The following is a 72,089-nucleotide window of genomic DNA, read 5'->3' on the forward strand; positions in this document are numbered from 1 at the left end:
TAATTTTCTTTTTTTAAAATTTGTATATTTCCATCAGTGTTCACAGCTACTCTGATTTGTTATTATTTTATAAACTTTAAGCCAATCAAGTACACGTATGACTTTGATTTTGCATACCATAAGCATGACGTCTGAGGTGTAACACAAGGAAGGTGACCCCTGAAATGTGATGGAGAGAAAATGTGCACATGTGTACTGGTTTTATAATATTAGCATTGCATTGCTCAGGGTCAGCCAGAGGCTATGCTGTTCAGAGGGAGGGGAATGCTGTGAGTGCTGCTCATCTTTAATGAAAGAATTTGCAAAGGACTTTCTAGGATGTCTGTTGGACACAGTGAAACAAGTATTTTTTTGATTAATTCCTGGAAAATAAATAATTAGCTCCTCCTTTACACACTGCAGAGGCATAAATAAATCTTTCTGTTAGCAATCATGGTTTTTGAATAAGCAAAGTGAAGTTCAGATATTTCAATAACCCAATCCATCTGTCTCTATCCATCCGACTTTCCTCTCCGAGCCAGCAACTGTCTTTGAAGTAAAGATAAGCAATAGTTTTCCTGCGAAACTTTACCAGAAAAAACTTCTAAATTTATTTTGCAGCTTGTTTTCAAAGCATTTGGCAAAATAAACCCACAGTCATATTTCAACTTTCCAGCATTCGACCTGAGAGCAGCTGAGGAGCCCTTTAAATATCACTGGAAGTGGCGACGTTCCAAATTGTATCTCCCATGGTTTGTGGGCAGGAGCTGGAACTGGCAGTAGCAAAGCGGGCAGAGACAAAAACTGGCATTGGGAGTCATAACATCATCATTTAACTACGATTCGTATTTATTAATGAGGCTCCTGCCTGTTTCCTGTGGGAGCTCTGGTCACCGAGCTGGAGGTCCACTTAAATATCAGGAACAGATGGAAACCAAACAGAAAATCAGTGCTTCAGCCAGATGCACTATTTTGGTCCCGTTACCAACAATTTTGAAGTGTAAAAGGAATGGTAGCAACATGAATTCTCGCCCCCACTTTTTCTCTCTCAGCAGCCTTTCCCTCTCTGAAGTAAAACATTGGCAGGTGAAAATAGTTTTTCTGTGAAGCTGACTTCTACATATATCAAGGCTACCTCTCTCTGTGGTCTCATTTACTCACTTTTTTGGCTTTACTTACTCTATGAAGTAATAAAAAGTAAGTTAATACCTTAACTCAAGAAAAGTCTTAAATTCATCTCAGTTTTGTTTTCAATTCATTTGGAGAAACAAACCGTAATACAGCTATTCAGTGAGCAAAGATACAATTTGACTTCCCACAGAGATAAATAAATACATTTTATATAAGCAATGATTGTTTTGCATTCTAAATATATCCAAAGAAATCAGTGTTCAAATCAGGTATCTGTGTCTCTAATTCTATATCTGTCTCTGTCTTTTCTTTAAGCTAGATTATCTATCTGAGATAAAAGTTGAACATTTAATTATAACTTAAATGTGAAACTTAACCTGAATAAATTGATTAAAATTCATTCACCAGTTGGTTATCAAATCATTTGGAAAAACATAGGGCCTGATTTTACCAGGGGTGCGGGTTCTCGGCGGGTGGGCCAACGCGCCCGGTGAAATTAGTGGGTTGCCCGCGCAATCGTAGCAGGCAATCCACTAATTGGATCCACTTACCTGCTCCTCCGGGTTCCCCGCTGCTGATCTGCGCGTCGGGCGGGCTGCGCATGCGCAGTAAGATCTGTCAGCTGGAGGCGCTCTATTTAAAGGGGCAGTCCTCCACTGACAGATGCTGCCACAAACAGCAAAAATTACAGCATGGAGCAGCCCAGGGGGAAGGCTGCTCCCAGTTTAATGATGCCTCACCCCAGGTATCATTAGATGGGGTGAGGAGGAGGGGGAGGACAGAGATCTCCCACCCGGCGAGCTGGAGGAAGCGGCCTGCCTCTGCCACCAAGAAGGCCTGGCTCGAGGTGGCAGAGGATGTCACCAGCGCCACCAACATATCGCCCACCTGCATACAGTGCAGGAGGCGCTCCAATGACCTCAGTAGGTCAGCCACAGTGAGAACACGTAGTCTTTCCCCTACACTCCATCTGCCACAACACTGCCCCCACCCCACATCTCCTTCGGCACTGCCAACACTACTCTGTCACATCACCCCTCATACCCACTCAAACCTCATCCTCATCTTACCTGCACCTACTCACCTCGCGAGTACTCATCCCGCCACTACCACGCAACCCAATCCTCATACAATCTCATGGCTCTATCCCATACTCACCCTCTCGTGCATCTCTCTCACGGCCAGCCTCACTCAACCTGCCACCACCTGTGCTGCAGCCACAGGGCATGCATCACATATGTGCAGTAGGCAGCGTAAGGCAAACGTGTCGTGAGCATGAAGGGGATGCACAAGGGTGTTTGAGGGTTTGTCATGGTTCTTACTTTTATTGAATTAAAGAACAATTCACATCACACATTATATTGGCACCACGACTGCCATGTCTTCGCGAATCCTGTCCGGTTTGTGCAATAATGCCCGCTCCTGGGTATCCCTATGAGGACCCACCACTGATGCCACCCAGTGTGTCACTGCAGAGTGGGTGTAGGTGTATTTGCAGGGCTCTTCTGCGCAGACGACTGAGAGACATCAGGGATGTCCCCGGTTGCAGCCTGGAAGGCTGTGGAGCAGAAGTTCGGGAGGGCAGTGGTGACTTTGACATCGACAGATAGGAAGATGGTGCACGGGCCAGCCAGGAGCAGCTCGGCATGAAAGAGGCTGCAGATGTCCACGGCTACATGTCGACTGACTCTGAGCCTCCGTGTGCACTGCTGCTCAGAGAGGTCCAGGAGGCTGAGCCTCGGTCTGTGGAACGTGTGGCGAGGGTAGTGCCCTCTGCGACGCATCTCTCTCTGCGGTAGCCCTCCCTCCTGCTGTACAGGTGGATGTGTCACAGCACTCTGTTGTGGTGCTCCACGTGTCAGAGGTGGACGGCGTGGATGGCGAGGCTGGTGAGGCTGGTGATGCTGTTCGCCCTCCGAGGAGGTCATGACTGCAGCTACGGCGGCCCCCATCCGCAAGATGTACATCTGAGGGGGTCCGCAAGGTAGGTACATGTCTCCGGACCCCGGGGTAAGTGTGCAGGTTGGTGACTTCGACCATCAGGAGGAGGGTGGTGGAGGCCAAACTTTGTCCCAAGTGACAGAGTGGCCTCCTGCAATGGCTGAGGGTCTCCCCCCCCCCCACCACCTGTCAAATGGACCTTAGCAGCTGCCACAGGCTGACAGCTGCAACACGTCCATTTCAACTGGGAGTGTTTCCCCCAGTGTGTGAAACAGTCCCATGTTGATCCAAAATCTCACACAGTCCCTTAATCAGGTCGGTCAATGACCTGAACAAGCAAAGTAAATACTCTCAAGTGGCATCCCGCTGGCTTTAATTGCCTGCGGGATTCCCACCAGCGGGGGCTGCGCGCGCACGCCGGCGCGTCATCGGGGAACCCGGAAGTGGGCGGGATCGAGGCGCGATCCGGTCCCGCACCTGGATTTCGGGATTTTCGGGGCCCCCCCGCCGAGAACGCACCCGGTAGCGGGTGCTAAAATCGGGCCCAAGGTGTATTCATAGTCTGTCTGGTTCCTCCATATAAAAAATGGAAGTCATGTAACAAAGAGTTTTATGAGGTTTTTAAGGTCAAGATAAATATTAACTGCTTTAGTTAGTCCATGGTGTTTAAGAATGATATACCAGTTAGGAGAGAATTAGATTAATTTGCCGGGAAGAGGCAGAAGGCTGACAAATGAAATGGCAGAGTTCAAATTTGTAATCAATCTGAGATGGAGTCGGACCAAAAATAGAAACCATCGCATTTGTTTCTACCTAAATTTTTTTGTGTGATAATGTCAGTTGGATGTAATGGAAGTAACACAGTATGATATCTATGGATAACAATTGGTGAACCTGTGACATTCTTAATGTTATCTTAGGAAGTAATTTCAAAAGTATCAGGAAGACTACGCATTCTGAGTAAATTCCTCTGCACTACAAGAAAAAACTGTCTTTGTTGATTGATGTACATAGATTGTGTGATGCTTGTATTGTGTTACACAGGATTGCTCTCATTATTTGAAATCCTTTTAAATCAACTTAAACAAAAAGCTCATTCATTTAATATTAAGTTTAACTACAAGTCCTTTCATATATGTCAAAATATAATTGTGTTTAAGATATGAAATTAATAAAAGTTCTAAGTGTATGTTATTCATAATTTTAACCATCTATGCCAAATAAGAATTTATGTTAATATCAAAAGACAATAGAAACAGTTTAAATAAGAAAAGACGATGAGAAATAATTGCCAAAAGAAACAGATTTTAGAGACAAATATCAGAAGTACACAGTAGGTCCATTGGTAATTGAAAAGAGAAAAGATGGAAAGAAAGAAAGACTTGCTTTTATATAACGCTTTTCACAACCTCAGGATATCCTAAAGCGCTTCACAGGACACGAATGTCACAGGTTAACTTTAAGAGAGATACCTTTCAATTGGACTTCCCTTTCTTGACCTCGTGCTTACTGAAAATGGCAATCTCTCTCTATCCTCACCATTTTTAATATACCCCCTTCTTAAAAAGCCCAATGAGATAATGTTAGCTAACTATACACTTACCTCTCCCACTATTCCCTGTTTGTCTCCAATCTATTTTCCATTGTGTCCATAACACCAAGACCACCCCATAAGACATCAATGACATCCTGTACAACTGTGACAGTGCCTCACTGCTCCTTCTCATCCTCCTTGATTTCTCTACTGCCGTTAATGTCTTGACCAATACATTCACCTCCACTGCCACTTATTGAGGGTCCATTTTCATGAATCTGCTCTTATGTGGCTTTGCTGCATCTGTTCCAGTGCAGGCACTACATATCCTCAGACTGTGTTTCTTCTCTTACCTGTGCTATTGCCTCTGATGTGTTTCAGGGCTCATTACCAGTTCCCTCTTACTCATCATTTGGATGCTATCGCTCAGCAATATCTCCCCCCCAACCATTATTAATTCCTAAGCTGTTAGTAAACTTTCTGACTGAAGGGTCAGGTCTTGGGATGTATCGGAATTACTTTCTGCTTATTGATAAAACTAAATCTGTTTTTTGGCTCTCTCAAGCATTTAGGCTAAATTTGTTGGTGTGCAACTTTGGCATCCTATTCAACACTGTGCTGAACTTTCTACCTCGCATCCATCCTCCTGTATTCTTCTACCTCCAAAAAAATTCTCACTTCCGTCATACTTCTTCCCTAATTCTGATAAAAGCCATAATCTATATCTTCACCACTTCAAGAATTGACTTCTCCAACATGTTCCTTGTCACTTCCCTCTCTTCAGAAAGTTCAACAAGTAGAGAATTCTGTGGCCCCAGCCCTCTCCCACATAAGTTATCACATCCTCCTGTCTCCTAATTCCAGATTATCCAGTCCCTCTGCTCCAGTATTGGAGGGCAGTCTTTCAGTCACTATCATAGTCTCATAGTAGCATAGTAGGTAAAGCACAGGAGGAGGCCATTTGGCCCATCGTGCTTTTGCCAGCTGTTTGAAAGAGTTATCCAATTAGTCTCATTCCCTTGCTCTTTCCCCATAGCCCTCTATTTTTTTTTCCTTCAAATATTTGTCCAATTCCCTTTTGAAAGTTACTGTTGAATCCGCTTCCACCACCCTTTCAGGCAGTGCATTCCAGATCATTACAACTCACTGCATAAAATAATGTTTCCTCATGTCGCCTCTGGCTCTTTTGCTGATCACCTTAAATCTGTGTCCTCTGGTTACCCTTCTGCCACTTGAAACAGTTTCTCCTTATTTAGTCTATCAAAACCGTTCATGATTTTGAACACCTCTATCAAATCTCCCCTTAGCCTTCTCTGCCCTAAGAAGAACAACCCCAGCTTCTCCAGTCTCTCCACACAACTGAAGTCCCTCATCCCTGGTACCATTCTAGTAAATCTCTTCTGCACCCTCTGTAAGGCCTTGACACCTTTCCTAAAGTGTGCTACCCAGAGTTGAACACAATACTCCAGCTGAGGCCTAACCAGTGTTTTATAAAGGTTTAGCATTACTGCCTTGCTTTTGTACTCTATGCCTCTATTAAAGCCCAGGATCTCATATGCTTTTTTAACAGCCTTCTCAACTTGTCCTGTCACCTTCAAAGATTTGTGTACATACATCCCCAGGTCTCTCTGTTCCTGCAGTTCCTTTAAAATTGTACCATTCAGTTTATATTGCCTCTCCTCATTCTTCCTACCAAAATGTATCACTTCACACTTCTCTGCCTTAAATTTCATCTGCCATTTGTCTGCTCATTTGACCAGTCTGTCTATGTCCTCCTGATGTCTATTACTATCCTCCACATTGTTTATTACATTCCTGAGTTTCGTGTCATCTGCAAATTTTGAAATTATACCCCCTATACCCAAGTCCAGGTCATTAATATATATCAAAAAGAGCAATGGTCCTAATACAGACCCCTGGGGAACACCACTCTATACTTTCCTCCAGCCTGAAAAACAACCGTTCACCACTACTCTCCGCTTTCTGTCCCTTAGCCAATTTTGTATCCATGCTTCCATTGTCCCATTAATCCCATGTGCTTTAATTTTGCTTACAAGTCTATTATGTGTTACTTCATCAAATGCCTTTTGAAAGTCCATATACACATCAACCGCACTACCCTCATCAACCTTCTCCATTACGTCATCAAAGAACTCAATCAAGTTAGTAAAACACGATTTTCCTTTAACAAATTTATGACCCCATACTTTTCCAAGTGCCAATTAATTTTGTCCCAGATTATTGTCTCTAAAAGTTTCCCCACCACAGACGTTAGGCTGACTGGCCTGTAATTATCAGGTTTATCCATCTCCCTTTTTTTGAACAGGGGTGTAACATTTGCAATCCTCTAGTCCTCCAGCACCATCCCCATATCTGAGGAGGATTGGAGGTTTGTGGCCAGAGCCTCCGCAATTTCTACCTTTATTTCTCTCAGTAACTTAGGATGCATCCCATCTGGACTGGATGACTTTTCTACTTTGTGTACTGCCAATCATTTAAGTACCTCCTCTTTATCTATTTTTATCCTATCCAATATCACTACTATCTCCTCTTTTACTGCTACAACGGCAGCATCCTCTTCTCTAGTGAAGACTGATGCAAAATATTCATTTAGTACCTCAGCCATGCCCTCTGCCTCCATCAGCTGATCTTTTTTGTCCCTAATCGGTCTGACCCTACCTTTGACTCCCCCTTTTACTATTTAAATGTTTATAAAAGACTTTTGGGTTCCCTTTTATGTTCGCCACTAATCCATTCTCATACCCTCTCTTTGCCCCTCTTATTTCCTTTTTTAGATCTCCTTTGTATTCAGCCTGGTTCGCTATTGTATTATGAACCTTACATTTGTCGTAAACCTCCTTTTTCTGTTTCATCTTAATCTCTATATCTTTAGTCATCCAGGGAGCTCTAGCTTTGGGTGCCCTTCCTTTCCCCCTCGTAGGGATGTGTCTACTCTGTACCAGAACCAACTCCTCCTTGAAGGCCTCCCATTGTTCAATTGCTGTTTTGCCTACCAATTTTTGATTCCAATCCACCTGGGCAAGATCCCTTTTTAGCTCAATTAAATTAGTCCTCCTCCAGTTAAGTATTTTCACTATGCTCCTGCCCTCTGGATTTCTCTCTCAAAACCACTTTGCAAGCTAACTTTGATCTGTTCTTCAAAAGCCTCATAAAAACCTTTCTCTTTGACCATGCCTTAGGTCTTTGCCTCTCGCTCCCAATTTCTTCCTTTTCTGCTTAGTGTTCTCCTAGTTAAGGACTTCAAAATATTTTATTTTATGTGAGGAACATTATACATATACAAGTTGTTATTGTTACGTTCTGATTAAGTGTTTCCACCCAAAACATTAACCCAGTCTTTTGTCTTTTCAGATGCTAACGGACCTCTGTGTATTTCCAGCATTTTCTGTTTTTGTTTCAGATTTCCAACTTTTACAGTTTTATCGTTTTATCTCTGAACTATTTTCAAGTATGTGTTAATACTTTCTGTATTTTTCCATCTTGTCAAGGCATAAAACCTTGAAGATTCTGTAATAAACTAACGACAGGACCTAGCAATTTCATAGTTTTCTCAGCAGTCATAGTTTTCATTTGAATATGGATGCTTTATAAAGTGTTTTCTTTGATGTTTATCGGTATCTATCTATATGTTGGCTGACAAATAGCAGCATGTAGTATTCTTGGAAAATGTAATGGTATTTATACATAGATTTAACAATTTCTGATCAGCTTTTGTAGCCAGAAACTATTCAACAATCTGTACACATGTAAAGAATTGGTACTCTCTTCCATTTAAAGACAAAGAGGAAAACACTTTGAACCCAATAATAACGCAGAGGCATGTTCTGAGTGGGGGTGGGGGGGGGGGGTGGCGATAGCGGGTGCTAAACACAGTTTTGGCCATCGGAATGTCCGATTTCATGGATACCTAATTATCATTTTACTTCCGGGTTTCGCGTTACCAATGTGCGTGAGCAGGCATGATACGCACCCGCACGACGCGATCTCAACTTAACTATTTAAAGGGCCAATTCAACGATGGAATTTGGAGGAGTTTAGAAGTTTGAGAAATGGCAAACTTACAAGATGGACGCAGGGCATTCAAAGGCTGCGCCCCACTTTGGCAACATCTTGCTTGATGTATTGCTGGTGCAGTAAGGAGTAGGAAGGAGATAATCTTCCTCAGCAATGGGAATAAAAAACCTGCCACTATCACCAAGAAGGCATGGTTAGAGGTGGCTGAGGAGGTCAACAGCAGACGTGTAGTGCCTCGTACCTGGATCCAGTGCAGGAACCAGTTTAATGACCTTACCAGGTCAGGAAAGGTGAGTACAGTTGCAGATGCATCTACATCCTCTGGTGAACACCCCCTCACTCTGTCTGGTCAAGCGTACTCCATCACATCAATTTTCACTGCCATTTAAGTTTTGAAGAGCTCCCATCGTTCACTTTCTATGCACTTCCTCACCTCTCCATTTATCCATCCACCAATGCGGCGACTCACCCCAATCCTTATACAATGTGATGCATCCGCCTGATAGTCAGCCTCACCGAATGCACTGTGTCCATCGGGTAAAGACATGCCTTATTCATAGGTCTGTTGTTCCTCTGTTGCAGGAGAAGCGAGCACAAAATATAAGGGAGAGGAAGAGGACCAGAGGTGGCCTGCCACAGATAGTGCAGCTGACATCATCAGCGGAAGAGGCCACGGAGATCAGTGGCATATCTGCGTCCCTGACCAACAAAGATGGGGAGACTACAACTTTGCAGCTGCCTGGTGACAGAATTAAGTATCTCCGACCCACATCTCTTACAAGACCTAGTCACGTTGACTTGATTTCAGTAACGAGTGAGATATGATCATCTTAATTATGCTAAGTAGCAACATTTTTACATTGCCAGTACTAATTCATATCTGTCTCTTCTCTCCTCCAGGGCCTTCACACGCAGAACAGCAGTCCATGGACTTTCCGGATGACGATTCCTCAGAGGAGCTGATTCCTTCTGAGGGTGCACCATCACAGGACATGTGCTTACCAGGCACCAGCGCAGATACTCACACTTCAGCGGGTCCTGTTAGACGGTTAGTTGGGCTTTCACCTGGTGACTCACAGTTCACAAGTGAGCACGAGCAGAGAGTGGTGGCAGGGAAAGCTGTGGAGTGCCCTCGAAGTTCTGCTCAGCTGGATGCTGAAGCCCGGTGGCCATTGATGAAAAGGATAATCACATAGGGACAGCAGCACATCTGCAAGGTACTGGCAGTCTTGCCATGCACACTGTCCACAATAGCAGAGAGGACGGAGGAGTCCAGCTCAAGCATTAGTCGATTGATGTCACAAGCAATTGCGAGGATATCTTCTTCCATGAATAGACTGGCCTCCTCCATGGAACTTCAATTGCGGCATTCAAATGAATCCACGGCCGTGCAGACTTTGGATGCTAACATGTCTGTTGCCTTAAACAGGATGACAGATACCTTAGCCATGGTCTTACAACGCATCACTGATCTGCACCAAGCTGCTTCTCCGCAGAGTGGTAGAAATGATGTGCCACTGGCCCAGGAGAGGGATGATGGCGAAAGGGGACATGGGAGCGGGAACTCCACTCAAAGCACTCCCACGTCTCACCCATTGTCCCTCCTTCAACCAGTACCTGACATGCTGGCTGCTCTCCCGATGGCCGAGTCTTCCCCTGCACAGGTGCAGGTGGAGCAGTCTTTAGCAGGGCCCTCACGGGCACCAAAACCCAATGTCATCGTCCAATGGCATCTCAGAAATCAGAGCAGGGATCTGAACAGCCTGCCTCTTTCTCTGCTGAAGTCACAGAGGTTGCATCACGTAGAAGTGGTAGGCAAAGGAAAAGAAAAACGCTGTAGTTCACCAGGGTCTGGACATGGATGTTTGTGAAAATGTTATGTTATTAAGTTTCCTTTTTTTATCTAATCGCATAAAATGTATTAATTTGCACCACTTCCTCATGTTGCCCATTCTTGCCTGCTGGGTGTCAATTCGCCTTTTCGGTTGCTTGTTGATGATTGTGAAAAACATGAATTGACAGGGAACAATTGGTGGATGCGCAATGGGTGGATGGTTGGTTAAACGACTGCTTTGTGTCAGTGAGGTGGGGGGGGGCGGAGGGGCGGGGAATGTGGTAGTTATTCTGGTCCAAGGTGAGTGACTAACTGAACCTCAGAGCTACTAGGGAATCCCTGGCATCCCAAGCAGCAATGTGAGCGGCTGGTCTGGCGTTGGGTGCCCCATCTTCACCTTCCTCCTCTTCCTCCTCCTCTTCCTCCTCCTCTCCATTGGAATCCTCATCAGATGACGAGTGATGCTTGATCCTCCTCCACCTCTAGTCCTCACTGCTGCTCTGCATTGTGCAGAACGCAGCACATCACGATTATCCCAGAGACCCTTGCTGGCGAGTACTGGAGGGCGCCTCCAGACCTGTCCAGGCACTTGAGGTGCATCTTGAGCTTGTCGATGGCTTGCTCGATGACACAACTGGTTGTCATATGGCTGTTGTTGTAGCGCTCTTGGGATTCATTGGTGGGGTTCCTCAGAGGAGTCCTCAGTCATGTTTGAAGGGAGTATCATTTGTTGCCTAGCAGCCACCCCTTAAGGGTGCTTCCAGATAGCTTCCAGAAAGCATCATGGCAGCTCCCAAGGAATCTGGTTGCACACCAGCTGAACATAGATGGAATGAAATCCTTTGTGGTTGACCAATACTCTTGGTCCTCGGATTGCCACATGTGCAATACCCTGCACCTGTGGGAAGCCAGAGACGCAAATCTGAGTGCCCGCTCATTCTCGCTATTGTCATCACAAGGGAAGTTTACATAACTGCCAGCTCTGGCAAACAATCCATCCGATACCTGCCTCATGCATTTATGTGCAGCCGACTGGGAGACCTTCGCTATGTCTCCGGTCGCGCCCTGGAAGGAACCGGAGGCAAAAAAGTTTGAGGGCGGTGGTGACTTTCACAGCCACTGGTAATGTGTGGCCACCAGGTCCAGCAGTGATCAGGTCTTCTTTTAGGAGGCTGCAGATGTCTGCGACCACTTGAGGTGACAATCTCAGCCCCCGGAAGCACTGCTCTTCTGAGAGATTAAGGAAGCTGAGCCTCTGTCTGTACATCCTGTCATGTTGGTGGTGCTTCCTGCGAAATCGACCCCTCTGTTGCTCCCCTCTCTGTTGGCCACCTCTCTGTTGTTCACCTGCAGCTCCCTCCGTAGCACATCCTTACTGCTGCTGATGCTGATTGCCTTCCTCGTCCAAAGTCAAGTCTAAAGCAGCCATGGTGCCACCTATCCTGATGTTCTGTGTGTGAAGACCTTCAAACTGCACAAATAAGTCTCTCACAACAAGTACTCTCACCAAACCATTTCCCAGAAGGAACCGAGAAAGCAGCTGTGAGCACTGAGTCTTTATTAATCTCGGGACTCCTGGGGCCCGATGTTACCAGGGCTGCGGGTTCTCGGCGGGGGGGCTATCGGGCGCGTGGGTAACGCGCCCGGCGAAATCAGTCAGCTCCCCGCGCGATCGTAGCATAATTGGATCCACTTACCTGCTCCTCCGGGTTCCCCGCTGCTGATCTGCGCATCGGGCGGGCTGTGCATGCGCAGTAAGATCTGTCAGCTGGAGGAGCTCTATTTAAAGGGGCAGTCCTCCACTGACTGATGCTGCAACAAACAGAAAAAATCACAGCATGGAGCAGCCCAGGGGGAAGGCTGATCCCAGTTTAATGATGCCTCACTCCAGGTATCAATACATGGGGTGAGGAGGAGGGGGAGGACAGAGATCTTCCCCCCGGCGGGCGGGAGGAAGCGGCCTGCCTCTGCCACCAGGAAAGCCTGGCTTGAGGTGGCAGAGGAGGTCACCAGCACCACCAACATATCGCCCACCTGCATACAGTGCGGGAGGCGCTCCAATGACCTCAGTAGGTCAGCCAAAGTGAGTACACTTACTCTTTCCCCTACACTCCGTCTGCCACATCACTGCCCCCACCCCACATCTCCTTCTGCACTGCCAACACTACTCTGTCACATCACCCCTCATACCCACTCAAACCTCATCCTCATCGTACCTGCACCTACTCACCTCGCCAGTACTCATCCCACCACTACCACTCAACCCAATCCTCATACAATCTCATGGCTATATCTCATACTCACCCTCTCGTGCATCTCTTTCACGGCCAGCCTCACTCAACCTGCCACCACCTGTGCTGCAGCCACAGGGCATGCATCACATATGTGCAGTAGGCAGCGTAAGGCAAACGTGTCGTGAGCATGAAGGGAATGCACAAGGGTGTTTGAGGGTTTGTCATGGTTTTTACTTATATTGAATTTCTGACCAACTCACATTACATATTATATTGGCACCACTACTGTCATGTCTTTGCGAATCTTGTCTGGTTTGTGCAATAATGCCCTCTCCTGAGGATCACAATGAAGACCCACAACTGATGACACCCATTGTGTCACTGCAGAGTGGGTGTAGGTGTATTTGCAGGGCTCTTTTGTGCAGACGACTGAGAGACGTCGGCGATGTCCCCGGTGGCACCCTGGAAGGATGCGGAGGAGAAGTTGTTGAGGGCAGTGGTGACTTTGACAGCGACAGGTAAGAAGATGGTGCTCGGGCCAACCGGGAGCAGCTCGGCATGAAGGAGGCTGCAGATGTCCACGACTACATGTTGAGGGACTCTGAGCCTCCGTGTGCACTGCTGCTCAGAGAGGTCCAGGAAGCTGAGCCTCGGTCTGTGGACCCTGTGGCGAGGGTAGTGCCCTCTGCGACGCATCTCTCTCTGCGGTAGCCCTCCCCCCTGCTGTGCAGGTGGATGTGTCACAGCACTCTGTTGTGGTGCTCCACGTGTCAGAGGTGGACGGCGTGGATGGCGAGGCTGGTGATGCTGTTCGCCCTCCGAGGAGGTCATGACTGCATCTATGGCGGCCCCCATCCGGAAGATGTACATCTGAGGCGGTCCGCAAGGTAGGTAAATGTGTCTGGACACCGGGGTAAGTGTGCAAGTTGGTGACTTTGATTGTCAGGAGGAGGGTGGTGGAGGCCAAACTTTGTCCCAAGTGACAGAGTAGCTTCCTGCAATGAGTGAGGGTCTCCCCCCCCCCCCCCCACCACCACCTGTCAAATGGACCTTTGCAGCTGCCACAGGCTGACAGCTGCAACAGGTCCATTTGAACTGGGAGTGTTTCCCGCAGTGTGGGAAACAGTCCCAGTTTGCTCTAAAATCCCACCCCTCCTCACATAATCCTTTAATCAGGTCAGTTAATGACCTGAACAAGCAAAATAAATACCTTCAAGTGGAACCCCGCTGGCTTTAATTGCCTGCGGGATTCCCACCAGCGGGGGCTGTGCGCGCACGCCGGCGCGTCAGTGGGGAACCCGGAAGTGGGCGGGTTCGAGGCGGGCTCCGGTCCCGCTCCGGGATTTCACGATTTTCGGGGGCCCCCCCGCCAGGAACGCACCCGCTGGCGGGTGCTAAAATGGTGCCCCTGACCTTTAACTAGCTCCATGAAGCGCCACTCAATCTTGCCTCCATTTTAATGGCAACTTTCCCAAACCCGTGCAGGAGCCATTAAGTTCAAATTGCGACAAAAATCTAATTAATTCAGCCTAATTTAATATTAAAATCACTAACTCACCATCGTACGCACCCAAACCCGCAACGGTTAAACAGGAAGTAGGTGTTTTCGCCTCCCTTTGTATTGACAACAGGCAAGTCTCTGCAATTTATATGCATAGTGATATAGAAATAAATATATTCATTTTCCATTATATTTTCATCTTTGAAATGCATTTTTTAAATAACATATACCAGCAGACAACAGGGGCTCGAATTTAGCAGGCCGGCGGGTTCCCAGCGGGTGGTCCTCCGGGAGCGTGGAAAACGCGGACGGCTAATCGTGTGCGTCCCCCACGCGATCGCGGGATAATTGACCTGATTAAGCCCTGCTTCCGGGTTCTCCGCTCCCCAGCTGCGTGCCGGCCGGCTGCACATGCGCAGTACCGTCGACGCAATGTAGGAGCTCCACTTAAAGGGGCAGTCTCCCAAAGCCCCTCCTGCTGCAATCAAGAGGTTTGAGACAATGGCTCAGCAAAGGGGCAAGGCTGCGCCCCGTTTTTCAGACCTGGCACTGCAGCTGATGCTGGAGGGCGTGAGGAGGAGGAGGGAAACGCTCTTCCCAGAAGATGGACGCAAGTTCCCTGCCGCCGCCACCAGGAAGGCATGGGCAGAGGTGGCGGCAGAGGTGAGCAGCAGGGGCAACACCCCAAGGACTTGGGAGCAGTGCCGCAAGCGCTTCAATGACCTGACTAGGTCTGGCAAGGTGAGTACACCAACGCACCCTCCCACATCCCGTCCCCACCATCACGCCAAACAGATCACAACCCCTCCTGCACAGCCACCACTGCGCTCCATCAGCAATCCTCACAGCCACTCATTCACCATCCTCGCCATGCACGCAAGTACCCACCGTCCCTGACCCCACCCGAACACTACCACACACCCCAATCCCCATGCAATGGGATGGGCACGTGGCCCACACTTCCTCCCATCCGTTCCGCGCCACGCTCAACCCAACCACACCGATGGTCGATGCGTCTCACGATGCAATACGCACCCACTCACACATCTGTGTTTTGCCTTCACAGGAGAAGAGAAGCAAGAACAATCGGGAAAGGGCACGCACCGGAGGTGGCCCGCCGCAAGTGGTGGGGCTCACCGACGCCGAGGTGGAGGCGCTCGACCTCGCCCGCACGCGACATTGCCTGTCGGTGGCTGATGGCGAGTGTGTCGCTGCCGAAACGGCCGGTAAGGGAAAGCTGACACTCAACACCCTTGATCGCGAGTTACCGTCTCATCACCTGCCATCAGGCGCACTGTAAAGTTGGTCCACATGCCTCATAGTGCCCTCTGTTCTCTTGCAGGTCCGTCTGTGTGTGAAGCGATCGAGGAGGGCGATTCCTCAGAGGACATGGCGGTCTCTGAGGGTGCATCGTCACATCAGAGCCAACCATCCACCAGCGCAGAGACACGCACCTCGGTGGGTCCCCCTCGCCAACTAGTTGGGGTAGCACTTGGTGAGTCACCGCGCACGAGTGAGCACGAGCAGACCCTGGTGGCAGGGGCAGCCGCGGAGGGTCCACGACGGAGGGAGCACTCATCTCCAGGCTCTGCTCAGCCGGACCCAGATGCTGAACCCAGGGGGCCACCAGTGAAAAGGAGAGTCGTCGAGGGGCACCAGCTAATTGCTGAGGTACTGGGAGAGGTGCCGCGCGCATTGTCCACAATAGCGCAGGCGATGGAGGAGTCCAACTCCTGCATGCGGGCATTGGTGGCGCAGGTTCAGGAGGGTACCGGCGACACAGTGTCGCGGGTAGGTGCGGGACTGTCTGCGGTGGAGGACTGGCTGGCCTCCCTCGAGCGTCACGCACAGCTCCAGATCGAGTCCTTGCAGGCCCTGACAACGTCTGTACGGATTCAGGGTGAGCAACATTCCGCCGCCATAAACAGGCTGATGGACACACTAGGGGTGGCCTTGCAAGGCCTCACACATGCCATCCAAACTGCCGTCCAGCAGGGTGGAAGGGGTGATGTGGGCCGAGGCCAAGAGAGGGATGATGGTGACCGGGGACATGGAAGCGGGGACGCTTCTCAAGGCGCCCCCACGTCCCACCCGTCGCCCACCTCTCAACCAGTACCCGCAATGGTGCCTCCTCTCCAGGTGGCCGAGTCTGCCCCTGCCCCGGTGCAGGAGGAGCAGTCTGTGGAGGTGCCGTCACGGGCACCGAAACCCAGGGGCCGTCCGCCAAAAGCATCTACCCGGTCAAGGCAAGAAGACGAGCAACCTGCCACTACCTCTGCTGGAGCCACAGGGGTAGCACCACGTAGGGGTTCCCGGAGAAGAATTGCAAAGGCCTTATAATCACAAAGGGAATACACCAGGGTGTTTATTAATTTGTACATTTTTTTTAATATAATGTCACATTGGAGATATTAAATACTCTATTCTCACCACTCCTGCCACCTCTCGTCCATTCTTCCGCGGCCTGTGCAATAGGTGCGTTCCGTGGAGGCCATCATGACGGCGAACACCTGCTGCCACCCATTGGGCACACTGCTGTGGGTGCAGGATTACTGGCAGCACTCTTCAGTGGAGGGGGCTGGTATGGCCGCTCGCATGTGCAGGTGAGGAGATGCGAGCGCCTCGCAGTGTCTGACTCTAGGAGAACCGTTGACGTATGAGTGCCTCCCTGGCCCGGCGACCATCCCGGTGAGTCGTGGTTCGGCGCATGGGTTGTCCACTATCCTCTGGCGCGTCCTCCTCCTCCGCCTCCGCCTCCTCCTCCTCCTCCTCCTCCTCGCCCTCGCCTTCCTCAATGTGGGTGGCGGGTGTGGATGGGGCCTCCTCCAGCGGCACCCCTCTCTGTTGGGCCATGTTGTGCAGGGCACAGCAGACAACTATGATTCGTCCCACTCTGAATGGTGTGTATTGCAGCGCTCCCCCAGAACGATCAAGGCACCTGAAGCGCATCTTGAGAAGCCCTATGGTCTGCTCAATTGTAGACCTGGTAGCAGTGTGGCTGTCATTGTACCGACGCTCCGGCTCGGTGATGGGGTTCCTCAGAGGTGTCATGAGCCACGTGTGTAGGGGATACCCCTTGTCGCCGAGGAGCCAGCCGTTGCCGGCGTTGGGTGCCTGCAGGATGGGCGGGACGGCGGCATCGTGGCAGCTGCCGGGGTATCTGGCGCACACGTGTAGGAATCTCTGGCGGTGGTCACAGATGAGCTGGGCGTTCATGGAGTGATACCCCTTCCTGTTGATGAACAGCCCTGGCTCATGCGGAGGTGCCCGTATTGCGATGTGGGTGCAGTCGATTACACCCTGCACCCGTGGGAAGCCGGCCATGGCATGGAATCCAACCGCCCTCTCCATCTGGCTGCGCTCGTCCATGGCGAAGTTGATGTAGTGCGAGGCCCTGCGGAACAACCCATCGGTGACCTGCCTTATGCACTTGTGTGCAGAGGACTGACAGACCCCGGTGATGTCCCCGGTGGCACCCTGGAAGGAACCGGATGCGAAGAAGTTGAGGGCAGTGGTGACTTTGACGGCGACAGGTAAGAAGATGCTGCTTGGTCCATCAGGGAGCAGCTCGTCGTTAAGGAGGCTGCAGATGTCGGCGACTACCTGGCGAGTGACTCTGAGCCGACGTATGCACTGCTCCTCGGAAAGGTCCATGAAGCTGAGCCTCGCTCTGTACACCCTGTGCGGAGGGTAGTGCCTCCTGCGACGCATCTCTCTCTGCGGTTGCCCTCCCTCCTGCTGTGCAGGTGGGTGTGCCACCGCACCGTGTTGGGGGGCCCCACGTCTCCGAGGCGGACGGCGTGGACTGCGAGGCTGCTGGGGCTGGTCATCCTGTTCGTCCTCCGACGATGTCAATGCACCACCCATCTGGCAGGTGTTGGTCTGAGGGGTTGTGCAGGGTAGGTGGGTGTTTCCTCGGACTGGGGCTGCGGTTTCGTGTCGGTCTGTCCTCTGGCTTGGCGGGGGGTGGTGGAGGGCAGAGGTTGCCCTATGTGACGCGGTGGCCTCCTGCGTGGGTGAGGGCTCTCCCCCGTGGAGCGCACCTTGGCACCTGCCACAGGCTGCTGGCTGCAACACGCCTGGTTGGAGAGGGACTGTTTCCCCCAGTGTGTGAAACTCACTGCCTTGAACCTAAAATCCCACACTTCCTCTTTTGACAGCTGCTTCAGCTCATTAAATGACCTCAACGAGCAAGGTAAGTACTCTCAAGTGGAACCCCGCTGGCTTTAATTGCCTGCGGGATTCCCACCAGCGGGGCCTGCGCGCGCAGCCCTGCACGTCAGCGCGGTACCCGGAAGTGGCCGGGATTTCGTCGCGATCCGGTCACGTGACCGGATATCGGGATTTTCGGGGCCGCCCCGCTGGGAACCCGCCGGAAACACGATCCCAAAATCGAGCCCCAAATGTCAATGTAATGGCAACCTTCACCAACCACCCTCCTTGCAAAATGTATGGGGAAATCACTTTCATTAAACCTACTTATTTGTCTGTATCTTTTAAAATGGCAAATTTGTTCTCAAGATTCACTCAAGGAACTTAGGAATAGATCTCAATGCTCTTCATATTTGCGTACAAGCTGTAAGCAATTACTTTATTTATCCATCAGCTTTGCCAGTAAAACACCAGGATGTATTTCTTATCTGCCTTGGAAATAGGACCTGACTCTTTTGATAAGTGGTTCTTTCGTCGTTTCATTTTGATCCATTGAAGTACTTTCAAATATCTATAGTGAACATCCTGCTTTAAGTGAAGATACATTAGGAGATAAAATGGCAAGGGGAAAGTAATGGTCTTATTCCTTGAAAATATTTAAAGAATTAAATATCAACCGAATGCACTGGGGAAAACATGTTAGCATCTTCGAAACATCTAAGAAATATTTGTATATGAATATATCTAATTTATAACATTTTTATGATACAAAAAAAGATGTAATTCAGATCGATTGCATTAGCACTAACAGGCAAGTACACTTATGAGCACTAAATAACACTGTTTGAATATTATCAATGTATTACATACATTCAGTGCAATTTAGAAAGTGCTAAATGTCAGGGCACAGATATTTCAAAACATACAATATAAAACAATGGTTCTATGCTAAATAACAAATAGTACATGAGAATCAATGTTAATTATTTATGATGAATTACAGAATAGATCTTATATCTAGAACATTTTCTTCACAAAATAATTAAATTGATGAAGGATTTATAAAACAATCACTAATTAATTTCCTGGCTCTGTTGATGGCATCAGTGTGTGAAGGTGATAGTATCATATAAACCCATTGACTAGAATTACTCTAATCAATAAATCTAAATTAGCCACTAAACTATATTCATTTACATATGTCACCTATTTTGTTGCCTAATTATTTAATACCAAATTGCTTATTTTCAGAATAGTACTTAGTTTCAGAATAGCTCACCATCCAGCATACAAATAATACTAAATATTCTGGCACGTAATTCATAGGAACACAGGAATTGCTGGACGAAGAAAGACCAAGGTCAATCTGGTTTGCCTTCTACCGTCCTGGCAGTTGCATGATACAACGATAATAGAGTTGTTGACTAATCATGGCAATCAATCTCTATCAATTAGTCTACAACAGAACCAGACATGAGGAGAGGACAAGCCGAATGGTAGAAAGCTTTGAGAACTATAGGTCCAAAGGCACCTGTTCCTCCCAATTCAGTTCCAAATCAGGCAGATTGATAAGAACAGACTGTTTAGGGTAGAATTTACACAGCAGTTTTCTCGATCATCCACCGTAACTTCAGTGGAAATCTGAGTGATACGGCAGAAATGGCTATTCTTAGATATTTCCTCTGTTTCCCTGGCGGTTCTGCCGATACTCCGCCAAACAGAGACGGTTGCGAGGAGATTTGATAGAGGTATTCAAAATCATGAAGGGCCTAGAGTAGATAGAGAGAAACTGTTCCTATTGGTGGAAGGGTCAAGAACCAGAGGACATAGATTTAAGGTGATTGACAAAAGGACCAAAGGTGACATGAGGAGAAACTTTTTTTACACAGCGAGTGGTTATGATCTGGAATGCACTGCCCGAGGGGGTAGTGGAGGCAGATTCAATCATGGCTTTCAAAAGAGAACTGGATAAAAAAAAAAATCAGGGCTACGGGGAGTGGGATGAGTTGGATTGCTCTTGCATAGAGCCGGTGCGGACTCGATGAGCCGAATGGTCTCGTTCCATACTGTAACCTTTCTATAATTCTTTGATTCTATCATCTGCTGAAGTTATGTTGGACAATCGGGAGAACTCCCGCAAAATTGCAAGAACATTGACTTTAAACAGCAGGTCTTTTCTTATTGTACTGTTGTTATAGGGGTAGAACTTACATGGGGTTCTCCCAATCCACGGCCGTAACTTTGGCAGAAGATCAGTGGACATCCTCAAGAAACAGCGGAAATGGCTGATGTACTGCCGTGGTTATGGAAGCAGGTTGGAATAGCCCCTGCAAAAACTCCAGGCGATACTCTTTAAATAAGTATGTATGGTTATCAGTTGCAAATCTTAAATTTGATGTTACACCAGGTCTCCGCTTTGGGGACTACTGGCTACTGTCTGGAGGTGGGAGGAAGTTGTTAGCATCTCTTTCTCAGATCCTCCAATCTGAGGGATTGGTCATATACTCTAAGGCCCAGGGAATTGATACGGGGCACATTCTGAAATCACTCCTGCGATATTGATATTTGATTAAAATACCCCTGCCTGTTTCAGCTGGAAACTCACCCCCAAATCTAGAGGATACCCCAGAGGGTGCACAAAGGGGATGGCGATCTGGTATAATGAGACTCTGCCCTTTTTCCTTTGCTTTGCACCTGGGAAATAAATATACCCAAAGAAAAAGCAGAGGAAAATCAGAACTTCTTTCTTCTACACCACTGTTTAGTGAATAATACTCTTCCCATGAATTCTACATCATGGGAAGAGTATTATTATGCTATATAATTCTTTCCAGACTAGATGATGATGAATGATAAAGAAATGCTCTTGAATATGAAATTGGGAAAATTAGGGTCCATTTTTATTTTGCATTAGAAAAATGTTCTGTTTTATCCAAATTTATTTTAAATGTTATATTCCACATGATGCTTTTGCTTACTTTCTGGATGAATAAAGCATAATACCTTTGTTAATTGGACATTAATTAATCAGGATACATTAATGCATATCGTTAACAGTGAGGTCCTAATGGCAGAAGACCATTGAAGATAATCACTAAATCCATAGAATTGATTAAAGTTGAAGTTAAACAGAATGAGGTTAAAGAAGTTTCAGATACACAAAGTGAGGCCTCATGAGAAAACCAAGTAAAAATCCATATAGATGCTGTGTGAGACTGAAAAGAGGATTGCTGGAATATACAGACTTTTCCAGCACACAGCAGCATAATGCAAAACATTAAAATCTCTATGGATATGTGGCAACAATAGTTTTCATTACCCCCATTAACAGCTAATCTGGTGTTAAGTTTATAAATTGACTGAAATTTCAGTGAATTTGCTAAATAATTTAGGCATAAAGTGTATTATTACTACAGCACAGCTAGCAGCAGGAGTCATCCAGTTAAGTCTAGAATACAGTTCTTAGTGAAGGGTGAGATAACTGCATTTCAAGGGAGAATTTGGAACTCTGTTAAGTGTGTTGACTGGTTTAAACTTAAAATAACCTGTTCTCCTCTATATTAGATCAGAATAGGTCAATTGAGATATGGCCCTCAAGTGTGATATAAAATTCAGTGCATTTAATCATTTTCAACTGCAGGATTTGATATTTCCTTTATTTTGTACCAACTATTTTATTTTTAAGCTATAGTTTGCTAAGTCTACTGTACATATTCATATTTTTTTTAAATCCAATTATTCTACTGATCTAGCAAGCATATTATAAAAGGATGATTCAGTAAGTAATTTTCCATTCTCAACATGGCAAGTTCTAGTTCTTTAAGTTTTTTTTACTATTCTGTAGCTTGTGCAAGTGTCTTAGTCCAACTCTTTGCTCTCCTCTACTACAGTTTTTGGACTACAGCATAGTCTTCTCTCAATATCCTACAATTATCCAGAAGCTGCAGGATTGAAATAGCAGCTTTTTGTTGGCTACTCGAAAACTCAACATCCATCTGCTGGGTTACTCAACAGTTGTTTCATTTTTCAAAGTTGAAATGCACCAAAAACAATTGACTACTAAAATATAAATTTCAAAAAGGCTCTTTTATTTATAACTTTCTCTTAAATGAGCTACCTATTGCAGAATCTATGCATTTTATAAGAGAATGAGAAAAAGTCATTCAGTCCATCAAGTCCAGGCCTTCCACAGGCCATTTGCAATATATATCATTGTTGAATCTTCCCAAATTATTTAATGCTCTGATGGAAGCAGGTAATAAAAAGTGGCATTTCCTATACAGAACTCATTTTCCTCAACTAACCATAAAAACACTCAAGCAAGAACTTCAAAATATGTTCCCTAACACTCTTGTGGTGAGTGTGGATCTAGTTTTTAATGGTCTAGTCCAATGGTATGGGTGCAGGACACTCCTGCAGACCCTTGTGTCTTAAAACTTACAAAAGGATTACATCCTGAAGTAATGAGATTTTTACTTCTATTGTTATTTATCTGCAGCAGTGTTAAAGAAAGCTCAACAGTGTTTCATACTTTATTACATTCATCATCTCAATTTTGTGATTTATTTTAAATTCAACAGGATTATTCCCATGATATTGAAAAAACATGCAGTCGAAACTTGCATAATATCAAAGAAGGAGATGCCAAAACTGCAATATTTCTGTTTTGAGCTTTCAAAACATCAGACAACAAAGCAGGACTATTATATTTAAGTATTTCATCAGACCGCAATTTGATGTTCAAGATGCTGTACTGTGTCTGAAGTAGACAATCACAAAGGGAATGTATTGTCATTCAGTTTAAGGCCCCTGTTCTGAAATACCAAAGATTATTCTCCAGGCTGAGCAATGGAACTGCATTGTCAGAGTCAAAGGCCCATCTAAATCATAGAAAATCCTTCAAGCACTTCTCAAAATCTAGCATCAGATTAATGATGAATCTCTTCTGCCTGTAAGACTTTCCTTTTTATTGGTCAGTACAGTCTCAGTCATTGCATTTGACATGTGATTCTCATTTGTTTCCTCATTCAAAACCTGAACTGTCACTTTACCACTACTTAGCTCCACTCCTACTTCCATATATCTCTAGAAGTTATTACTTTACAGATTCCCTGGATACTTCTCACAGATCCATGTGGACCCCAATTTGAAAAGCATTTGTCTAGTCATATTCCCTGGCCGGGAATCGAACCTGGGCTGTAGCAGTGAAAGCGCCAAATCCAAATCACTAGACCAACAGGGAACAGCATTGGTCTAGTCAGGAGACACTAGTCTTCAATAATCTTTCTGTGCATTTACATCCATTTCTCCTAGTGGTCTGGAGAGGCTTACCTGCCATTTCATCTTATCGGGATTTGTATATGTTTATACTTGTAAAGCCAGATGAAACCAGAAAGAAAAATGTTCATTCCTGGCGATAACTTCAAGCAATGTTTAATTGGATTATGTTCTTAATACCATTTGCTGTAGTTTTGCTTCCAAAATCTGCACATTTCTGAAATTCAACTGCAGTAGGGATGCAAGTGGGTGATAGCAGATTGGTCATCCGTTATACACTTCAACAGATTTTACTCTTCATTAAAGTCAACTGCTTCACAAAGACCTGCATTCCCAAAGACTTTTGTACCTTGCCTCTATAATACAGAAGTCGCACTCTCACAAGGCATCATCCAAGTTCACTCAAGTTGCAATTGTCTAAATAAATAAACTCTGAAATCCATGTGGTCAAACAAATTTTACACTACAGAAAAAGAATTAATTAAAAGCTTCCAATAATTTCACACATTTTAATTGCAACGACTTCTTACCACTGTGTCTACCCTTTGCATCAGATAACTTACTTTCTTTATCTCCAATTATTTCAATGAGGTACTCCCTGAGCAATGTGAGGTTGAGAGCTGGGGAGCTGGAAAGATTCCTCTCAAGCCTTTAAGACTAAGATGGTTCTCATCTCAGCAAAGCTGCTGTCCCTGAGGGACCTGTTTCCACTTAATAATTTCTTGCATTATCAAGGTGGTGCCAGGCCAAGGTCTTAAACCCTCTCATGTACTGGCACTGGAGGGAGCCTTTACAAAGTAGGTGCACTGTCACTATTATGAGAGACTGAAAACATTTTTACCATTCATTGCAACCCACAGGCTCAGGTGCATTACTGGTTGATGCCATTACAAAATAAATAGTCCCAAACAAGTTTTTTCTATTCATTCTTGGGATGTGAGTGTCGCTGGCAAGCCCAGTATCTACTGCCCATGCCTAGTTGCCCTGAGAGGATGGTGGAAATCACTGTCATTATAAAGGTGGTGATGTTGAGCCTGCATGGTGCCCAGGTGGGAAGAGATTGGGAAGGTAAAAAGCCACTCAGGAGAGTGATTCAGCAACGTTGTTTTGGCTGGGAGTCACGTCCACTTCATTGAAGCTGCAGTTTCTGTGTATTTAAAGGTAGTTTGTGAAGCTTTCTGAGAATTAAAAGGGAACTCTGCATAGTGAAATAATGGATTTCCCTCTGGGGATTCAAATGTTCCTGTGCTTTGAGGAGGAGGAGGATGATGAGGCCATGAATAAGGAAAGGAGAGAAGCCAGGAGAGTATGGCATCCTGCCTGCGGGCAATTCCCCTTTGCTAGCCACACTATAGGTTCTATAGATAACAAAGCATCTATCTGGATTTTTCCTGTAGTTAGTGTCTATCAAGGCTGCATTTTTCCTCAACACCATTACAGAGATATGCCAACTGTTGGAATCTTACCTGCAGTCTCTTGCCATTGGGGTCACTACCTTGTCTGTGGCTGTGAAGGTGATAATAGCATATTAACTTCAACAACAAGAAGGGACTGGAGGATTTTAATCAGTCCACCATTGGCAGCCATGCCTTCAGCTGCCTGGGCCCTATGCTCGGGAATTCCCTCCCTAAACCTCTCCGCCTCTCTACCTCTCTCTCCTCCTTTAAGACACTCCTTAAAACCAACCTCTTTGACCAAGCTTTTGGTCATCTGTCCTAATATCTCCTTATGTGGCTCAGTATCAAATTTTGTTTGATAACGTTCCTGTGAAGCACTTTGGGACGTTTTACCACGTTAAAGGTGCTATATAAATGCAATTTGTTGTTGTTGGATTTAATTCTCTCATGTTTAGATAATGAATGATGCTAGCCACCTCATTATGCATGTCAATGCATGCTACCCAGGAAGTAGCCATGATTTATTTGATCAGAGGCAACCTGCACTGCTCAGCTAGAGCAATGTGACTGGTTGGCTGATAGGAGCCTTGGCTGATGACATCCTTTTGTTGAACCTGTTTTTGGCCTCAATCCAAGGATTGAGGCCAAAAACAGGTTCAACAAAGCTGTGGGTGCTATCAGGATTATTGTGGAACAGACCATCGGAATTCTCAAATCCTATTTCCAGTCCTTGGCCAAGTCAAGGGGAGCCCTGCAGCAAGACTTTTTGGAATTGTCGTGGCTTGCTGCCATTACAAAGGGATTGAACTTTCAAAAAATGAAGTGGAAGAAGGTGCCAATTACCCTGCTAACGATGAAGATGTTCAGTATAGAGAGACAGAAGATGGCCCAGACAAGAAAACATCACAAGCTGCTTCCAATATTATCTTCTTCCTGATGTTTTAAAGGTTGCATTGATCTCTTAAGGCTCCATTGATCACCTGGACTGCCACAGTTACCAGGGTATTCGTCATGTTGTGTCATACCTCCTGTACTGTATTGCAGATGTGGGTTGTGGACTCCTCTAATTTATCCACCATCTGCACCACATGATAGGCGACTGTCTCCATTACCTGCACGAGATCTTTAAAAACAGGCCCCTGGTCTTTGGGTTCCTCAGGCGAGAGCAGCCATTTCTACCGTACAAGGGCGAGATAACTGTTTCCTTATCATTCCCTCCCAGCTCCTCTTGCTCGCAGATGTTCTGTGAATCATGCAATGGTATTCCTTTTGTCTCAGTAGTGAGTAGGCAGAAGTCCTGCCCGGCCATTTTTTTGAGCATCGCAGGGAGATCCAGCCCAAAGTTCTAAAATGGGATATGTAGATCTCAGAAGTGGAAGGAAAGTGATAGAAATCAGCTTCACAGTTAGTCATGCTTGTTGCAAAGGAAAATAACTTAAAGAGATTGTAACAAATATTTCAAGAATTAGTGGCAAACATTTCTGTTCTTGTTCTATGGTATTTTAAGTTATTTAAATCAGAAACCATTTCAAAGTAGGAGGAGATTAAATTGGTTAACCCTCGAAAGCGGGTGCTGGGATCGTGGTGCATAATTAACCCGGTCATTGAGATGCAGGCAGCACGTAACATTCGTGCTGCCTGGTGATTCCTATGATTGCTGCGTGCAGCCAGCGCTACCTGCGCTGTTGATTGGCTGCATGCACCAGCAGGGGGCCCTGATATCAGGAGTGGCTAGCACTACTTAAAGGTAGCATGCACCTCTTAAAGGGGAGGTGCACTGTGGCTGCAGGGAATTGGTGTGGCAACTAACTCTGTGCTGGAATATACTGAAGAATGGCTGAGCCTGTGGGAGAGCATGCACCGAGGTTCTCTGGCGACGCAGTAGGGGCCTTGATGCAAGAGGTGGACGCACATTGGGGCATCCTTTACCCACAGTGGGGCAGGAGGCCTTCCAGACACGTGCTGAAGAGGAGTGGGAGGCTATGGCAGACAAGGTAAATGCCAGGAGCATCACACCACGCACATGGATGCAGTGCAGGAAGAAGTTCAGTGATTTGACACGAGTGGTCAAGGTCAGTGACTTCAACTGTTAAGTGGCACATCCTACCAACTGCACCACTAGTCTCATCCACTGCTCCACGCACTAGACCCCCCCCCCCCCCACCTCACCCACCTACCAACAAACTCTTTCCATCAGTACGCAACTCTTCAAATCACTTGCTACATCTCACCCTCACACAGTATCACTCTTGCAAGCCGTACACCCAAAACTCAAAGGTCACACACACTGACAGATATTCAACCATGACAGCCACATCACCCAAACATCTTGCAGGACACTCACTGACACACTTCCCTCTTTCTTGCAAAAGAAGTTTGTGCATAACAACAGACAGCACAAAAGACCTGAGGGAGGACAGGCACGCCTACACGTCCTCACCCCCATGAAGGAGACAGTGCTGTCTATCATTGGATGGGCCATCGCTGTGCCCATGGCCACTGGCGGTGCTGGATGGGTCGATGATGAGAGTCTCTGCGTGCCTAATCCTCCTTCTCGCTCCCCACTTACCTCTCATCCCACAATCTTTTCTGACTCACGTGCTGCAGATGCTGTCAGCACGCACGTCTTACTTTCTCCTCTCCCCTCACCAAAACTCAACCCGCGTTCCTTTGTCATTGCAGATACCCAAGAACTGGAACCTGCCCAGTCAAAGGAGGCAGAGGAAGATGACAGAGATGGCGCAGACACGCTGTCACTTGATCTGACACTCGCATCCACCAGCTCAGATACTGACACTGCGCGAACTTTAGAGGCTAGGTTAGACGAGGGATCTGCACATGGTTCGACACTGAGCACAAGTGCGCAGGAGCCAGGGTGGGGGGAACGGATACCACAGGTCCCAGCTCACTGCGAGGTCGCACAGTGGTTCTGCTGCTGAGGAGTCAGGTGATGAGTTTGATGGGCCAGACAGAAGAAGACTGATGGGCGTATACAACCAAATGCTTGGTGCACTGAAAAGCCTGCCAGAAAGCCTGCGCACAATGTCAAGGGGCATAGAGTAGTCCAGCTCCAACTTGGCACAGGGTTTTGCACAGAGCTTGGAGCCTATCCTTTCCCATATGGAATGGGTGGTCCTCTCCATCAGCACACCTGTGGAACCCACCATGATACAAAGTCTGACGATCAATGTCTCAGCTTCCATTGCAGAACAAACATCTGCCATCCAAGGCCTGACTTCTGCCTTGGAAGCTCAGACTGCTGCTATCGTGACTCTGGGTTCCATTGTGGAACGGGGCTTCCAGGGCATCACAGCTGTCCAGCAATCTGTTCTCCAACAGATCACCAGGATTGCTGAGGCACTGCCCTAGGAGAGTGGCAGTGGCTCCATGGAAGATGAACCTGCTGTGCTTTCTCAGGACGACAGCATTCCTGCTCCCACTCCTGCCCCTCAGTCAGTGCCCTTGCCATTGCCTGTCAGCCAGTCAGGCCAGACTGCTGCAGCCCAGGCCGAGATGCGCAGTCTGAAGCCGGGCCGTCCTGGTCCAGAGCTGTTTGAGGTCGTCCTCCAAAGCCATCTGCAAGCTCCTCAATTGAAGATCAGCAGCCTTCCACCACCCATGCTCCAGCCACTGGGGATGCACCTCGTAGGAGCACTAGGATAGATAAAGGCTCACGAAGGACATGCATTAAGGGAATGGACAAGGGTGAATAGTTTCATTTTGTTTGAATTATGATGTGTTAATTTATGAATTTGGATTTGAATTTGGATTTGGTGCTGGTTCTCATTTCTGTGATGGGCTGAGGGAGGAAGCAATGTGTAATCATAAGGACAATTTGACGGTCATGTCAGAGTGGAAAGGTAAGGAGTGTGACACTGTTGGTGCATTGGGAGGTGTTGTCGAGGTTTCTGGTATCGCTCATATATCAGCTGATCATGCAGAACCCTGGCAGCCAGGACCTGTCTACCTTGTTGCCTCCCTGATGTGGAGATGCCGGTGATGGACTGGGGTGGACAAATGTAAGGAATCTTACAACACCAGGTTATAGTCCAACAGTTTGATTTGAAAATCACAAGCTTTCGGTGGCTTACTCCTTCGTCAGGTGAGTGTGGGATTCCATGGAAGGTACCGCATATACAGTCAGAGAACAATGCCTGGTGATTACAGATAATCTTTCCAATTGCCCGTTATCAAGGCAATCAAAGGAGTCGAATAGTGTTCAGACAGAGAGACATTACATACAGGACTACTGAATATACAAACGGTCAGAACCCAAAGACAGAGAGAGAGAGAGAGAGAGAGAGAAACATCCGAAAGGAAGAGAAAGAGAGAGAATGATCAGTTGTATTAAAAACAGATAACTCTTTTTTCGCTGGTGGGGTTACATGTAGCGTGACATGAACCCAAGATCCCGGTTGAGGCCGTCCTCATGGGTGCGGAACTTGGCTATCAATTTCTGCTCGACGATTTTGCGTTGTCATGTGTCTCGAAGGCCGCCTCGGAGAACGCTTACCCGAAGATCGGTGGCTGAATGTCCTTGACTGCTGAAGTGTTCCCCGACTGGGAGGGAACCCTCCTGTCTGGCGATTGTTGCGCGGTGTCCGTTCATCCGTTGTCGCAGCGTCTGCATGGTCTCGCCAATGTACCATGCTCTGGGGCATCCTTTCCTGCAACGTATGAGGTAGACAACGTTGGCCGAGTCACAGGAGTATGAACCATGTACCTGGTGGGTGGTGTCCTCTCCTGTGATGGTGGTATCTGTGTCGATGATCTGGCATGTCTTGCAGAGGTTGCCGTGGCAGGGTTGTGTGGTGTCGTGGACGCTGTTCTCCTGAAAGCTGGGTAATTTGCTGCGAACGATGGTCTGTTTGAGGTTGGGTGGCTGTTTGAAGGCGAGTAGTGGAGGCGTGGGGATGGCCTTAGCGAGATGTTCGTCATCATCGATGACATGTTGAAGGCTGCGGAGAACATGGCGTAGTTTCTCCGCTCCGGGGAAGTACTGGACGACGAAGGGTACTCTGTTGGTTGCGTCCCGTGTTTGTCTTCTGAGGAGGCCTATGCGATTTTTCGCTGTGGCGCGTTGGAACTGTCGATCGACGAGTCGAGCGTCATATCCCGTTCTTACGAGGGCGTCTTTCGGTGTCTGTAGGTGTCCATCACGTTCCTCCTCATCTGAGCAGACCCTGTGTATTCGCAGGGCCTGTCCATAGGGGATGGCCTCTTTGACGTGGTTAGGGTGGAATTCCCAGAGGAAGCCCTAGCAGGCCAACTATGTCTGGCGACAATCTTGTTCAGCACTTTAGTTTAAATGCAACTAACAGTACTGCACGACGAACCAGACCACTCTTTGTATAATATTGCAACTTTCTCCAAGTATAGGAAACTTCCACAAACACCCACAATTTTACCAGCAGCCAGATTAAATAATCTAGTGACTAAGCTGCAACTCCTGTATGATCCCTTTAAATAGCACTGATGGGGAGGGGGGGTCATGCCCTTTAACTCCTGTTCAGCTGTGTGAGGTTAGGACAGTGCATTGGCTGGAGCGGGGAGTTCGAAAATGGCACCGGCTGCTTCAAATCTGCATTGCACAATGATTAACGTCATAATCTCCCTATTTTACATGCTGCTGGCGTTTGTTAGGTGCACGTGCGCAAACGCCTTCATCAAGATGGCGTCCTGCGCAAGTCACACCGCAAATGTGCCTTCACAACAGTCACTACACAGCCCAATTTAGCCCCCAGAGTCTCTAAAAACATTTCTTAAATCCAATCATCAACTTCTAGAATATTCACAATGCCTCCAATATAAATGTACACTCTGATTTTACTATGAACGCCCTTAGCTCAAAGTTACAGGAAGAGACCTTTCGCGAGGTGTTGAGTTGGGCTAATATATTTCCCACAAACCGGGGGGTAAAAAACCAATCGAGATAGTTTACTCACATTCCATGTGCACATCCCATACAGAATGCCATTAACATGAACTTGGAGCAAGCCCCAGTCAACTTTCTCCGTCAGAGCTTAGAAATTATTATATGGGGAAGAAAATACTTGAAAATTGGGACCAAGATAATTTTATAAAATAAAACCCTACTACCTCCTTAAACACTATTGATTTGAGCTTTAAAGCAGGCAGTTCACATTAGGCTGGTATAAATTCTCTTCTCATGTAATTACGTTTTTTTTTGTTAGAACCACTAAATGCTCAGTACATGTTTCGAGTTTGTAAATTAATGCTGATTTATACAGTAATTATGGTAAGTGCCAGTGCTGACTCAGCACTTTCAGATCACATCAGGTTGATCTGACCTAAATGAGATCTTGGACACACCAGATAGAACTCAACAATTCATGACCTCTGATAGTGAACGCATCGCTCAGTCTTAGGTCCTATAAGTGAATTTGAAAAATCCGGTTAGCTCTGTTACTACTGGTGTAGAAGAGCTAATATTTGGGGAGAGAAAGATCTGTGTTGGAGACAGACTCAGAATTATTTGTTTAAGATAGACACAGCAGCCACTTAAAGTGTTGTACATGTCTTGTACAAATGCCATGCAGCTCCCATATGGTACTACTGAGATATCTACTGATTAACCAATCTGCACGTGCTTGTCTCCAAACCATCTATTTCTCTCTTATACTACGGTCTCCAGATTCCGGTATAAATGTGAGTTAGCCATTAATGGTACTATTTAGGGTATTTAATAATTTGATTGATGCTTATTATCAATGGTCAAACAGAGGACAAAAAATTAGAGAACAGTTTACAGGATATGCCCAGAGCCAAGGCAATTATTGTTAATGACACAGAGTAATTACAATGCAAAGGTGATTGCAGATACTTCTACTTCTTGGGTGTGGATGGGTTAAAACATATTATTTCAATCTCTTCAACTTGTAATGGCTACAAGTGCACAAAATTAATTTCTAGCTAAACTCCACAAGACCCAAGGGCCACAGAAAGTGTAATTCAAATGGATTACATGTACCACACTGCTGAAGCAGTTCACCTCTGAAATGTTTTCATCCATCAACAAGGGACATGATGATTTGATTACTTCAGGCAGAATAAGCCAACTCACGCTTCAGAAACAAATTGACAGAGTGCTTCCATTAAATTTACATGTGAAACCATAAACATTTCCGCCATCAATATCTGATTATCATTTTATCGAGTAACAATGAGCAGAAAGTTAAGGGGTAATTTTAACTTTGGGCGATGGTGTAAAATGGGTGTTATCGAATTAGCGGCATATTCTACATCATGCCTGATTTTCCTTTCCACTGGTCAATGGAAAGAAAAATCATGCGGGACATATAATGGGTGGCCAATTCAATATTGCCCATTTTACACCATTGCTTAAAGTTAAAATTATCCCCTTTTTTGTTCTAAACTGAAGTTTCTATTTTGCTAACATTAATTAAAGGAATAGATTTTTTTGTATATTTACGTCAACTACCAAAGAAGCAACACTGCATTTTACCAGTTCAAACAGTTAATAACTTTCTCATTAAAATGTATTTTGCCATAGTTAATGTTTGCTCATTATTTGCCAAGTAGTATTGATTTAGAACACCAATGGTTAATTTCATAGGTACCATTCAGTCTCACAGGATTAGTGTTGATAGCAAAATACCTTCATCAAGGACATTTCTCTTAGCTGAGGAGTGTAAAATTGTATAAGGAAGGACTTTACTTGATATAAATGACAACATTTCCAAGCATGTGCAGGTTAACTAACAAGATTCTTGCAATATGTAATGAAGCACTAAATAGTCAAATATTGGACCTGAATTTCCTTGATGTCCATTGTGCTGTTGTTACACTGGAAAGTTACACCGTTCACCAGCAGAGGGACTTGCACACAAGTTCCTTGGGTAAGTTAATTTGCATATAAAGTGGTGTCAATTCTGAAGTAATTGCATTGTAAAAGTGCAGTGAGCAGCTTAGACCTCAGGAAACTTCAGTGCAGAAGTGGCACAGCCACTGTAAAGACTGCAGTTATTGTTAGAGTACTTGGGGGATCCTCCTGGCCGATTGTCACCTACAGGACGATCAGGGGGACATGGAAGCTGAACGTGAAACTGTTGACCCCGGGAAACATTGAGGAACTGAAGAGGGATTACAAAGGTTGGAGAACCGTAAAGCCCCTCTTTGATTCCCCAGTGCACTGGTGGGAAGCCATCAAGGTGAACATCAAGAGGTTCTTCATCCTCAAAGGTGCTCAGAGGGCGAGAGAGAGGCAGAGGGAAACGTCCCGACTCCAGAAAAGCATGCAGAATCTTCTCCTGCTGCAGTCGATGGGGATCGATGTCGGGGAGGAACTCAGAGAGGTGAAGGACCAGCAAGCCTCGCTCTTTGCCTTCAAGGCCTCCAAGATCATCTTCCGGTCCAGAGTCCGCTCCGTGGAGCAGGACGAGACTTGCTCGCGCTTCTTCTTCCAAAAGGTGCACAGAGAGAGCTCTGTGATCAGCAGCCTGAAGGAAGAGGACGGCTCGGTCACGTCCTCGCAGCCCGACATACTGAGGATCTGCAAATCCTTTTATGCCGGACTGTACGACGCGAAGCCCACAGACAGCGCAGCCTCCCAGTCCTTCTTGTCGTCTATCACGGAGGTTCTAGACGACAGCAAGCGGGAGAGTCTGGATCACGCGCTAACTCTGGACGAACTGACAAAGGCCGTCCGTTCCTTCGAGAACAGTAAGACTCCCGGAAGCGACAGCTTACCGGTGGAGTTGTACTCGGCTCTGTGGGACTGGATAGGCCCAGACCTGCTGGAAGTGTACGGGGGTATGCTCCTGGCAGGCAGCATGTCAGACTCCATGAGGAAAGGCATCATCACCCTTATCTACAAGCAGAAGGGGGAGAGGGAAGAAATCAAAAATTGGCGACCCATTTCACTACTTAACGTGGACTACAAAATTCTGTCCAAGGTCATCGCCAATCGGGTCAAGTCAGCCCTGGAGGTGGCGATCCACCCCGATCAGACCTGCGCCGTGCCCGGCAGGAAGATCTCTGATAGCCTGGTGCTACTCAGGGATACGATCGCCTACGTACAGGACAGGGGGGTGAACACCTGCCTGATCAGCCTGGACCAGGAGAAGGCCTTTGACAGAATATCCCACACGGACATGATGGACGTGCTCTCCAAAATGGGGTTTGGGGAGGGAATCCGCAATTGGATCCAACTGCTCTACACAAACATCAATAGCGCAGTTTTAATCAACGGGTGGGAATCAGAAAGCTTTCCGATCAAATCTGGAGTCAGGCAGGGCTGTCCTCTCTCCTCCGTCTTGTTCGTGTGTTGCATCGAGCCCTTTGCTGAGTCCATCAGGAGGGATGCGGGCATAAGAGGGGTGATGATCCCAGGCAGCAGAGGCACTCAGGTCAAGGCCTCCCTGTACATGGACGACGTCGCCGTCTTTTGCTCGGATCAGCTGTCGGTCCGCAGATTGATGAGCATCTGCGACCAATTCGAACTGGCCTCGGGGGCCAGGGTAAATCGTACCAAGAGCGAGGCCATGTTCTTTGGGAACTGGACCGACCGATCCTTTGTCCCCTTCGCCGTCAGGTCGGATTACCTGAAGGTGCTGGGGATCTGGTTCGGGGGGGCCGGGGCGTGCACCAAAAACTGGGAGGAGCGTATTTCCAAGGTTAAGCAGAAACTGGGACTGTGGGATCGATGATCCCTCTCGATCGTGGGCAAGAACCTGGTCATCAGGTGCGAGGTGCTCTCGGTGTTGCTGTACGTGGCGCAGGTCTGGCCCATACCTCGCTCGTGCGCCGCGACAGTCACCCGAGCCATCTTCCGCTTTGTCTAGAGATCAAAAATGGACCGTGTCCGCAGGGTCACGATGTACAAATCTCCTGAGAAAGGGGGGAAAGGCATGCCCAACGCGGCCCTCATCCTGATGGCCACCTTTGTGTGCGGCTGCATCAAGCTGTGCATAGACCCTCGGTACGCAAACACAAAGTGTCACTACGTGCTGAGGTTCTACCTGTCCCTGGTGTTGAGAAGGATGGGCCTGGCCACGCTGCCACGGAATGCTCCGTCCAGTTGGACCGTTCCGCCCCACCTGTCCTTCGTGGAAAAGTTTGTGCAGAAAAACACCTTTGACCACAAGGCGATCAGCAAGTGGTCCGCACGTAACGTCCTCGAGACCCTGAGGGAAAAGGAGGTGGTGGATCCTGTCGGTTGGTTCCCCGAGCAGACTGTCAATGTCATTTGGCAGAATGCCTCATCACCAGAGCTTTCAAACAAGCACCAAGACCTAGCTTGGCTGGTGGTGAGAAGGGCCCTTCCCGTCAGATCCTTCATGCACTCCTGGACTTTCAGCGGCACCGCGCGCTGTCCCCGAGGAGGCTGCGGTGGAGACGAGACCGTCAGCCATCTCCTTCTGGAATGTACCTTTGCAAAGAAGGTCTGGAGAGAGATGCAGTGGTATCTGTCCAGGTTCGTCCCGAGCAGTTCCGTAAAACAGGATTCTGTGCTCTACGGGCTGTTCCCGGGGACGCACACTGAGACGGACATCAGCTGCTGCTGGAAGACCATCAACTCGGTGAAAGACGCTCTTTGGTCTGCCCGAAACTTGCTGGTCTTCCAGTGCAAGGTGCTGTCCTCGACCGAGTGTTGCAGACTGGCACATTCCAAGGTCCAGGCCTACATGCTCAGGGACGCACTGAGGATGGGTGCGGCCGCCGCAAAGGCTCTGTGGGGAAAGGCAACCGTTTAGAGCCTTCCCGCCATTGTATACCGAGGGGCTGCAATCAGGGAAAAACCCCCTCGGGCAGAATGTAAAACTCAAATTGATGTAATGTACCCGTAATAAATCTGTAATGTATCTGTAATGAATCACCTGTATTGAGTGTATTGCAATGAGGCACCCTAGAGTGTTATGAACTGTAATTATGTCCAATGTGTTCGTTGAACTGTATTTGATGTAACCTGCAAATTGCATAATCTATATCGTGTACGTTTGGAATATGATATGACAACTGTATTGTATGTACTGCTGCAAATTTTATGAATAAAGTATATTTTTTGAAAAAAATACTTGGGGGATCCTTCATGCACTCCCGGACTCTCAGCACCACCGCACACTGTCCCCGAGGAGGCTGCGGTGGAGACGAGACCGTCACCCATCTCCTTCTGGAATGTGCCTTTGCAAAGAAAGTTTGGAGAGAGATGAAGTGGTATCTGTCCAGGTTCGTCCCGAGCAGCTCCGTAACAAAGGACTCTGTGCTCTACGGGCTGTTCCCGGGGACGCACACCGAGACAGACATCAGCTGCTGCTGGAAGACCATTAACTCGGTGAAAGACGCGCTTTGGTCTGCCCGAAACTTTCTGGTCTTCCAGTGCAAGGTGCTGTCCTCGACCGAGTGTTGCAGACTGGCACATTCCAAGGTCCAGGACTACGTGCTCAGGGACGCACTGAGGACGGGTGCGGCCGTCGCAAAGGCTCTGTGGGGAAAGGCAACCGTTTAGAGCCTTCCCGCCATTGTATACCGAGGGGATGCAATCAGGGAAACCTCCCCACCCCGGGCAGAATGTAAAATTCAAATTGCTGTAATGTACCTGTAATGAATCTGTAATGCACCTGTAATGAATCTGAAATCAATAATCTGTATTGAGTATAATGCAATGAGACACCCCAGAATGTCATGAACTGTAATTATGTACAATGTGTTCATTGAACTGTACTTGATGTAACCTGCAAATTGTATAATCTGTATTGTGTACGTTTGGAATGTGATATGACAACTGTATTGTATGTTTTGCTGCAAATTTTATGAATAAAGTATATTTATGAAAAAAAAACTTGGGGGCAGCAAGAGGAGGATGTAGAGATTTTTTCCTTGACTCATTTGTAATTTATCCACTCAGGGTATCTCCTACCCTCATCTAAAATGTGTCTTGCCGGAACCATGAGCAGTCACAGGCCAGCTGTGCCCACAGGGCACCATGACAGGACAGCATCATGCCAAAGACCTGTGAATTTTTCACAGGAAGACCTGCAAGCCCTCCTAGAAGAGGTGGAAGACAGGACCGACTGCTGGGTGATATTGCACAGATCCCCCGATCCCCTGTGGCAACTTGAAAAGATCCAATGCCAAAAAAAATCAGAGGAATCTTACAACACCAGGTTATAGTCCAACAAATTTATTTTAAAATCACAAGCTTTCGGAGATTATCCCCTTCGTCAGATAATCTCCGAAAGCTTGTGATTTTAAAATAAATTTGTTGGACTATAACCTGGTGTTGTAAGATTCCTTACATTTGTCCACCCCAGTCCATCACCGGCATCTCCACATCAAAAAAAATCAGGCCAGTAGTCACTTTCATAGTGATAGACAGAGCCGTTCTGGCAGTGGAGTGAGGCTAAGGATCTTCGCAAAGACGGTCACACAGATGTGCAATGGCATATTTGAGCATTCGTACCCTTCAAAGCCAGAGGTCCTTCGAGCGGGTCATTGAAGGACCTGCGCTGCCTATGGACATGCTGTGGAGGGCAATAACTGGTGGGCTGGCATCTTCTGCCATGCTGTCTTATTCTCCTCACCTCCACGTGCTGTTGTTCTTCCTTCTACTCCATAAGGATGACATAGAGAGGTATGTCCATCGGGAATGTCATTCCTTCTTATAGCGTCATTCTGGGTTGAAAAAAATCTCTATGAAGCCAGAAATCAGCAAACAAATCTTGAGGACACTTCAAAGCTCTGAATCTAAGTGGCACAAGAATTTCATATGTGAGACTTGAGTTAGGACCTGCCCGAGGCCAGAACACAACAGACGGACATCATCTTTCAACCAAAATGTGAATGAAGAGGCCACATGATTTTACTTTGGGAAGATTTCCTTTGAGCTGTTCTTGCTGTGCCACCATAAATTTGCTTGAATTATGACGGAAACTCCATTATGTGCGTAAATGAAGTTTTGCGCACTTCTGGTGAAGTTATGATAATGGAGCAGGAACAGCATTGAGGAAGTTCCCAGCTGATTCCTTTGTGTTTACTTGTCATCTTAATGCAGATTGGTGTGATTGATACTAATTCCCAGAAAAGAACAGGAACAGTACAAATGATCATCTACATCCTATTCAAGCTTCTTAAGACAGATAAATTCACCTCATTTCAACAGTTTCCCCTACTCTAAGGATTATGTGGTCTGAAGCCATGGTTTTTAGAGTCAAACAAACCTGCCTTATAAGGTTGTAGAGTAATTTTTAAGGCATATTGTTAAGAATGTAGACTGTGGCCTTAAAATGTAGCCTTTTCAGTTTAAGTTTCAGACCCTCTGAAGCTGGGTCTGAAGCAGTAAAGCCTGAATTTACTTGAATGCTCTCACACAGACCAGCCATAATTTAGAGCTGTTTGCAATGCCTTGATATGCCTCTGACTGAAGTTGCCACATTAGTGTTGCAAACTTGTGTTCATTGAGATGCAGGGATAGATTTTCAACTTACGGTCGTAAAACTGGCATTGGGAATCAGCATTGTAGATGGCATCCATTTTCACTTCCATTGAAATCATTTAAAATCAGATGGTTCTACAATTGTTGGGTGATCCATTCCAACAGATCACCACCCAAGCAGTGAAGGTGGAAATTATCCCTGTAGATTGGGAAACTTGCCATTCAAATTTCAAGTATATTTCAAAGATTATGAATTCTGATACAATTTCACAAATTTCAATCAGGCAATAGATGAAAGAGACCATTATTCCATTACTCAGAACCGGACTCAGATACTAGGTCCATAAATAATTCTGTGCTTCTTTATCTATCTTTACTTGTTCCTCCTGCAGTAGTATTCTAATGTTAAGCTATCAGGAGCCGAACTTATAGAATGTGACATAGAATGTCATTTTTTTTTATTCAGTACTTGACAGCGCTGTGAAACATCCATTCTCAATAATAGCTTTCTTGATTTTTAAAAAATGATACCAATAGGTTTAATCTGCTAAAACCACAACAAGGTCAAGGAAATATTTCAGTCACTATAATGAAAATGTTATAGTATTAACAGATCTAGTGCTTGTCATCTTTTACTTTTAGTGAACATCTCAGCCCTCGATTTTGCAATGTTGGCAAATGGAAGCTGGGCCTGCCCGTAGTGAAGGCAAGTGGTAGTGATGAGGGCCCACCTTGATGAATTTTGCAAACCCGTCCCACCTGACTTTTACAGACTTCCTGCCCATGAAAGACAGGCACAGGGAGCCTGTGCAGTAAAGTAATCAGCAGAGCAAAAATGGGAGGGCAATCTGGCAAGGCAGCTGCTCTTAAATAGCTATGGCTCGCCATTAATTGGGAGGAGAGTTTCTGTTGTTCTGAAATACCTGGTTGCTGGAAAAGAAGCATAATGAACTACAGGAAATGTGGCCAGAGGTGCCTGAAAAAATGTCTGGAAACAGGAATGCGTGAAAAATTCCTACATTTACTGAGGAAGCCTTGGATGTCCAATTGCAGGAGGTGCAGTGAAGAAAAGTAATCCTCTTTGAAGTCATTGCTCTTCACCATCTTTATCAATTATATGGATGAAGGCATTGGGAGAGTTGTCCACAAGTTTGCAGATGATTCAAAGATTTCTGTGGCCGATAGGACCTTAGATGAGAAATATATATTGCAGGCCCATCTAGATGTGATGGGGGAATGGGTCTGCGTTTGATAGATGTCATTTAAAACAGATAAATGTAGTGTTCTGCACATGGATAGGGCCAACACCAATCATGTATACACTGTGGAGAGTTGCGTGCTCAAGGCCATTGAGCGGCATGAAGACCTGAATGTAATATTACATGAATCTCTAAAGGTTCACAACCAGTGCCATGAGGCTATTGCTAAGTGTTAGGATGTATTGCCAGGATGATTAAATTCAAAACAAAGAATACTATATCGTCTTTGTATAACACCTTGGTTAGGTCTCATTTATATATCTTATGAGGTACATTTTCATCTTCACCCCTTGGACGGTAATCTGATGGAGCAGATTGCCCACCGTTATAGAGCCCACCCGATTTTCATTCCATGAATGGGGGTGATGATGGCAGTTTTGAAGAGGAGGAGGACAGGACCCGAGGAGAGGGAATCATTTGCAATTTCGTCTGGCATGGGGTTCAGGAAGAAGTTGGATGGTCAGCAGTTTAGTGGAAACGGGGTCAAGGGAGCAGGTGGTGAGTCTGATGTACAAGATGAGCTTGGAGAGGACATGAGGGGAGATAGGAGAGAAACATGAGAAAGGTGCAGGTTTAGGGCTAAGGCAGAGGGGGGCATGTGAGAAGGTTTGGCTTGGTGGGCAAGGAAAGGAGAGGGAACAGCAGATATAGCTTAATAGATGGTCTCAATCTTAGTGGACAAAGAAGACCTTGAGCTCCTCACAATTGTTGTTGAAGGTGTGGACAGAGGAACAGGGGAGAGGAAGTTCTGGAAGAGGCGAACGAGGTCCAATAGAACTTCATGTGGTTCAGTCACATCTGATGATGGATGGCTAAATCAGTAGTGCACCAGATACCTTCAAATCTGCACCCTTTAGACTTGAGGGAGCAAAGATGAAGGCTATACTTTCCACCACCTGCACCGCCCAAACCATCATGATGATGGTGTGGCCCTTATCATCAAATCACACCTTGGTCCCTCCTCCTACTCCTCTGGTACTTTCTCTTCCTTTGAGCACCTCATCTTATTCCACCCCTCTCACCTCCCCTTTAAAATCTTCAATGTCTCCTGGCCCCACAGCCCCACTTTCAATTTCTCACCGAGATATCCTCCTTCCTTTCCTCCATCAGCATCTGCACTAAGCAACTCCTCTCCCTCGGTGAAGTATAGGAGTTAACAACTGAAATGGGAGAGAGTAACGGGTTTGCTGGGGACAAGGATATTACAAGATAGAGGTGAGGGAGTGGTTGAGCAAATCAATGGTTGCAGAAGTATCCTGGCAAATAGATGGTCAAAGGCAGTTGGGAGTTTGAAAGTAAGAACATAAGAGCATGAGAAATAGGAGCAGGAGTAGGCCATGTGGCCCTTTGAGCCTGCTCCACCATTCAATAAGGTCATGGCTGATCTTTGACCTCAACTCCACTTACCTGCATGATCCCCATTTCCCTTGATTCACCTAGAGTCCAAAAATCTATCTATCTCAGCCTTGAATACACTCAACAATTCAGCATCAACAGCCCTCTGGGATAGAGAACTCTAAAGATTCACAACCCTCTGAGTGAAGAAATTTTTCCTCATCTCAGTCTTAAATGGCTGACCCCTTATCCTACGACTATGTCCCCAAGTTCTAGACTCTCCAACCAGGGGAAACAGCCTCTCAGCTTTTACCCTGTCAAGCCCTCTCAGAATCTTATATGTTTCAATGAGATCACCTCTCATTCTTCTAAACTCCAGACAGTATAGGCCCATTCTACTCAATCTCTCCTCATAGGACAATCCTTTCATCCCAGGAATTAATCTAGTGAACCTTCGCTGCACCGCCTCTAAGGCAAGTATATCCTTCCTTCGATAAGGAGACCAAAATTGTACACAGTACTCCAGGTGAGGTCTCACCAAAACCTTATACAATTGTAGTAAGACTTCCTTACTCTTGTACTCCAACCTGTAAGATTCTCAAAATTCACAGATCCCCCAAAACACAGAGAAAAACCCTAAAGAAAAGGACTTTGGACTTTTTTCTAACCATTTCAGGGTGACTCACACATGCGCCGCACCAGGAAGTATCAACCAGGGAAAAGTACTTTTCGAGGAATCCACGTCCTTTAAGGGACTCGCTTCCTCGTAGGGGCGACTGTAAGAATTCTGGAAATTCACCTTTTCCCTGAGTATGGAAAAACTTTGGCCATTGACCAAAATCCTAAGATGGAAGGATAGATGAGAGGTCACCAGACGAATTCAATAACACACACATGGAATGTGGGAGAATTACTGCTTCAGACATGTCTCTGTTTTAATGCAAAACCTACAGCAGGTGGTCGACTCTCACTGCCATTGAAAGAGGCAACTGCTCCAGACATGGTGGGGCCATGTCTTTGTTTTAAAGCAAAACCCATCAAAACCTAGGACGTTGGATACAAAAGGAAGCCTTGTGTGACAAGCTCTAAAAATCAGAATTAACAATGACCAATCGAGAGAAGCAATTGCAACATGATGAGGGACCATCAAAAAGCCATCAGAGATTCTTAAGGACTCTGTAAGAACTGTTTCAACAGACATGAAGTGTTTTTTTAAAGTGACGAAGACCATTGTAAGAGAGGGATGTAGAAGTGGAAACTCGAAACCTCTCTGTCTCTCTCTGGTTCTGGCTGGCGCTTGTATGCTGCTTGTCTTGTTCTGCCTGTCTCTGAAAGGAAGAGCAGCTTCCAGAGAACAACAAGGAAAGCAGTTCGACAGGGAAGGTCAGCAGCTCTAGAAGCAGGCTGACACACAAAAAGAAACCAGAGCAATAGTCCCAGTGACCATCAGACACCTCGCGACAACAAGGGCCTTACGAAACAACCAACCGAATATTACCACCAACCAACCGGGTAATATTGGGCCACCGCGACCAAAGAAAACCAACTCGGGAGAAAACCGAAGATCCGCAAAGTTTCCACTCTACAATCTATTTCTGATTTACCTCTGGGTGAATTACTGTCAAGGATTCGTTTGGTGAGCATTATCTCTGGCCCTTTAGAGTCCAACTTAGCTAGTACAGTGGGATTGGGAGGGGTGAGGTATCTTTCTCCTGTAATTTCCCTCGTGTGTACCGAAGTGTTCCCCATTTTGTTTGAGTGTTAAGATTGTTGTGTTGTATTTTCTCTCTTGAATAAAGGTCAAAGTTTCTTGCACCAAAACCAGTTGTCTGCTGCACTTTGTCACAACACCCAAATAAGTCCTAGGTCTAGAACCCAGGGAGTGGGAGCGATTCAAACCACTCAGAAGTCAGAGGCGAAGCTGACACAGACCACCACCCCCTACAAACCCCTTTGCAATAAAGGCCAACATGCCATTTGCTTTCCTAATTGTTTCCTCCACCTGCATGCTAACATTTTGTTTCTTGTACGAGGACACCCAAGTCTCTCTGAACACCAACATTTAATAGTTTCTCACCATTTAAAAAATATTCTGTTTTTCTATTCTTTCTACCAAAGTGAATAACATCACATTTCCTCACATTATACTCCATCTGCCACCTTATTGCCCATTCACTTAATCTAGCTTTGTATCGTCAGCAAACTTGGATACATTACACTCGGTCCCTTCATCTAAGTCATTAATATCAATTGTAAATAGCTGAGGCCCAAGCACTGATCCTTGTGGCACCCCACTAATTACAGCCTGCCAACCTGAAAATGACCCGTTTATACCGACTCTCTGTTTTCTGTTCATCAGCCAATCCTCTATCCATGCTAATATGTTACCTCCAACCTCATGAGCCCTTATCTTGAGTAACAACCTTTTATATGGCATCAAAGTTTCTTGCACCAAAACCAGTTGTCTGCTGCACTTTGTCACAACCCCCAAATAAGTCCAAGGTCTAGAACCCAGGGAGTGGGAGCGATTCAAACCACTCAGAAGTTCCCTAACATCCATGCCTTTCTCAACCTTTACGGTTGAGAAAGGCATGGATGTTAGGGAACTTGGGGAAATAAATAGTGATGTCTTGAGGAGTGTACATATTACAGAGAGGGAGGTGCTGGAAGTCTTAACGCGTATCAAGGTAGATAAATCTCCGGGACCTGATGAAATGTATCCCAGGACGTGATGGGAGGTTAGGGAGGAAATTGCGGGTCCCCTAGCAGAGATATTTGAATCATCCACCGCTACAGGTGAGGTGCCTGAAGATTGGAGGGTAGCAAATGTTGTGCCTTTGTTTAAGAAGGGCGGCAGGGAAAAGCCTGGGAACTACAGACCAGTGAGCCTGACATCTGTAGTGGGTAAGTTGTTAGAGGGTATTCTGAGGGACAGGATCTACAGGCATTTGGAGAGGCAGGGACTAATTAGGAACAGTCAGCGTGGTTTTGTGAGAGGAAAATCATGTCTCACGAATTTGATTGAGTTTTTTGAAGGGGTAACCAAGAAGATAGATGAGGGCTGTGCAGTAGACGTGGTCTACATGGACTTCAGCAAAGCATTTGACAAGGTACCGCATGGTAGGTTGTTACATAAGGTTAAATCTCATGGGATCCAAGGTGAGGTAGCCAATTGGATACAAAATTGGCTTGACGACAGAAGACAGAGGGTGGTTGTAGAGGGTTGTTTTTCAAACTGGATGCCTGTGTCCAGCGGTGTGCCTCAAGGATCGGTGCTGGGTCCGCTGTTATTTGTTATTTATATTAATGATTTGGATGAGAATTTAGGAGGCATGGTTAGTGAGTTTGCAGATGACACCAAGATTGGTGGCATTGTGGACAGTGAAGAAGGTTATCTAGGATTGCAACGGGATCTTGATAAATTGGGCCAGTGGGCCGATGACTGGCAGATGGAGTTTAATTTAGATAAATGTGAGGTGATGCATTTTGGTAGATCGAATCGGGCCAGGACCTACTCCGTTAATGGTAGGGCGTTGGGGAGAGTTATAGAACAAAGAGATCTGGGAGTACAGATTCATAGCTCCTTGAAAGTGGAGTCACAGGTGGATAGGGTGGTGAAGAAGGCATTCAGCATGCTTGGTTTCATTGGTCAGAACATTGAATGCAGGAGTTGGGATGTCTTGTTAAAGTTGTACAGGGCATTGGTGAGGCCACACTTGGAATACTGTGTACAGTTCTGGTCACCCTATTATAGAAAGGATATTATTAAACTAGAAAGAGTGCAGAAAAGATTTACTAGGATGCTACCGGGACTTGATGGTTTGACTTACAGGGAGAGGTTAGACAGACTGGGACTTTTTTCCCTGGAGAGTAGGAGGTTCAGGGGTGATCTTATAGAAGTCTATAAAATAATGAGGGGCATAGATAAGGTCGATAGTCAAAATCTTTTCCCAAAGGTAGGGGAGTCTATAACGAGGGGGCACAGATTTAAGGTGAGAGGGGAGAGATACAAAAGGGTCCAGAGGGGCAATTTTTTCACTCAAAGGGTGGTGAGTGTCTGGAACGAGCTGCCAGAGGCAGTAGTAGAGGCGGGTACAATTTTGTCTTTTAAAAAGCATTTGGACAGTTACATGGGTAAGATGGGTATAGAGGGATATGGGCCAAGTGCAGGCAATTGGGACTAGCTTAGTGGTATAAACTGGGCGACATGGACATGTTGGGCCGAAGGGCCTGTTTCCATGTTGTAACTTCTATGATTCTATGATTCTATGATCTTATTGAATGCCTTTTGAAAATCCAAATATACTGCATCCACTGATTCCCCTTTATCTACCCTGCTAGCTACATCCTGAAAAAGCTCTAATAAATTTGTCAAACACGATTTCCCTTTCATAAAACCATGTTGACTCTACCTAATCATATCATGATTTTCTAAGTGCCCTGTTACCACTTCCTTAATAATAGATTCCAGCATTTTCCCGACAACTGATGTCAGGCTAACTGGCCTGTGGTTCCCTGTTTTCTCTCTCCCTCCTTTCTTGAATAGCGGGGTTACATTTGCTACCTTCCAATGGACTGGGACCGTTCTAGAATCTAGGGAATTTTAGAAGATCAAAACCAATGCATCCACTATCTCTGCAACCACCTCTTTTAGAACCCTCGCATGTAGGCAGTCAGGTCCAAGGGATTTATTGGCATTTAGTGCCATTAGTTTCTCAAGTACTTTTTCTCTACTGGTATTAATTACTTTAAGTTCCTCACGATCATTAGCCCCTTGGTTCCCCATTATTTCTGATATGCTTTTTGTGTTTTCTACTGTGAAGACAGATAGAAAATATTTGTTTAACGCAACTGCCATTTCCTGATTCCCCCTAATAATTTCTCCTGTCTCAGCCTCTAGGGGACCAGCGTTTACTTTTGCTACTCTCTTCCTTTTTACATACTTGTAGAAGCTCTTACAATCTGTTTTTATATTTCTTGCTAGTTTACTTTCATATTCTATTTTCTCCCTTTTTATCAATTTTTTGGTCATCCTTTGTTGGTTTCTAAAACTCTCCCAATCCTAAGGCTTACTACTCTTCTTGGCAACATTATAGGCCTCTTCTTTTAATCTAATACTCTCCTTAACTTATTTAGTTAGCCATGGATGGATCACTTTTCCCATGGAGTTTTTATTTCTCAATGGAATGTGTATTTGTTGAGAATACTGAAATATTTCTTTAAATGTTTGCCATTGTTTATCAACCGTCATACCCTTTAATCTAATTTCCCGATCTACCTTGGCCAACTCGCCCCTCATACCTTTGTAATTGGCTTTATTTAAGTTTAAGACTCTCATTTCTGACTTAAGGACATCACTCTCAAACTCAATGTGAAAGTCTATCATATTATGATCACTCTTCCCCAGAGGATCCTTTAATGTGTGAATACTAATTAACCTTGTTTCATTACACAATACAAGATCTAAAATAGCCTGTTCCCTGATTGGTTCCATGATGTATTGTTCTCGGAAACTGTCTTGAATGCGTTTCATGAACTCGTCCTCCAAACTACCTTTGCCAATTTGATTTGCCCAGTCTATATGAAGAGTAAAGTCCCCCATGATTACTGCATTACCTTTGTTACAAGTTCCTATTATTTCATGATTAATACTCTGTCCAACAGTATAGCTACTATTAGGGGGCCTATAAATTACTCCCACCAGAGTTTTCTGCCTCTTGTTACTTCTTATTTTCACCCATATAGATTCTACTTCCTGATCTTCCAAGCCAAGATCCTTTCTCACCATTGTCCTTATGTCATTCTTTATTATTAGGGCTACTCCCCCTCCTTTTCCATTCTGCCTGCCTTTTCTAAACTTCATGTACCTTGGAATATTTAGTTCCTAACCTTGGTCACTTTGCAACCATGTCTCTGTGATGGCTATTAGATCAAACCCATTGATCTCTATTTGTGCAACTAATTTGTCTATCTTGTTACGAATGCTCCCTGCATTTAGATAAAGAGCCTTTAGTTTTGACTTTTTACCATTTTTTCCTGCTTTGACCTTATTTGCTGATGCACTATTATTGGTAAATTCTCTGTCCCTTCATGCCACACATGCAGTTATTATTGACTTGGTGGAGATTTTTCTCCATGGGTGGATGCAGAAGAAAGCAGGGTAGGAAAGAGTAGGAGGATATGGATGATGATGGATACAAGGATGTGGTCAGAGATGACAAGGTTGGGGGGATGGCTGTAAATATGGGTAGGAGAGTTTACAAAGAGGGAGAAAATTACAGTGGACAGGAGGTCAGTGGAAGCTGAGAGGAAGATTGAAATCACCGAGGGAGAGGAGTTGCTTAGTGCAGATGCTGATGGAGGAAAGGAAAGAGGATATCTCGGTGAGAAATTGAATGTGAGGCTGTGGAGCCAGGAGACATTGAGGATCTTAAAGGGGAGGTGAGAGGGGTGGAATAAGATGAGGTGCTCAAAGGAGGAGAAAGTACCAGAGCAGTAGGAGGAGAGACCAAGGTGTGATTTGATGATAAGGGCCACACCATCATCATGATGGTTTGGGCGGTGCAGGTGTTGGAAAGTATAGCCAGGTGGAGAGGCTTCAGTATGGGGTAAGGTGTCACTATCTGTGAGCCAAGTTTCCAATAAAGCCAGGATATCAAAGCAATCTGCACAATAAGGTTATGGATGGCAAGGGCTCTGTTCATAATTGAACAGACATTTTGGAGGGAGATGTGGAGAGGTGAGATTGTTGATCTGCTGGCAGAGAGTCCAAGAAGGCAGTGGTGGGCGGGGTGATAGGGACAGGTTGATGAGGTTAATCCCTCTTGGACATGCTGGGCAGGAAGGTCGGCAAGAGAGAAGACTATCCCCTTGAATAAGCCCCCAGCTACCCTCTGTACCCCACCAAACACTGCCCTCTTGGACTCCTAAGGAACAAGAGCAGTGAAGTCCAGGGAACCATGATAGGATGAAAGATAAATCCATGGGTGCAGTACACATGAAGGAGCTGGTCTAAGGCAAAGCTATAGAAAGGTGGGGAGCACACAATATTAGAAGCAGGAACTTGATGAGTTGGTCCAAACTAGTCCAGCAAAGAGTAATTGAGGAGTTCTGAAGGATGGGTGGAAGCAAGCAGATAGCAGAAAAATAGAAATTATTCAGTAGCATGAGCAGAATCCAGAAAAGGTTGGGAACCAGCAACAACGGATCAGAACTAGTTCAGCATTGAGTGAAAATTTCCATTAAATAAGCAGAAACTGAGCCCATAGAAGTTGGCCAGGTACTGGAATAGGGGCACACTAGCAGAGAATACAGTCTCAGTAGAAATTCCACCCATTCTATCACCATCACGAGGGATTCCCTGAAGACAGAGATGACAGTAGTCCTTCAGGCAGCGCTGGAAGGCCCGCTCAAGCCTTTTTAGAGGAAGAGGGCTCTGTAGTGGCAGGTAACATTCACGCCACATATGCCAGGTAATGACCATCTTGAACAAGAGAATGCCCAGTTACCTCCCCTTGACCTGCAATGGTACCACCGAAGGTACCCTGCCATTAACATCCAGGGGTTACCATTGACCAGAAACTGAACTCAATCAGCCATATCAAAAACCATGGTTATAAGAGCAGGACAGATGCTGGGTATTCTCCAATGAGTGACTCACCTTCTGAGCACTCAAAGTGTCTTCACCATCTACAAGGCTCAAGTCGGAAATGTGATGGAATACTCACTCTCACCTGGATTGGTGCAGGCGTGACAACACTCAAGAAGCTCAACACCATCCAGGACCGAGCAGCCTGATTGATGACTTGGGCATACAATGCTGTTCCTTCATTGTCTATTGGTCAGAATCCTGGAATTCCCTATTGAACACCATTGTGGGAGTACTGTCACCACAAAGAGTGCAGCAGTTCAAGAAAATCCACCACCACCTTCTTGAGGCAACCAGGGATGGGCAATAAATGCAGCTTTGCCCGCATTGACCACATCCCAAGAACAAATTTTTAAAAAGTCAATTGAATGCAAAGGCAGCAGGTTATACCTGTTTTGTAGTATATTTGATCTGGCTGATCTGGCAGATGTTTGCTGTGGTGGCTTGGAAGGATGCAGTAGCATAAAAGCTTAATGCTGTTGTAACCTTCGCAGCTGTGGTAGATGTTATCTGCAGGTCAACCTGGAGAAGATGGCATAGCTCAGTGACAGTGTCCTCAAGAATTGGAGTTAACAATAACAGGTGAGAGGGTGTATGAGTTGAGAGCTGGGCCAATGTTTTGTAGGCTGCATTGCTGATGCATACTGAAGCCTAAATATTTGGTGCAAGCATAGTAAAGGCATTCCTTTCCTTTCACTTACCTTAGTATTCTTCCTTGACTCCCCCAAACACTTTGCCAGCCATTTTTTTTTTGCTGAAAAATGTGGCACACTGTGAATTGGGCATAGGAACCTTTGCACTCTGACCCACCCTTGCCACGGCAGCACAGTTTTGCAAAACCAGGGCGTTCAAAATGACAACAGTAATTTCAGGTAAAACATAGCAGTAGCCAGAATCGTTCTTCTCAACACCTATTTTCCCTTCCTTAACTATCTGCTCCATAAATAATCCTCTTTCACAGTCTCTCTCATGTCAACTTGACATATTTCAGACATCATTATTTTCCCACTGGCATCTGTTGAAACATGCATTATTCTGCTGGAGTAAACACTAGCATCCATGTTTATTAGATAAGACTTCATACCAGCACTCATCATGATGCATAACACAGTTTCAGTTCCTGGCCCGAGAAGAGCAAAGCTCTTTTACACCATCAATTTTGTTCTCTGTGGAGTTCAGGTGGTTGGGCTTTTTGATCTAAGCTCATGCCAACTGAGATCTGGACATTCAGTGGCAAAATTAATTTTAAGGTCAACTGTAATGTCTTTCTTTCAAATTACACGTTCCAATGATGCCTACTCAGATGTGAAAGATCCTCTGGCACATTTAAAGGATCCAACCAACGCTATACACCAGATACATCGACGACATTTTCTTCCTATGGACCCACGGCGAAGAATCACTGAAGAGACTACACAATAACATCAACATGTTCCATCCCACCATCAAACACACCATGGACTACTCCTCAGAATTGGTTTCTTTCTTGGACACATGAATCTCCATCAAAGACGGGCACCTCAGCACCTCACTCTACCGCAAGCCCACGGACAACCTCTCAATGCTCCACTTTTCCAGCTTCCACCCTAACCACGTCAAAGAGGCCATCCCCTATGGACAGGCCCTGCGAATACACAGGATCTGCTCAGACGAGGAGGAACGCGATGGACACCTACAGACGCTGAAAGACGCCCTCGTAAGAACGGGATATGACGCTTGACTCGTCGATCGACAGTTCCGACGGGCCACAGCGAAAAATCGCATAGACCTCCTCAGAAGACAAACACGGGACGCAACCAGCAGAGTACCCTTCGTCGTTCAGTACTTCCCTGGAGCGGAGAAACTACGCCATGTTCTCCGCAGCCTTCAACAGGTCATCGATGACGACGAACACCAAGCTAAGGCCATCCCCATGCCTCCACTACTCGCCTTCAAACAGCCACCCAACCTCAAACAGACCATCGTTCACAGCAAATTACCCAGCTTTCAGGAGAACAGCGTCCACGACACCACACAACCCTGCCGCGGCAACCTCTGCAAGACATGCCAGATCATCGACACAGATACCACCATCACACGAGAGGACACCACCCACCAGGTACATGGTTCATACTCCTGTGACTCGGCCAACGTTGTCTACCTCATACGTTGCAGGAAAGGATGCCCCGGAGCATGATACATTGGCGAGACCATGCAGACACTGTGACAACGGATGAACGGACACCACGCAACAATCGCCAGACAGGACGGTTCCCTCCCAGTCGGGGAACATTTCAGCAGTCAAGGACATTCAGCCACCGATCTTCGGGTAAGCGTTCTCCGAGGCGGCCTTTGAGATACAAGACAACGTAAAATCGTCGAGCAGAAATTGATAGCCAAGTTCCGCACCCATGAGGACGGCCTCAACCGGGATCTTGGGTTCATGTCGCGCTACACGTAACCCCACCAGTGGAAAAAAAAGTTATCTGTTTTTAATACAACTGGTCATTCTCTCTCTTTCTCTTCCTTTCGGATGTTTCTCTCTCTCTCTCCCTCTCTGTCTTTGGTTCTGGCCGTTTGTATATTCAGTAGTCTGGTATCTAATATTTCTCTGTCTGAACACTATTCAATTCATTTGATTGCCTTGATAATGGGCAGTTGGAAAGATTATCTGTAATCACCAGGCATTGTTTTATGACAAGATATGCGGTAATTTTTAAGGAATCTGACACTCACCTGACAAAGGAGAAAGCCTCCGAAAGCTTGTGATTTTCAAATAAAACTGTTGGACTATAACCTGGTGTTGTAAGATTCCTTACATTTGTACACCTCAGTCCATCACCGGCATCTCCACATCACATTTAAAGAAAAGCAGGAAGTTCTCCCTGCTGTCCTGGCCAACATTCCTCGCTCAATCAACACCACCAAAAACAAATAATCTGGTCATTCATTTCTTTCATTATTTGTAGGACCATTGCTGTGTGCAAATTAGCTGCTGTGCTTGCCTACATAACAACAAGGGCTGCAGTTCAAAAGAAATCCATTGATTGTAAACTCCTTTGGGATGTCCTTAGAAATGATGCAGATTGTCATATTTAATTTCTGATTGACAGCCAAATTATGCTGGAAGATGTTTTGTTGCTGTTACAGGTTACCGGAATTTAAAGTTTAAGTAGGGATTTGACCTGTAAGTCAGTTGGAATGAAAGTCAATCAAGATGAACAACCACTGATACTGGCACCAGTTTGTGTCTCGTTGCCTCTTTCCTATTTGTTTGTGGTAATGACCAGTGATTTGCTTTTTCCATTAAGGCCCACCCACTGAGTCAATTTTTCTAGACTGTTGTTGCAGACTACATGGCTGAAGGAACTGAGAAGTCAACCAGGTTCATCCCAATTAACACTTCAAATTACAATTGTGGAGTCTGTGCCTTTGTGCTACGCTTAGCTGTCAACGCTCACTGAAATATGATGTCAATAAGGAGCCTGTAGAGACTTGGTCGACCTTGAATATCATTGAAGATGTAAATGTATTTAAGGTATTTCGAGAAAACTGATATAAAGCCGCACAGTATGAAATGAAAAAACTATAAATCATGTTTTCTCTGATACCAGGAAATTAGAAGATAGCTCATAGGATATGACCCATGATGTTTGTCAACTTATGAGTCAAAAAGGAAAAATATCTCTACATGATAGCTACAGAACAACGGACAACTTAGCGTCCAGCAAAAGTGAACAAAAAACTTGGGGTCGTTTTTAACTGTACCCGTCCAACAGAAACCGGCCCTTGGTCTTACTTCCAGGTCCAAGTGAAACCAGATCAAGGGAGAATAAAGGGATGGATTAACAAATCTAATAAATTGAACAAATTTATTGAAAAGTCCTGGGAAATTAAAAAAATTGTATCGGTTCCAGAAATATTTTATAAATATCTCATCATTTAACAACTGAAAATTCAGCAGCAAAGCATATATACATTGGAGACTACATATGCACTACTTCCATAAATTATAATTTAGGAAAAATTAGAAAAAGGAAAATCAAAAATAGACACAAATTATAAAACAATTTTTCTCTCACCAGCTGCTAAATTTGAACCTCCCAAAATAATATTTTCTTTTGTTTAATCTCTCAATCTCAGATTGTAACTCTAAAAAGCTCCCTAACTCTTAAATGGAAAACTTGAAATACTGCAACTCTTGGGTTTTGCGGCATTCTAGCTTCAATCTTGCATACGTGAAGCCTCATTGACAATTTTTTGACCCTATCTTAGGGCACTTTAATGTAGCTCATCTGTGGTGTGTGTTATTGAAGGGCTAAAGAAACAATTGGGATGTGACCACCAACATTGCTATAACTGAAATGGAGCTATAACAAAGTATAATAGCGAGGTTGGGACTATTATTAGAATAAAACCAAGCAATGTCAAAAAAAGTAGGATTAAATATTTCAGCTTCATTTGGCAGGGAAAATTCATAATGTGTTGATGAAACAGTTTGGAGTAGAAATTGATATGCATTGTGCCCGTTTTTCAAGCATAAAATGGGTGCAATGCAACAACAACACCTTGCATCTATATAGCGCCTTTAACATAGCAAAATGTCCCAAGGTGCTTCATAGGAGCATTATCAGACAACACATGCGAATTTAGCAGCAGAGCAATCCGCACAGGCGTTGGTCCCACCGCTAAATTGGTGCACCCGTTTTTTTAGGCTTCCCGGGTTCTTGAATATGTAAATGATAGGCCTAAAGCCTGCTGAGGACCCCTTTTAGAAATTTGTCTCCGATAAGTGAGGCAGACGTGGAATCTTCAGCAGCCGCCAACCAAAGGTAGGTTGTGCAAAATGTTTTTATTAAAAAAAACATTCCTCTGGAGCTGGAGGAGCAGGACTGCTCCCCCAATTGCTCAGGAGTTGCGATCGCCTGCCTCACAGCCAGTTCCACCCCCGCACCTCCTAGGACTTACCTGAAGGCCACTGCCGACTCAAAATTGAAGCCTTTGCTTGGGCGAGCAGCCGGTGGAGGTGCCACCAGTGCTGGCAGCTCGCGGCTAGTATGCTGATGAGGCCTGAGGATCAATTTCTATCGGTGCCCAGGTCTCTTGCTTGGAGCACACGCTAGTCACACAATGCCGAGTCTGGACAGGCCTGGACTAATTTCTACCCCTTTGATTTGTAAATATGACAAATACTTAAATAATTGGTGTTTGATAAGTAAGAAAATTCAGCAACAAAGCATATGTACATAGAAGATCACATATTGCACTACTTCCATAAATCATGATCAAATCAGTTCAAATTCCTTTTGCCGGATGAGTTTTCTTACACAGAAGCACGGGTCCTTTCAAACAATCACAGGCTTCATTCTCCCTTTTCCATCAGAATTGCTGGCCTACTTTGCACACAGCCGATTTACTTTGCAATGGGTAAATCTCCTTCCTTTGTAGCATGTTATCTGCAAAATTTTTAAGCCAAGGTAAAGGCGTGAAACCCTATAAATTAGAGCCTGTTATCAGTATGCTAACATGTGAGGAGTCAATTAGTTGCTTTTGTTTTCTGAGAAACAAACAAATTTCCAATCACACATGATTTATGGCGATATTTTAGTTAAAGCCAGTGAGGCTAAAAATTATATAAAATAATTAGGAGTGTGCAACACATGTGAAATATTAAATATTTATTGCACTCTGAATCAAATGGAAAATCTTAATATCAGACGTAATATTTTTATGCAATATAAAAGCTCATGCAGTCTTCAAAGATTGAGAATATTTCAATGGGTTATTAGGGACACAATTCTGAATCAGCTGTAAAGAAGTGAATAGAATTTATAAAACCCAACATGGATTTATGTGTGGGTTTCTATGCCAAGGTTACCAGACTTTTGTGAGGCTGTTTTCAAGTCAGTAGAAATGGGAAATTCATACATATCTTGAGTTTTAAAGGGTTTTTGATAAAGCAGTTCACAAGAGAATGCTAATGACGGCAAGGGTCCATGTCGATGAAAGAAAGGGAGATAGAAAAAAAAGTGTGTTGCCGCTCATCCCTCATCTTGATGAGGGCAATCATTGTGAAGATCAATCTATCAGAAACCTGTTAAGGAGGACATCGGCACAAGGAACCTCCACTGAAAATGGACAGAAGCTTCATTTCCAAATTAAAATTCTGCATTTGTGATAATGAAGAGCCATGTTATTTAATGCTCTTCACACCCCAAAGTTGAAGATGCCACTATAAAATAGCCATCCATGGTTATTATGTTTTGTCCTGAAAGCTGTGAGAATTTAAAGAAGAACAGAGCAATATGCATTCATGATTTTGACATCTGCAGTAAAACAATATTGTTATTTTTGCTTTTTTGGGCTCCTCTTAATTTTCTAAGTAGTTGTGCCAAGGATTTTAGCATTGCCATTTTCATTCTGTCTCAATGAAATTCAGACTATGGGTATTCTAGTGGGAATGCCTCTCTATGCTGTTGGAGGAAGAGGAACATAGGAATGCCAGGCACTAGAGGGAGGCAGCCCATGCTTGCCATTATCCTAGAACCTGATTACTCAAGCAGTGGTACACTTACCTGGATTTGTCAGGAGAGTTCCGTGTTCATAGACTGTGAGGTTGTGACAGAGTTGTACCACATGCTCGAATTTAACTTCGAGCCAAACTTCATCACAGCACTGCCAATGGCTGTAAAAGTCATGACTGCACTCAACTGTTATGCCTCAGGCTCATCCAGGGTGCCACAGGGGATGCCAGCAACATCAGTCAATCTGCAGTGTATAGATGTATTAAACAGATGACTGATGCCTTGTTTTCCAGAACAAGTAACTTCATTACATTTCCTATAGAAAACCAGCAACAACATGAGAGGGCAAAGGAGGATTTATGTGTACAATATGAAAGCTATTGTGCTGTGAATGTTTGTAAACTCAGGAGCTAGAGTAGTCTAAGTTTTCCATTTAAGAGCTAGAAAACTTTATAATCTAGATTAGAGAAAATAACATTTTGGAAGGTTTAAATTTAGCATCTTCCCCAAAGTCCATGGTATAATACATGGCATCCATGTGGCCCTGAGGGCTCATGCACACTAACTGCATGTTCATGAACCCCAAGGACCAGCACTCAGGCAGCAGCCATGATGCACTCATTTTAGGGTAACCCACGATGCTCCCCTTTTTTGACCACAAAGAAGAAGCCTATGCTATGGGGCTTCTGCTGCAGCTGTCCCTGGAGTTGCCTTCCAGGGAATGCATGCCAACTCCAGTTCACTCTTGGTTAAATCTATGCCCAGCCTTTCTCCTTGATTCCAGGTCAAAAATCTGTCAAGGCCTGCTCCCCTGCCTCCATGAATGCTTTCTGTGATTTCAGGCACTGCTCCCCTTTGCCACAAGCCCTGCTACCTCTGCTCTTCAACAGCAAGTGCTGCAAATATGCTCTCCTACATGCTCCTTCTCCTTTCTCCATCCCACCATGTTAAAATCAAGAGTCACTGAACAGTCTCCTGCTCTTACCCATTCTTTCCCAGGAGCTCAAAACTCTGGAATTATTACCTCCCTCAGTCTTTCCTTCCTCATATATAATTTACAAGTTTTTAAAATTCAAATGATGAATTAGTTAATCATCGCTACTTCCTGATTTACCTTGGGGTCTACTTTAACCCAGAGCAGGTTTCGGGTGGACATTGAGGGTGAAGCAAGTTGGAAATGGGCCCATTTTAAAATGCCGATGGTTCACTTCCACCCAGAATGAAAGAGGGTGCAGAGAAACTGTTAGCAACTGCCAGGAAGATCAGGCTTCCAGGAAAATGGAGGGCAGGGGGTGTCTGGAGGTTCTCACAGGAAGGAGAGAGTGGGCAGGGAGTCCAGAGCAGTGGAGGCTGTGACTTTCCTTGTGGGGCCCAGAGGAGCAGTCGTGCCCCTCCTGGCTCTACAAAGTAATTTTTTTAACTTACCTGGAGGCCCACCATCTTTTCCACCTGTTGCCGATTGGCTTCAGCCTGGCAGGAAAGCCACAGCAGATTCCCTGCTCAGGCCACATTTAAAGTGCCATCAGCATCCTATTGATGAAATAGAACTTCTATTTGCATAAATTCATGAGGCTGTCACCTGTTTTAGGCCAAAACCTCATATGCCTGCAGAATCCTGCAGGTTAATATTAGATATGGTGGGAAAAAAATCGAATTCGAAGCAGGTAAGAAATATGCTCAATTTTAACTGCTCACCACTGGGCAGGCAGGGTTAAAACCAACCCCGTTGTCTTCTCCTTTAAACCTTGACAGTGTGCTGCACTATCAGTCTTGGTTCTTCCTTAATAGGTACATTTGAATTATAATTCACAAATGGCTTGCATTTCATTGTCACTGTATCATTTTTTTTCTGAGCCATCTAGCATCCTCTTTCCTAGTACAACATGGAAAGGGAGATACTTATCTTCATTCTCTTTCTGGGTCAAATGTTATTAATAGCTTTGTCATCATCATGAATGCTCAAATGTATGTCATCACATATAGTTCCTGGAACTTTGGCCTGAAGGAATAGTTTATTTTAATATTTTCAAAGTGCAGGGAATATAACTGCAATAGCAAAGAAAACTGATAGGACCACTGTGAAATTACGTTTTGTGCACATGGTCTTTCACTTGTTTAAGAAAAATGGCATTTTATTAAGGATGTAACGTTGATACATTGAGACAGAAAGGTACAACAGGATTACAGAGTGATGTGTGTGAAATTTTATATTGTAATTAATCAAAAGGTCAAGTGCCTTTATCATGTGCCTCAATATATCACCTGACATATAAGGAAAGGCTGAATAGGCTGGGGTTCTTTTCTCTAGAAAAGAGAAGGCTGAGGCATGACCTGATAGATGTCTTTAAGATGATGAAAGAGTTTGATAGGGTAGACGTAGAGAAGATGTTTCCATTTGCAGGAGAGTCCAAAACTAAAGGTCATAAATATAAAATAGTCGATAATAAATCCAATAGAGAATTCAGGAGAAACTTCTTTACCCAAAGAGTGGTAAGAATGTGGAACGCGCTACCACAAGGAGTAGTTGAGGCAAATAGTATAGATGCATTTAAGCGGAAGCTAGATAAGCATGTGAGGGAGAACAGAATAGAAGGGAATCTTGATAGGGTTAGATGAAGAAGGGACGGAGGAGGCTCATGTGGAGCATAAACACTGGCATAGACCAGTTGGGCCGAATGGCCTGTTTCTGCACTGTAGTTTCGATGTAACTTGATCATGACTCACAACTGTTTGCTGTAATGCGGGTCTCCAGGACATGCTTGTTCAGAAATATAAGGTAGTTCAAAAATGGAGACCATGCTCAATAGAATAAACCCAAGTCAAACATGAGGACATTGGTAATGTTTTCTTATTCAGTCATGTCTCACAAAAAAATGGTATTGCAATATAAGGGAGGTTGGTCTACTGAGATCCATTATTATTCTGCTAGGAAACATCACTGCTTTTTTTGTGATAGGATCCCCTGATATTGTTCATATCCATTATTACTGCGGAGATGACCTATATGTAAAAGTTGGCCCCAGAATGTACAATCATGTCATTCACCTACCCCTCAACCACGCACAAATATACGCACACACATGTGCACACACACGCACATTCTTTCCAACATGTAATAGGAAACTTGAGCTTTACTTTATGTAAACATTATGAGGAACAATAAATATGGTTCACAATTGTGAGGTATTGTTGTTTTCCTTGGCCATAGATCAGGACTGAATATCCCAGCAAACATTTATCCGCCCTCAGGTTTTTTATAACCTTAATGCAGCATTGAATGACCTACTTGTAAAAGTCAATTGAAATTGAGATTGTCTCGGTAGCAATCACATGTGAATTGATAAAATAATTGAAATAGTCATTTGTAATAATGTTGATCAACCTGACAGGAATGGATCTGACTATTGAGCACTCCAAGGGAATTGGGGGGGTTGTTTGCGGGGAGAGGAGAAAGTCAGGATCAATAATCATTTGAGATATGCATGATATCCTGTGGGATACTTTCTGGTGGTGTATCATGTCATAGGTTTGGAAGGTGAAGTAAAGAAATGTGTTAATTTTCAGTGCTGTGAAAACCCTAAGGAAATCAGCAAGCATATGGCTAACTCCAAAGATAGCCAACTTGAATCCCAGGCGTCAGATACCATATTGCCAATGATTCCATCTGTGCGGCCTAGTAACAGTGCTACCTCCTGGCTGGATTTTGGCACTTGTAACATTCTGGAAGTTTTAAAATGTTTAATTTCAGGTTTTGTTTAATTATGCCTTTTGAAAGTGCGTTAGTGGAATTTACTCAATAATATTTTAAGGCTGCTACATTACTTTGCAAAAATGACTAGTAGTAACTCAGTAGCATGCTAACAATAGCTGATACTGTAAAGACAGTAACGATACTTTGATCTTGAAGATATTTTATATTGACATTTACAAAGCTTTTTCCGAAACTACATTTTCAAACACACTCCACATTTTACACATGTGCACACATTCTTTTAAACTTTTGTTTGAGGATAATAGCATCCACTGGATTTTCAATTTTTTTGAACAAATTACTGATAAAAATGTACAGAATATGTAACAGAAAATACAAGAATTGAACATCTTGTTTCTTTTCATTCTTCAAAAGATAGTTTTTTCATATCTCTTGTAAGCCTAACCAACAGCTATTACCTCTTACCTTTGAAGGCTCTATGCATAGTCCTGCTTCCTCTATCAATATTCTATGTTTCATTATCTACTCTGACTTTTAATAGAATTTGTACATCTTCTCCATTCCTAACACTGGTTCCAAGAAAGTTGGTTCCTGTTTCCTGGCAAATAACTACTAGGCCCACTAAATTCTATACCATGATCAACATTTCTTAGTGTAAAATTCAGGCATTTAGCTTTGCCAACCTCGACAGGTCATTAAACCTCTGCCTGCAGTTCATGGGCACACAGCAGGTTTCAGGTCTCAATAATATGGGTTTCCTGTGCCCAATGTGTATCAGCGCTACAGGTGCTGAGCATTGCATAATTGGTCTCAATGGTATAGAATCATATAAGCCAATGCCCACTGCCCAGGTAGCAGTCAGGATTCCTTTGTTTTACTGCCAACATTATTTGAAGAAAAAGGAAATCTGAACAGATGGTTGCTCAGGGACCAAGAATACCTTCTTCAGCTCCATCTCATGCTCCCTTGAGGCGGCTGTGAACAAGAGCTTAAAAAAGAACATAATAATGAGGGCACTGCTGCCACCAGCATCATGGTGAAGCAGACTGTCGGGATGTTGAACCAAAGGTTTTGATGCCTCAACAGATCAGGGAGATGTTACAGTCTAGCTTGGTGAAGGTTTTTAAGATCATTGTACTCTGTGGCCTCTTACACAGCTTTCACTGTGGTGTATTGACTGTGTCTGGATCCCAGGAAGATACGATGACTAAAGAAAAGAAAATCTGAGGAGGATTCAGACTTTCAAAGGTGTGGTCAGTCATGAAGATAGAAGGGATCCCAACAAGGCCAATGTTACTTAACCGTCTGTTGGCTGTTTGTGTGTACTTCTCAGGGATGTGGTCCAGTACACCATAGTAATAGACCCTACAACTGCTGGAGCCATCCGTAATGGTGTGGTGCCTGCCTGGTCCTGCACGCTATCTGGTACATCTGGAATCATTTGATCAGGACAGCTGGGTTGTATGAACGTAGCATCATCCTGAGAGATATCTTCATCATCTGCGTCAACACCCACCATTCCGCAATGCTCGGCAAACCCTCAACATGACCATTGTGTGGGAACTGACTGCTGGACAACTAGGAGATCCTTGAAGGCCTGTGTTATGGTCAATCCTATTTCTCAGCATGTTCAACCTGGACAGGCTGCTGTATATTTATGCCTAAGGTCAGTATGCTCTCAGTCAAAGCATTCTCCAGTGAAACTATGAAGCAGCTGACCTTGTCGATCCATGGTGGTCTGCGGCTTAGTTAGGCAGTTGTCCAGCATTGCATAGATGTGGGTAATGGAATTCTCCATCCTTATGCAAAAACTTTCCAGAATGCTAGGCACATTCTCAAATGTCACCTTGAAAGAAGCAAGGGAGGAAATAGCAGAGGCTTTAACAATCATTTTCCATACTTCATTGGATACAGGTATAGTGCCGAAGGATTGGAGGACTGCTAATGTTGTACCATTGTTTAAAAAGGGAGCGAAAGATAGACCAGTAATTACAGGCCAGTCAGTCCAACCTCGGTAGTGGGCAAATTATTGGAATCAATTCTGAGAGACAGGATAAACTGTCACTTAGAAAGGCAGGGACTGATCAAAGACAGTCAGCACGGATTTGTTAAGGGGAGGTCATGTCTGACTAACTTGATTGAATTTTTCGAGGAGGTGACAAGGAGGATCGATAAGGGTAGCACAATTGATGTAGTCTACATGGATTTTAGCAAGGCTTTTAACAAGGTCCCACATGGCAGATTGATCAGGAACGTAAAGGCCCATGGGATTCAAGTGAATGTGGCAAATTGGATCCAAAATTGGCTCAGTGGCAGGAAGCAAAGAGTAATGGTCGATGGGTGTTTTTGCGACTGAAAGGCTGTTTCCAGTGGGGTGCCGCAGGGCTCGGTATTAGGTCCTTTGCTTTTTGTGGTAAACATTAATGATTTGGACTTAAACGTAGGGAGCATGATTAAGAAATTTGTAGATGACACAAAGATAGGCCATGTGGTTGATGGTGATGAGGAAAGCTGTAGACTGCAGGAAGATGTCAATGGACTGGTCAGATGGGCAGAAAAGTGGCAAATGGAGTTCAGTCTGGAGAGGTGTGAGGTAATGCATTTGGGGAGTGCAAACAAGGCAAGGAAATACATAATAAATGGGAAGATACCGAAAGGTGTAGAGGAAGTGAGGGATCTTGGAGTGCATGTGCACAGATCCCTGAAGGCAGCAGGACAGGTAGATAAGGTGGTTAAGAAGGCATATGGAATGCTTTCCTTTATTAGCCAAGGCATAAAATATAAAAACAGGGATGTTATGCTGGAACTGAATAAAACACTAGTTAGGCCACAGCTTGAGATCTGTGCACAGTTCTGGTCACCACATTACAGGAAGGATGTAATTGCGCTAGAGAGGGTTTAGAGGTGATTTACGAGGATGTTGCAAGGACTGGAGAATTTTTGCTATGATGACAGATTGGATAGGCTGGGGTTGTTTTCCTTGGAGCAGAGGAGGCTGAGAGGTGATTTGATTGAGGTGTTCAAAATTATGAGGGGCCTAGATAAAGTGAATAGGAAGGACCTATTTCCCTTAGCGAAGGGGTCAATAACCAGGTGGCATAGATTTAAAGTGATTGGTAGAAGGATTAGAGCGGAAATGAGGAAAAATGTTTTGACCCAGAGGGTGGTGGGTGTCTGGAACTCACTGTCTGAGAGGGTGGTAGAGGCAGAAACCCTCAACTCATTTAAAAAATATCTGGATGTGCAACTGAAGAGCCGTGACCTGCAGGGCTACGGACCAAATGCGGGAAAGTGGGATTAGGCTGGGTGGCTCGTTTCTCAGCCGGTGCGGACACGATGGGCCGAATGGCCTCCTTCTGTGCCGTAAATTTTCTATGATTCTATGATTGTATAAAATATCAAACTCTGTTTGTATGCAGATCCTATGAGGTCCATAGACTTGGGGTCAGCATTTAAAAGCATGTTCAAGCTAGCTTGCCAGCTACTGTGAGGTGGTAGGGAGAAATTAGACAGTGGCTTCAGTAATTTCTTCTACATATGTAAGGAGTCTTACAACACCAGGTTATAGTCCAACAGCTTTATTTGAAATCACAAGCTTTCGGAGCTTTCCTCCTTCGTCAGTTGACTCACCTGACGAAGGAGCAAAGCTCCGAAAGCTTGTGATTTCAAATAAAACTGTTGGACTATAACCTGGTGTTGTAAGACTCCTTACATTTGTCCACCCCAGTCCATCACCGGCATCTCCACATCATGGCTTCTTCTACATAAGCATCTAGAGGCTGAAAGGAAAACCATATTTTACATTGCTGCCAGGAGGACACTCTTTCAATTGCAGTTAACATAACAAGTGCATTCTGCCTGACCTGAACTAAACCTACCCATATTTGTGGGTTCAGCTATAGGCCAGACATATCATGGCACAGGGCTACCCCTTGGCAGGACCTTGCACCTGGAAACCAGGATGTAAATTTAGTCTGAGAGGCAGGCAGCAATGGTAATTGTTGATACAAGGATTTCTGTCTATTCTCCAAAAATAGCAGTTAGAAGGCTTCCAGCTCTGAAGATCCAGTGCAACTCCTGCAAAAAAAAATCTGTTGAGACATGAATGAGGGAAAGAGAAACAGTGAAGACTGATAGGGTTGAACAGCCACCCAAACAAAGACAAGTCAAGACATGTCCTTGCCTAGCAATTGACATCCTATAGTGTAGATCTAAATGGTGTCACTCAAGACCTCATCTAATCCCGTTAACTGTTAAAATACTTTAGGCGCCTTTGAATTTGCTACTTGATGAAGGAACCCTGGAAAAATATATGTAAGGAGTCTTACAACACCAGGTTATAGTCCAACAGTTTGATTTGAAATCACAAGCTTTCGGAGGCTTCCTCCTTCGTCAGGTGAGTCATAGAGTCATAGAGTTATACAGCACGGATAGAGGCCCTTCGGCCCATCGTGTCCGCGCCGGCCATCAAGCCCTGTCTACTCTAATCCCATATTCCAGCATTTGGTCCGTAGCCTTGTATGCTATGGCATTCCAAGTGCTCATCCAAATGCTTCTTGAATGTTGTGAGGGTTCCTGCCTCCACAACCCTTTCAGGCAGTGAGTTCCAGACTCCAACCACCCTCTGGGTGAAAAAGTTCTTTCTCAAATCCCCTCTAAACCTTCCGCCTTTTACCTTGAATCTATGCCCCCTTGTTATAGAACCCTCAACGAAGGGAAAAAGCTCCTTAGTATCCATCCTATCTGTGCCCCTCATAATTTTGTACACCTCAATCATGTCCCCCCTCAGCCTCCTCTGCTCCAAGGAAAACAAACCCAATCTTCCCAGTCTCTCTTCATAGCTGAAGCGCTCCAGCCCTGGTAACATCCTGGTGAATCTCCTCTGCACCCTCTCCAAAGCGATCACATCCTTCCTGTAGTGTGGCGACCAGAACTGCACACAGTACTCCAGCTGTGGCCTAACCAGTGTTTTATACAGCTCCATCATAACCTCCTTGCTCTTATATTCTATGCCTCGGCTAATAAAGGCAAGTATCCCATATGCCTTCTTTACCACCTTATCTACCTGTTCCACCGCCTTCAGGGATCTGTGAACTTGCACACCAAGATCCCTCTGACCCTCTGTCTTGCCTAGGGTCCTCCCATTCATTGTGTATTCCCTTGCCTTGTTAGTCCCTCCAAAGTGCATCACCTCGCACTTTCCGGGTTAAATTCCATTTGCCACTGTTCCGCCCATCTGACCAACCCATCTATATCGTCCTGCAGACTGAGGCTATCCTCCTCGCTATTTACCACCCTACCAATTTTTGTATCATCAGCAAACTTACTGATCATACCTTTTACATTCATATCCAAGTCATTAATGTAGACCACAAACAGCAAGGGACCCAGCACCGATCCCTGTGGTACCCCACTGGCCACAGGCTTCCAGTCACAAAAACAACCTTCGACCATCACCCTCTGCCTTCTGCCACTAAGCCAGTTTTGTATCCAAAGTGCCAAGGCACCCTGGATTCCATGGGCTCGTACCTTCTTGACCAGTCTCCTGTGGGGGACTTTATCGAAGACCTTACTGAAATCCATGTATACCACATCCACTGCGTTACCCTCCTCCACACGCCTAGTCACCCCCTCAAAAAATTCAATCAAATTAGTCAGACATGATCTTCCCTTGACAAAGCCATGTTGACTATCCCTGATTAATCCTTGCTTCTCCAAGTGGAGACTAATTTTGTCCTTCAGAATTTTTTCCAATAATTTTCCTACCACTGATGTTAGGCTCACTGGCCTGTAGTTCCCCGGTTTTTCCCTACTCCCCTTCTTGAATAATGGTACTACATTAGCGGTTCTCCAGTCCTCTGGCACATCCCCTGTGGCCAGAGAGGTTCTGAATATATGTATTAGAGCCCCCGCAATCTCCTCCTTTGCCTCACACAGTAGCCTGGGATACATTTCGTCCGGGCCTGGGGATTTATCCATTTTTAGGCCTGCTAAAACCGCCAATACCTCCTCCCGCTCGATGTTAATATGTTCGAGTATATCACAGTCCCCCTGCCATATTTCTATGTCTACATCGTCCTTCTCCATAGTGAAAACAGATGCAAAAAATTCATTTAGAACCCCTCCTACATCTGCCGGCTCCACACACACATTGCCATTTTTGTCCCTAATGGGCCCTATTTTTTCCCTAGTCATCCTCTTACCCTTAATATACTTATAAAACATCTTAGGATTTTCCTTTATTTTGCTCGCCAGTGTTATTTCATGGCCCCTCCTTGATCTCCTAATTTCTTTTTTAAGTATCCCCCTGCACTTTTTGTACTCCTCTAGGGCTTCCTCCGTCTTTAGCCTTTTGTATCTGCCAAAAGCCCTCCTTTTTTTCCTAATCCATTCTCGTATATCCCCTGACATCCAAGGTTCCCTGGAGTTCTTGGAACCACCCTTGACCTTTACGGGAACATGTTGCCATTGTATGGTCTCAATCTCCCTTCTGAAAGACTCCCATTGCTCCGATGCGGATATTCCTACAAGCAGCTGATCCCAGTCCATTTTGGCCAGATCCTGCCTTATCCTATTAAAATCGGCCTTCCCCCAATTTAGAACCTTTATTTCCGGCCCCTCCCTATCCTTTTCCATGACCACCTTAAATCTCACCGAATTATGGTCACTGTCACCAAAGTGCTCACCTACTAGCACTTCTTCCACTTGGCCGGCCACATTCCCTCGAATTAGGTCCAGTACCGCCCCCTCTCTTGTAGGGCTTTCTACATGCTGGCTCAAAAAGCTCTCCTGGATGCACGTTAAGAATTTTGTACCCTCTAATGCCTGGTGATTACAGATAATCTTTCCAACTGCCCGTTATCAAAGCAATCAAAGGACTTGAATGGTGTTCAGACAGGGAAACATTACATACGAGACTACTGAATATACAAACGGTCACAACACAAAGACAGAGAGCGAGAGGGGGACACACATCCAAAAGGCAGAGAAAGAGATAGAATGACCAGTTGTATTAAAAACAGATAACTTTTTTTTCTGCTGGTGGGGTTACATGCCTTTCGGGTGTGTGTGTGTGTCTCTCTCTCTCTCTCTCTCTCTCTGTCTTTGTGTTGTGACCGTTTGTGTATTCGGTAGTCTTGTATGTAATGTTTCCCTGTCTGAACACCATTCAAGTCCTTTGATTGCTTTGATAACGGGCAGTTGGAAAGATTATCTGTAATCACCAGGCATTGTTCTCTGACTATATATGCTGTACTTTTATGGAATCCCAAACTCACCTGACGAAGGAGGAAGCCTTCGAAAGCTTGTGATTTCAAATCAAACTGTTGGACTATAACCTGGTGTTGTAAGACTCCTTACATTTGTCCACCCCAGTCCATCACCGGCATCTCCACATCATGGAAAAATATACACAAAATAATTAGCTTTGAATTGGTGAATGACAAACTCAGACAGCCAGTCTATGAAACAAAGATCAGACAAATACAGGGAAATCACACATCACTACACAGTGATCTGTGACAGCAAACTTTGATGAGAGAAATTTCACACATGGTTTGAGTGAACAAAGACACGACAATCTTTGTGGGGAGATGGGCCATGTCAAAGCCAGTTGTCTTTAAGTGGTGTTTGAATGACAGAGACAAATCAATCTATGCGTAGTGGATAAGTTTTGGTCGGCGAGACCAGAGTATGAGAAAAAGGAAGTGTAAAGGGACCATACTTTTGGCTGTTAGTGTGTACAATACTGAAGCTGCTGCCTCTACTGTGCTGTATCCAGAGGCAGGCTGGAATTAAAGAACACATAACTACGTTTGATTGTACCCTGTTTGTTGAACTACTCTCAATAAAGGACAGACTTTCTTTTAATTGGAAGAAGCCTACTGTATTCTGCTTACTACAAGTATCATTAACATAGAAGACTGCCACATTTGTTAACAAAGTCCAATGTCAGTGCTCCTCAGAGTGGACTCTCTGCCAATGTATATAGAGAAACTGACATAATTCTCATCTCATTACCTCCTGATTTTAATGCTTGCAGCCTCATAACTCCCTGGACAATGCAAAGCGGATGGAGCACCAGCATCACAACTCTCTGCCCCTTTTTCCTTTGCCTTGCATCCAGGGAATAAGCATTTTCTGAGTGCAAAGTCAAAAAATTGGCCCATTGCTTGTTATGAATGGCTCTGTGTAAGGGAAAAAAATAAATGAGTGCATGGGGAGAATAAACAGAGGATGGTACTGGTTGTGAGCTTGGGAGAGGCTTTTAATGTTTCCCTTCAACCATCATTCTATTGTCTCCAACCTCAGAATATGGAGTGACTTTGCCTCATATGGAGTCAGTGGTCTCTGGTCATGGCTATAATGTGCAGCGTTTTCTTGTAAGTAGAAATTATGAGCAGCAAATTAGTAATCAGATAACAAAGGGACATATGTTGGAATTAAGAATAACAGAGAGAGTGCCACCCATGTGACGCAGCCTCTCAGCCAACTTATGTAAGTTCAAGATAACTTGTGTTGGCAGTGTGTTTAGTGGTCCCAGCTCACAAGAGTTGTGTGTGGAATTAGAAACAGATTTTTGTGCCCTCAACAAAGTGTGCTATGCAGCAATATGAGTAAGCATATGCATTTGCCAAGAAAGTGAATAGTTGCCTGAGTGTTTCATTTGTTAGCTGTGGGATACAGCACCAAGGTGAGGGTGAACTCTTCTGGTTGTGTCTGACAAAACTAAAAATGCCTGCAAAAAAAACTGAAGGGATAATTGCCTTTCTTATTTCCCAAGGGAAAAAAAAACTTCAGGCAATTGGACCCATCAATCACTTTTCCCGTAAAATTGGAACACTTCCTTTCCAATTCTACTTACTGATAACCTTCAACCTTTGTATTACTGCCTCTGGGCTGTCAATCTGTGGCAGAGGTTGACCCCTCCTTAACACAGAGGCCATCTTTAAAATTTTATTGCAAGAAGGGCTTTCTTGTCAGAGCTTACCACTTACTGTTAACAGTTGTAAACTAGCTGTGAGTAAAGCTTTTCCCTTATCTTATTGTGAAAAAGGCTTCCTCAGAAATCATATCAATTTGGATCAACACCAATCTAGAAATATTTCCAAGATCAAATGGTTAAAGAATTTTTTTTTGCATTGTTTCCTCTTTTGTGATTTATTTATTGATTCTACCCTGACCCATATATGCCAACATCATTTCATTAATTACAGTCAGCATTTCAACCCATGTGTCTTGTGACAGTGTTTTCCAAGAAAAGTCAACGTTTTCACTAGGATTGGAAGTTGTCCATTGGAAAGAGGGACTAGCGCCTATCAGAATCATTTCAGTTGGAGAGTTGGGTAGCAATCAATCAGATGTTATTTCTCACATTGTCTTTTTCCACATACTAGAGACAAAAAAATGTAAAACAAGCTGATGGTTTCTGAGAATCACAGTAACAGGGTATATTTCTTTCCAAAAAAGAGTCATGTACAGTTTACTCTTAATTCAAGGTTGCTTAATTTTGATTATCTGTTAAATCAATTGAAATCAGGCAACAACATAGGAACATATAGGAACATAGGAACAGGAGTAGGCCATTCAGCCCCTCGTGCCTGCTCCGCCATTTGATAAGATCATGGCTGATCTGTGATCTAGCTCCATATACCTGCCTTTGGCCCATATCCCTTAATACCTTTGGTTGCCAAAAAGCTATCTATGTCACATTTAAATTTAGCAATTGAGCTAGTATCAATTGTCGTTTGCGGAAGAGAGTTCCAAACTTCTACCACCCTTTGTGTGTAGAAATGTTTTCTAATCTCGCTCCTGAAAGGTCTGGTTCTAATTTTTAGGCTGTGCCTCCTACTCCTAGAATCCCCAACCAGCGGAAATAGTTTCTCTCTATCCACCCTATCCGTTCCCCTTAATATCTTATAAACTTCGATCAGATCACCCCTTAACCTTCGAAACTCTAGAGAATACAACCCCAATTTGTGTAATCTCTCATGGTAACTTAACCCTTGAAGTCCGGGTATCATTCTAGTAAACCTACGCTGCACTCCCTCCAAGGCCAATATGTCCTTCCGAAGGTGCGGTGCCCAGAGCTGCTCACGGTACTCCAGGTGCGGTCTAACCAGGGTTTTTGTACAAAACACTTCCTGTGCTGTTTTATTGAAATTGCTTCATTCGAGCTATTTGATTATTTGAATTTCTTTTCAAGGAAAATGTAAACTTCGGATCAACAGGTGTAGACTGTATTAAATAGAAATTCCTAATATGCTGCTTCTAGTAATTTGCTATTTTCCTCAAATGAGCTTTCTGGAGCGTACCTGGCTGATTTCTTATATGAAGGTTTATTTTCTTCAATAGTGGTTGAAACTTTTGAGATAAGGAGAAAGTTTGAGAGTGAGCAAACATAAGATTACGCCAGCTATGTAAACATATCAGTTACAGTTATGGGCTTTACTGGAGATGAGCAAATTGCTGAAATGTAATGAGCAATGATAAATATGCTTGTGACATCTTAAAATACAAGAATTGCCAGCATGGAGCATCTAAATGGTTGGCAGCACAGCAGGGCAGTTTTGACTGCAGATAAAATGAATAGCCTGCTTTCTTTTTGTTTTAAATAAACTGTTTTTGTTTGTATTACATATGTGTTCTGCATGCCATTTGAATTTAGTAAAGAGGGAAAGAGTTGTGCCCAGATCAGTCACCTCCTCTTCCCCATTACATAAAGCTTTAATTAGGTGATATTTAAGCTGCTTTTACAGTGTTCTTTTAAGTATGATACTGGGAGCTCAGCAGTTAGCAGCTGGCTCATGACATTTATACTTCAAAATCTATTTTCCTTAACCCACTGAGAGACTCATAGAGCTTGTTTTACCGGAATCTACAAGTCTGCCACGAGGCTATGGAAAATTGTTTCAAAGAAAAAACTTACATTAACGTAATGTCTTTCATGCCCTCAAGATGTACCAAGGCACTTCACAGTGAATGAATTACTTTTTGAAGTGCAGTGTCTGTTGTTTTGTAGACAAGATCTCAAGATCCCATTTTTTGAGGGAGGAATGCTGACTAGGCTTCTCGGACAACTCGCTCCCCTTCTTTAGAAAAGTGCCCGGGGATCCACCTGAGACACCAGACAGATGGAGCCTCGTTTCACCTGCATTTAAACTCTGTGGATTTAGGTAATTGGCATGTGTCCCCATGGAAGACTGTTCACACTTTATATTAGGCAAGCAGAACCTTTCCAGATGTACATTTCTTAGCAGCTTAAATTAGAGACTGTTAAATATTGTGATATGTTTCTCTCAGGTGCCAGACACACAACTGACAAAAATACAATGCAACCATACCCTATTTAAAAGAAGATGTACAAATCTGTCAGCCCTTATCTAACCAAAGATAGGTTTTCTCCAAATCTTCAGCTTTTGATTTAATTACTCTTCACATCCAAATGTAAGCTATAACTTCAGACTTAAAGAATAGAGGTAGACAGGGTTATGTGTGTTATGTAAGATCTGCTAGGGTTAATACAGTTGCCGATCAAATCAAAAACTGGTAGAAATTACTTTTAAAGCTATTGGCATCTTTACTACAGTTATAACAGTCAAGTACAGTATTATGCAATTTGTGTACTTGAGGGTTCAAAGTCAGAATATATTTGGTTAGAATTAAGGAACAATAGAAAAGCTGTTACGCTACTGGGTTAATAGTATAGGCCACCAAACAGTGGGAAAGAGATAGAAGAGCAAATTTGCAGGCAAATTGCAGAAAGTTGCAAGAACGAGGGACTTCAATTATTCTCATATAGACTGGAAAAATATCAGCGTAATGTCCGAAGAAGGGGAGGAATTTCTGAAATGTATACAAGAGAACATTCTTGATCAGTATGTTTGCAGCCCAACAAAGAAGGAAGCAGTGCTGGATCTAGTTCTGGGGAATGAAGTGGTACAAATGGAACACGTTTCAGCGGGGGAGTATTTGGGAAACAGTGATCACAATATCATTAGGTTCAGAGTAGTTATGGAAAAGGACAAGGAACAATCAAGCATGAAAATACTCAACTGGAGGAGGACTAATTTCAATGAGTTGAAAGGGATCTGGCCCAGGTGGATTGGAATCAAAGATTGGCAGATAAAACAATAAATGAGCAATGGGAGGCCTTCAAATAGGAGATAGTTCGGGTACAGTGTAGAGACATTCCCACGAGGGGGGAAGGAAGGGCATTCAAAGCTAGAGCTCCCTGGATGACTAAAGATTAAAATGAAACAGAAAAAGGAGGCTTATGATTAATGTCAGGTTCATAATTCAGTAGAGAACCAAGCTGAATACAAAAAGTATAGGGGAGAACTAGAAAAGGAAATAAGACAGGCAAGGGGAGTGTATGAGTTTAGATTAGCAGGTAACATAAAAGGGAACACAAAAGTCTTTAATTATCATATAAATAGTAAAAGAATAATCAAAGGAATGGTGGGGCCAATTAGGGACCAAAAAGGAGATCTTATTGTGGAGGCAGATGTATGGCTGAGATACTAAATGAATACTTTGCATCTGTCTTCACTAAAGAAGAGGATGCTGCCAATGTCACAGTAAAGGAGGAGGTGGTAGAGAAATTGGATAGGATAAAAATAGAGAAAGAGGAAGTACTAAAAATGTTAGCAGTGCGCAAAATAGAAAAATCACTCAGTCCAGATGGGCTGCATCCTAGGTTGTTGAGGGAAGTAAAGGTGGAAATTGTGTAGGCTCTGGCCAATATCTTCCAACCCTCCCTAGATATGAGAGTGGTGCTAGAGGACTGGAAGATTACTAATGATACCCCCCTGTTCAAAAAAGGGGAGAAGGATAAACCCGGCAACTACAGGCCAATTAGACTAATGTCAATGGTGTGGAAACTTTTAGAGACAATAATCCAGGACAAAATTAATTGGTACTTGGAAAAATAAGGGTTAATAAATGAACGCCAGCATGGATTTGTTAAAGGCAAATCGGTTTGACTAACTTGATTGAGTTCTTTGATGAAGTAATGGTTGATGAGAATAATGTGGTTGATGTGTATATGAACTTTGAAAAGGCGTTTGATAAAGTACCACATAATAGACTTGTTAGCAAAATTAAAGCGAATGGGATTAAAGGGGCATTGACTGCATGGATATGCAATTGGCTAAGGGACAGAAAGCAGAGAGTAGTGGTGAACGGTTGCTTTTCAGACTGGAG

This window comes from Heptranchias perlo, chromosome 12 (genome assembly GCF_035084215.1).
Source record: "Heptranchias perlo isolate sHepPer1 chromosome 12, sHepPer1.hap1, whole genome shotgun sequence".
In the NCBI taxonomy this organism is placed as follows: domain Eukaryota; kingdom Metazoa; phylum Chordata; class Chondrichthyes; order Hexanchiformes; family Hexanchidae; genus Heptranchias; species Heptranchias perlo.